Raw genomic sequence first — 72,089 nt, forward strand, 5'->3', positions numbered from 1 at the left:
CACATGTATCACAATGAGACCAGATGGACCATTAAATTTCATCCTCCATGTTCTTTTTTGGAATGTGGAAACACTGTTCCCCTTTATCTCTGGCAAACCTCTCAATTTCTATAAAATTCTCTTTTTAGGCTCTGTCAATGCACCTTCATGGAATTTCCAAGACCAGTATTAATCCTGGTCACAATTTTGGAGTACTAGCACCCAGCAGTCTGTTGGCTAAAGCACTTATGTAGTAAATTCTATTTGTTTTTTTCAAAGGACAATCACCACACTATTAACAACAATACACGTACACTCAGCCTTCAGGCTGAACCTGTGGATCCAGCCTCTAGGCCCCACAGCCCCAGGTTCCAGGCTAATTTCTGTGGCTCTAGGTTCCAGGCCAGCACCCACCATCCCAGGTTCCATGCCTGCCCCAGCACCAGGCCAGCCCCTGGGTCCTGCCCAGTCCCAGTGGCCTTAAGCTACAGTGGATCCAGGCCTGCTCCAGCAGACCCAGGGTTAAGGCCACCCCAGTAGAGTGTCATGTCAGGCTGTCCCCCACAGACCAAAGTTCCAGAATCACCCTTGAAGACTCAAGCCTTCGGATAGCCCCCATAAACTGAAAAAAGAGGCCAACCCCCATGGACTCAGGTTCCAGGCATATCCTAGAACAAGGCACTTGGCCCATCCTAGTACCTGGCCAGCCACTGTAGATTCAGGATCAAGGCTCACTCCAGCATAAAGTCAGCCTCTGTGGACCCAGGTTATAGGCCAGTCCACAGGTACATGCTCCAGGCCTGCCTACAGGGAGCCAGGCTCCAAGCCCAACCCCATGGACCCAGGTACCAGGACTGATGACCCAGGCACAAGCTAGATTCCCTGAGGACACTGGCCAAAAGCCTACCCTTGGACCATACCAAATGGCCTTCCCAAATCTCTGGACAGGCTGGCTGGTGAGGTGCTTTCACAAAGTCAGTCTGCGGAGGTGGAATATGTTCCTGTTTCTTCAAATGCATAGATACTAATGCACAGCAACAAAGATCAAGAACAACTGGAGACAGAAGACACCACCAAAGAAACAAAATAAAGCATCAAAAAGGACACTATAGAAATGGAGAGTTATAAACTGCCTGACAAATAATTCAAAATAATTGTTTTAAGGAAGCTTGTTGAACCACAATAAAATATAGAGAAACAATACAACTAAATAAAGAAAACAATAAATGGCAAAAATTAGAAATTTAACAGAAATTGGAATAATTTTTAAATAACAGAGATCCTAGAGCTTAAAAATACAATGAATAAAATAAAAAATGTCATCACCAACAAAGAGTCTCAACAGCAGAAATAATCAAGCAAAAGAAAGACTGTGAATTTGAAGACAGGATGTTGGGAAATATATAGTCAGAGAAGAAATAAGAAAAAATGAACGAAAAGAAATGAAGAAAGCTTATAGGGTTTGTGAGACAGCAGCAAAAGAGCAAATTTTTTGAATCATAAGACTTCAAGATGTAGAAGAGAGAAACAAGGGAACAGAAAGCATGCTTAAACAAATAATAGCAGAAAACTTTCCAAATATGAGGAAAGATATAAACTACAGGTAGAGAAAGGTTAAAGGTTTCCAATCAAATTCAACCCAACAAGGCTACACTAAGACATATTGTAACCAAACTATCAAAAATCAATGACAAAAAGATCCCGAAAGCAACAAAAGAAAAGAAGCAAATCACATAAGAGAGTTGCAGTAAGGCTAGCAGCAGATTTCTCAGCAGAGACTTTACAGGCTAGGAGAAAGTGGGATAATATATTCAAAGTGGTAAAAGGGAAAAAGACAACCTGCCAACAAAGAATACTTCACCCAGCAAATCTGTCCTTCAGAAAAGAAGGAGAAATAACAACTTTCCCTGACAAACAGTAACTGAGAGAGTTCATCACTATGAGACCTGTCTTACAAGAAATGCTAATTCTTCAAGCTGGAGGAAAAGAGCACTAGTTAGTAAAATAAAAACATGTGAAAGTATAAAACTCAATGGTAAAAGTAAGCATACAGTCAAATTCAGTATACTATAATACTTAAATGGTGGTATATAAATCACTCGTATCTTTAGTGTGAAGGTTAAAGGACAAAACTTAAAAATAATTATGTTAATAGTTACAATAATTTGCTAAGGGATACACAATTTTGAAAGATGTACAATATAACATCAAAAACATAAAATGGGATGAGTGGGTGGGTGGATGGAGTAAATATGTAGTTTTTTAATACAATCAAAAGTAAGTTGGTTCTCAACTTAAAAGGGCTTGTTTTAACTATAAGATGTTTTATGTAAGCCTCCTGGTAACTGCAAACCAAAAACCTATGATAAACAAAGGATAAAAAGTAAAGAATCAAAACACACCACTAGAGAAAACCATCTAATCACAAAGAAAGACAACAAGAAAGAAAAGAAAGGAACAAAGGATCTACAAAACAACCAGAAAACACTTAACAAAATGGCAGTGGTAACTCCTTATATAGAAGTAATTACCTTAAATGTAAATAGATTAAATTTTCCATTTAAAAGACATAACATAGCTGAATGGATTAAAATAAACACTACTCAACTATGCTGCCTATAGCAGATTCGCTTCACCTTTAAAAACACATCAATTGAACATAAAGGAGTGGGAAATGATATTTCATGCAAATGGAAACCGAAAGAGAGCAGGTGTAGTAATACTTAGGTAAAATATACTGTAACTCAAAAATTGTACAAAGAGATAAAGGTGGTCATCATATAATGATAAGAGGTCAATTCATCAAGACAATATGACAATTGTAAATACACATGCACCCAATATCAGAGCATCTAAATACATATAGCTAATATTGATAAATCTGAAGGGAGAGAGAAACTATAATACAGTAGCAGTAGGGGACTTAAATACACCACTTTCAGCAATGAATAGATAGTCTAGACAGAAAGTCAATAAGAAAACATCAAACATAAACTGCACCTTAAATGCAGATGGTTACCAGATTTCAACAGTTAATTATAATGGTGATTTTTTAAATAAATAAACAAACAAGCCAGCAAACAAACTGGAACTGGCCTTTGACCACCTTTAAGTGCTTGCAGCCAGGATTTCATTCATTCAACAACTAGGAGCTTGCTGAGCACCTAGCACAGGTGAAGTAATTCAACACACCTGGTGGTCGCACCTGCCTGACAAACAGCGGCAGTGAGGCTCTGCGTTCTGGTCTCTAGGATGGTGATCCAGGCGAGAGGAGGCCACGCAGACAGGCGAGGATGAAAGGTGGTGTGTGCAGCAGGTCCCGTCAATTTCTGGCTCGTGCTGTGAGCTTCCCTGGGTCCCAGAGGACTGATAATGTTTCCTTTCATCATGACATTTTCACACTGAATGATGGTTGTGAATTTCCTTTCTCAATGGTTAGACTGTGGACTTCTTAAAGGCAGGTACCTGCTTATTCATCACTACATCTTTAGCATCTCATCACAATGGCTGGTATAAAGTGGGTGATTTTATATACACACATACATAAGCAGAGAGAGAGAGAGAGAGAGAGAGAAAATGAACTCGTGAACTACTTCCTGATATTGCTAAAACCAGTAGCCTCCATAATATCATGAGAATGACTATTACCTGTACTGCATGAAAGGAAACAGAGTTTAGAGAAAATAACTTTTCCCCTGCTTGTCCATCCCACCTCTGGGTGCCTTTCCTGGCCATGGTGACTCTGGATCTACAGGTCCTAGAAGACCAAGGTACCAAAGACAAAGTCTTAAGCATTGCACCATGTGCGCCTGGGTGTCCCCATATAAGCAGGTCCTCTGTGCATCATCGGGCCTCCAAAAGGCATCACCAAAAGGACGGGGCTCCCCTTGGTCGGAGGGAGGAGCCGCTCACTAACCCAACAAAACTGTTTTTACTACCTGGGAAGACCAGTCCTTCCAGGGGACTCTCTGCTGGGAGGTGAGCTGAGCCCACCAAAGGCTGTTGTAACAAAACACCTGGTTCAAGGGGAAAAAATAGAGGCAAAACATATGGATTTAACACCAAACTCTACTACATAACTCACACACTCATTCACTTATCTAGTGTCACTCTGCAACACAAACACACGTTCACCAATGCACCAAGCCTGAAACGGTGGCCCAAGTGAATGGAATCCGAGAGCTATGGAGGGCGAATCCTCACAGTAAACTCATGATGTGAAGATTAGGATGGAGAAGCAGCCGATGTCCCATTTCTTGCGTTTTTCTTTTTTCATTTTTTTCTTGTAAACTGAAGATTCAGGGTAAGCCATTATCTTGTGTATCAACAATTTTCATAAAAGTGTAAATACCTATCATTATCACTAAATGTACCCCAAATACGGATCAACTTTATAGATGATTTAGACCAGTCTCCAAGAATCCCTAAAATTTGTGAATGTCATTCTCATAGAGGAGAAAGAATACAGTGATGACAACAGCTATCTTATATTGCTTATTTTTAATCAAGCACTGGCCCAATATTTTACTAAAATATTAGTAATATGCAGTAATCTACATATTTTAACTTACCTAATCCCTAAAACTCAGTAAAGAATTTAAAACTCTATTAGTATCTTTGTTTTATACATAGGAACTTACACAAAGAGTGTTTGAAAGCCTCACTCAAGGTCATATAGCTAATAAAAGGTAGAGTTTGAATTTAAACCCAGGCATTTTGACTTTGGAATGATGCCAGACTACATGGCCAAGACTGAAGAGACTCACATTTCTAAATAATTTATGTCACTTTTTATTTCTCAGTGGTAACTTTTAGGAAAAATAAGTAGAATGGAAAATTAATTTCAGTAATTTCAACTTAACAATTAGAATTCAGGTCAAGTACCATTTCAGTATAGAAGCAAATAAACCAAATTGAAAACAAGGGACTGGATTGTCTTAACATTTTCAACATTTTGCATGCATTTTTAATTTCTCAGGTGAATATTTCATCAGAAAATATTTTTAAGTCAATTTTAAGTCTATCATTATTAAATCTCATTTTACAAAAGTCCTATTAAATAAATTGTTCTTACCTACACCATGGATATATCAGGTTGCCAATCAGCCTCAAAACTGTAGTAACATGAATGTTGGAAATATTTCTGCCTGGTTGGAAGGTTTCGATTTAGCAGGTCTATAAGTGTCAATCAATAAAGGTGAAGGTGGCGCATGCTCTTTTCCCACATGAGCCAATGAACTTTGCACAGAAGGAAACCATGCTCCTTGGCCTTATGATTCACTCCTAGCTCTAGCCAACCATATCTCAAATGAGTTGCCTCAATCATTTAAAAAAATGCAAAAGATTCTGCATGATTTAGTTAACCCATTGCTATAGCTGAACTCACAACTCAAAAGAAAAAAATGTTCTGCTAATATCACATTAATTCATTCAGTAGAGTAGATTGAAATAACTGAAATATGATTTTATCAGTAATTTAAATATAATGCTTACAGACAAGTTATCAAATTGCAAAATGTTATGAGAAACCAGAGATAGAAAACTGCACAGGAAGCAGTAATACCTGTCAATGTGGCATGCCCCCCCGAACCACATGACTGAGAATAAAAATTTTTAAGTCATTTTTATTGCCTTGAGTACACTGAAAATGAGATATCAAAGATTAGACTCATTTTTCTACCAAAAAAATGCTACTAGTAAGTTTAACATTATGCTGAACATAGTGTCATTAGTGAAAGAAATGTATCCTTAAAGTAAATTGTTAATAAATTGGGCCTTGGGTGCATTTTTCATTTAAAAACTATTTTGGAAAAGAAATAAAATTGTGTTGTCTGTATTTGGTTCCTGGGGTTAAGATTTGTCAGTGAATATTGCTGTGCTTGAATTTCCATGCACACAAAACATGGCAGGCTCTTTCTGTCTCCAGCATCTAAATAGTTAAGTATCATTTGTGGTTACTGTTGTTTTTAAAGAAACAACCTGGATTGAAGGTTCCAAGGGCATCCATTCCAAAATTCTAAGCGGCAGAATTAAAGCAAACTCTGGAAAAGAAGGTGCTCTCTTGATCTGACATGCATGGATGAGTGCACATCAATAGCACAAAGGACCCCATTATTTCTGTATCAAAGCAAACAGGAAAAATAAGCCACAGAGCTGAATGATGAGCTAGAGCCAGGCAGCCACAGAGTGCAGGCAGGAGCACAGCCTTGTCTTCCCATAGAGTGGGGCACAGATTAACTCCTTCATTTCCTTGGTGGAATATATGCTTTGGAGAGTCTTTGACAACACATCTCTAAAGAGGACAAGAAAAGAATTAGCGTTTTGGCAAAATATCAAGTTGTACTCTAACAGGATCACACTAGTAACCGCAGTGTGGTGGAACACAGCAAAGACACCAAGTCAGGAATAACCGAGTTTGAATCCCGATTCCACCCCAGATCACCCAACTCACAAAATTTGTTTACATTTCTTTCACATATACATCCTGATTTTCATTTTGTAAATTTCATATCTGCATACACACTCATGAATATTGGAATGTATATATTAAGTCAATATATGCACTGTAAATTAGATATATATGAAGTAGACATGTGAGTGAAATAATGATAATTATGACAGTAAATATATAAGAAAATTAGAATGTATATTTGAAATAAATATATATTTACATATCATACATTAAATATGCATTATGATATATGTCAATATGTAAATAAATGTATATATAAACACATAAAAGGGAGATGATAGCATTATTCTTTAGAAATGACACTAGGTTATATATTATATACTACCCTAACATAGGAATTAGTACATAGAAAATACTTCATAATAAAGTTAGAATATTTTAATCCAATAAGTATTCAGCTCCTATTTTTCCAATTTTTTTTTAATTTCATCATATTACAGGGGTACAAATATTGCTTTTGCCCCACCAGAGTAAGGGCTTCAAGCATGTCCATCCCTGACAAGGTGTGCACCGCACTCATTAGGTGTGTACATACCCATCCCCTCCCCCCACCTGCCCGACACCCAGTGAATGTTACTACATATGTGCACTTAAGTGTTGACCAGTTAAAACCAATTTGATGGTGCGCACACGTGGTGATTGTTTTTCCATTCTTGTGATACTTCACTTAGTAGAATGGGCTCCAGCTCTATCCAGGATAATACAAATGCCAGATCACCAATGTTTTTTATGGCTGAGTAGAACGCCATGGTGTATATATATATATATATATATACCATATTTTATTAATCTACTCATGTATTGATGGGCACTTGGGTTGTTTCCACATCTTTGCAATTGTGAATTGTGCTGCTATAAACATTCTGGTGCAGATGTCTTTTTTACAGAATGTCTTTTGTTCCTTTGGGGAGATGCCCAGTAGTGGGATTGCTGGACCAAATGGTAGGTCTACCTGTAGCTCTTTCAGGTATCTCCGTATTACCTTCCACAGAGTTTGTACCAGTTTCCAGTCACAAGGGCGCTCCCAGCTCAGGCTGCGATCCTGGGCAGGGAACCTCCTGGCCTGCATCACAGCCAGGGTGGATCCACTGGCTTGAGGTCCTGCCTGCAGACAGTGGCCCGGGAGAAACTGCGGAACAGGGGCGGGTGGAAAGGAGCCAGGCTTGCTCCAGACTGCAGGTCTCAGGCAGCCCCACCCCCAAACGCAGACTTTTCGGCTGAATGGGGCCATTTCAGCCCAGACGCAGGGAACAGACCTTTGACCCCTACTAACAGCATGTGTGGTGCTTGAGGGCAGGCTCAACCAACCCAGCTCCACCCAGTCTCACTTCCCCACTTGTCCCAGCTGCAGTGGAGAATAAGGGCACACCTGGAAGTCCCAGGGCCCCACCCACCACCTGAGGCACTAGAGTGTCTCTCCAGAGGAAGGAGAGCCAGTTACAGGACCCCAAAACAACACTGCAGCCTGCTCCTCCCAGCAAGCGCCACCTACTGACAGGGAGGTCACTCTGCACACCCTTTTACTGCATCTACTGACTCATCACACAGGGTGTGGTCAAATCGCACCCACAAGCGCCACCTACTGACAGGGAGGTCACTCTGCACACCCTTTTACTGCATCTGCTGACTCATCACACAAAGTGTGGCCCAATCGCACCCACAAGCGCCACCTACTGACAAGGAGGTCACTCTGCAGCCCTTTTACTGCATCGACTGACTCACACAGGGTGTGGTCAAATCTCACCCACAAGCGCCACCTACTGACTCAGAGACTAAACAGGGTGTGTCGTTACCCAATGAAAATCTAAAGGTAAGAAGCAACAGCTGATCCAGATGGGAAGGAATCAGCGAAAGAACTCTGGAAAAATGAAGACTCAAACGGAAAGCACACTCCCAATGGCTAACACAAGCTCTCTATTTTTACAATTTTAATAAATCTAGTTCTTTCTAAAGACAAAACAGTTCATCTTTGTCATGCTGTTTCCCTCTCTGAAAGTATGAAGGATAATACTAAATTTCCTTTTATTTTCCTGGCATTATTCTCTATATAGACTTACAGATGTGCAGAAATTAACCACCTCCAGTTCAAATTTTGAATTTTGTAATTCATAATGTAATAATGTGATAATAGGGTATAAGTAGCCAAGTTAACTGACAATGTTACTATATGTGCTTCAAAAAATATAACGTCTTCTTTACTGCTCACAATTTATGCGTGCCCTCACTCTGCAAATAAAGTAATCGTGGCTCCAGAGTTTGAGCAACTGCCACAGTGTCAGCCGCTACTGGAGGCAGAGCTGCAACCCGGGCCCAGGTCTGGGAGGCTCGAACCTCCCACTTCATGTCACGCAGAGCCACTGCCTCTGTCACCAGCAGGCAGGTACAAAAAGTACATGATTTTAAAGATAGGGTTCACCCTTGTGATTCCCTAAAGTGGCCCCTTATTTACAGATGAGAAAATTGCAACCCAGAAAGCTGCAGTGGTTTTCCAGGCTCACACTCCCAGAGCAAGACCAGAGCTCAGTTTTCTTGACTGACTGTCCGGTGCTCTCTTCTCATCTTGTCTGTGTTGAGGAGCGTCAGATGATGCAGAAATGTGACTCGGGAGGATAAGCCCCATGGGCGCCTAACCGCACCCTATGGGAGCTGTCCCTACCTGGAAAGGACAAGAAAGCAGAATGATGGGGCACCTGGGGTTGGGGGGAGCCAGGGCACTTCCTCGCTCACCCAGATGCCCTGGGGACTAAACACCAAGAAGGAAACACACTTTCCAGAACAGCTCGCACATACAGACAGCCCATCTACATCAATTTCCTTGCCCTTCTGCATGAGTTTTCCTATAAGGTTTATCTTGTCGACTAAAAGATACCACCTGGCTATCTCTGGAATTCCATACTGGATTAGTATTGACAAGCAAAAAATAAAAAAAATAAAATAAAATAAAAACCCATCCTTCTGCTTCTCTGTGCAAAATTAGAGGAGCCAGGACACTGCCCTTTTCTTTAATGGGTCACGAGGGAATCAGAGAGCTTTCACATAGCAGCGTGATTCAGGCTGAGGCTCAAAGACTTCCAGAGCATATTTTGGTGATTAAGAAAAGCAAGTGCTTAATTCCTCATGGGCTTTGTCCACCACGCCTGACACTTCCGTCTGGCTTCTGAGATATTGAATCCCTTTTTCTCCCCCTCCTAAAAAAAAACATTCACACATTTCACTTACAATGTGACATGTTAGGGGGATGTGGATTTTCATCTCTTTGGCTTCTGTAAGCTTCTGAATATATTTTATTAGGAAAAAAACTGTCTACTGCGGGGCCTGGGATCATAGTACTTGTATAAAGCCTTAGAAAACCAAAACACCAGGGAGATCAGCCCGAATCATATTTGCTTGAGGATATGCCAGGCTTTCTGGGAAAAAAGATAAAGAAGACCACAATAACAGAATAAAGAGTTTTGGGTTTTTTTTTTTTTTTTTTTTGCTTGCATATGTTTTTCCTAAGATTTCATTTTTTCATTTTTAACATATAGAAAAGTAGAAAGATAATGAACACCTTACATTTATAGGCTAAACATATATCAAAAATGTTGTCTATTTAGTCAAATATGCATATTCTCTCATGTACATTTTCCCCTTGAACCATTTAACATAAGTAGCAGGCATCATGGCCCTACACTCTTTCTACCTCTTAGGGGTTTTTTTCCTTCTCTTCCTCCCCTCCCTCTTCCTCCTTCTTCTCCTCCTGTCCAGGGGAAGGACAGGAGCATAGAAAGAGCCCCGCCATGGAGCAGGGATACAGGAGTACTGAACTCGGCAGTGGGAGCAGAAGCAGAGAAAAGCTCTCCGACACCCTAGCACCGCTAGAGAAATATGAAGCCTGTGAAAAACTGAAAATAACATTAGCAATAAAAAAGCTCAAACCCAGTGAGATTGATCCAATCTCACACATTAGCTAACAGAAGAGGACTGCCTATTTTTAGATGTAAAACTACTTAAGCTTTTACTTTTCTATATATGGTGTTTGGCACTCAATCAACAATTACAAGACACGAGGTAAGTCAAGAAAAGAAATGTCTTCTGGTGAAGAGGTAACACTATCAATAGACTCAGATTCAGAGCTGACCTAGATGATCAAACTATGAGGCAAAGGTTATGAACTAACAATTATTGGTATATTAAAGGAACCAGTGGAAGAGGTACATCACAAACATAAACAGATGGGAAATTGTAGAATAGAGATGGAAACTATAGAAAAATGCTAGAAAAAAGCAAATAAGGTGAGTGAGACACATATAAAATATTCCTTTGATGGGCTATCAGCAGATTGGGCATGCTGGAGAGAAGGAATTAGTGTGAATCTCGTGCTATATGATTATCCAAAGTGAAGCCAGGAAAAATAAGTGAAGTCAAAACAAAATGGACAATCCAAAAGCTGTAGGAAAATATCTACACCTCATCTTCTTTGTGAGCATCTGGTAGACCTCTGTGGAGAAGAGCTTGAGTGTAAGTATGAACTCATCCTCACTTTGTTTATTGTTTGTTGGCCTTCCAATTATTCTGAATTGGCATGCTAGTCCATATTAGACCTTTAGGCACGTGTTGAAATTTTAGCTAATTCTTATGCGTTTCTATGGTGGCATACTTCATACTTTTTCCCTTATTCTTGCAAAAGTGAGAGCTCGTACGTCCAGCTTTTCCTCAGAAGGTCTTGACACTCTTTGGAATTCAGTGCCTTTGGTTGTCTTGCAACCTCAGTGCTTTGAAGGATTCGAAGAATGCTAGGATTTTGTAGATAATTTGGCTTTTTCTTTACTGTTTGCATGGTATGATGTTCTTTTGTGGTTTTCTCCTTCTTAACTAGAAGTAGAGTTGGACAGGCCATAATTCCAAAGCTGGAATGTCACCAAAGGGGACATAAGGCCAATCATCTACTGAGGAATAAAAATTCGTGGAGCCATTCTGAAGAGCAGTTTGCAATACGTGGTCAAATATAAATAAGCATAGCCTGTTAGTAAGCAGTGCAACTCGTGGTTATATGTTACACTAAATTCGCAAATGGATTCAAAATGGACTTTTCCAAGGTTGTTCATCACACTACTGTGTGTGACAGTGGAGAACCAGGGGCAGCCCTGGCACCTCTCCCTGAGGGTGGGCAGGTGAAGTGTGGGAGGTGCCCACCACGGAGCCAGGCAGCAGCTCAGAGAAACTGGTCAGAAGTACTCACAGTAAGATGAATGGATCTTAGAACTTCACTGCTGATATATTATGCCATTCACATAAATTAAAAATAATGCACAGAAGTCCATAATGCAGACTTTGCAAGAACAGATATAAAAGAAAGGACCTGCAGTAACATATTAGAAAGAGTACCTGTGGGACCAGAGAAAATGGGATTGGGGAATGAAAATGCACAGAAATAAATAATAATAACTAATAAAAATGATAGCCAGCAATTACTTCATGCTGGATATCCTACTTTGCACAAATTAACTTTTTTAATCCTCAGAACAACCCTAAGAGATTGAAACTATTATTATCTTCATTTTACAAATGAGAAAACCGAAGCACAGAGAAGTGAAATAAGTAGCCCCCCACCACACCGACCACAAGCTGTTAAACACAGCAAGCCATCAGTGACGATGAAGGGCCATGAACAGAGCTGGAGGATTGAGTCAGCATGCCGAGCCTAAAATCCAGAAAACAAACAAATAACAACCAAATAGTGGCCACAGTAAAACATAGGTGCGAACTGGTTTCTTACAGTGTTTATAATAATCGTTCTAATAAAAGTATAATCTAATAAAAAAAAGAAACTCCACATTACATTGACATATACAACATAGAATCTTATTTTTTCCATTTTTGGATCCTAGCTAGATATTCCAACTTAACTAGAATAATCTTTTTTTTCTTTTTTCTTTTGTATCCAAACCAGCAGGAAGGCAGAAAGTCCATGGGGGCCACACCCATTTCCTTAGGGACATAACTCCAATGTCGTATATATTGTTCCATTTGCAACCCACTGACCAGTATTAACCACTTGTCCAGACCTCGTCACAGGTGGGACATGACAGTCCCCAGTGGAATAGCTGTGTATCCAGGTAAAATTGGTGAGTCCTATTAACAGAAATAGTGTGAAAATAGATATTGGCAAACAATTTTCATTCATCAGTTTCCTTCATTCAGAGGAAAGTATCACTTCTTTTATTTGTCATCCACTTTCTCATCAAAGAATTAAATTATTTAACAAGTTTAGGAAAGCTTGAATGTCTTCAAGCTAACTTTAAAGGTTTCTAAACAGTATTTACACCACCAGGAGTCAAAATCTTTCTTCTTCACGCTCACATGTAATGTTTCCCAAACCCAGCATTTGAACACGTCTGAAACCTGCAGCTGGTCCTTTCCTACTCACACACCAAGGTGCACGCTGAGTTCAGCGTAGAACGTACCATGCTCCGGGCACTCCAGGTACCAAAAGAGCTCTGCAGATGCAAATAACTTCCATAACTCTTTCATGCCTCACCTTCTCTTTCTGCAAAATGTTATGCAGGAAAGGGAGGGATTGGAGGTGGAGGCAATTTTCTCAAACCACGAAGCCACTGTCATAAAGAGCTTGGATTCAAGTACAGTATTATTGCCAACCGCGTCCTTAGCTGATTCCAGGCTTTGCAATTATAAATTGCTTTTGTTTTGAACACGTGCTGTATTGGACAGCACAGGCTGAGTTATATTGCATCAAAACAAACTCCAGTCACAGTGGCTTAAAATAACATGTCTGCCTTGATTCATGGGGGGCCTGTTCTGCATAACGCCCATAAGGTCGTAAGCGGACAGAGTAGCCGATCTCTGGAGAATTTCCGCGAGCTGTCACACAGGGAAAGAGGGAGTGCACCAAATTGTGCAGTGGCTCTTCGAGTTTCACCAACAATGCAATTGTGAATTAATGACAATTGCTAAACAAAATTTTTCTTAAAATGATATCTGTAGTTTTAAAAAAATATAGTTTTAAATATTTAATCTTAAAAAGAGCTTCTCAAACTGAGGCAAGCTAACCATAATGTGTCTCTCAGATATTTCACAAATAATATTCACTACAAGGTGCAAGAAGAATATTTGTATTTGCCTTTTGTTTCTATTTCTCTTGCTGTGTTTGCCGTATTTCATCCTGTAAGCTGTTTGGCAATTAAACAGCTTATGTCAGCAGCTTCGCCAAGGATCCAATTTTGGGGACCCCCTCCACTGTGGGAGGTGCAGGTTTGCTCTCAGAGACAATGTGTACAAGCCATGAGAGGCAGTTTGCAATTATACAAATACATAGATAATTTGATAATGGCTAAAATCATAAGAACTTCTTTAAAAAAATACAGTTTTGAGAAATTCTGACAGATCCTAGCTGCTGTCACAAGAGCATAAAAACTCTCAGTTGTCCAAACCAGTTCTTGTCACTCAGGCTCCACTGAGTGGCCACTGGTTAGGGTCAGCCCACAGCCAGTGTGCCAGGTTGGAGGAGAGTCTGCCATGTGTCCTTCTTTCTCCTCCCTGCTCTCTGTGGCCTACATCTCTGGCAATCCCAGTGCTCTTCCTCAACAGTAACTCTCACCAACAAGCACCTCTTCTTTGGCTCCAGGTGACGTAATATCACCTCTGTGATCTTTGACCCCTACGGGTGGCAGTAGTTTCCTGCTGTAGCCAGTCTCTGGGTTCTCAGGAGCCCATACTTTTTAATAACAAACATATACTTATGGTTAGAAAATATTTTCATTAAAAAATCCTGTGCTGACTTGGTGGATTATTTTCTACTGACTTGGACTTTACCCAGTACCACTTGAGTGTGGACACTGTGCCACGCATTATGTACTGCTCGACTCCTAACCTCTTCCTTCACTCCAGCACTCCCCCATCAGCCCGGCTGCTGTTAAAAATCAGATTGCATAGAGATGTGAAAAGAAGCTGAAATCATTTGCAAACCCAACCACCGTTAACATTTCTGTGTGGTTCGCAGAGAGCTCTGCTGCCTATCTCTGTCTGTTTCTCACACAGGTGATCAACACATCAGTTGTCTCCTTTCCTCTCGCTGGAGAGTCCCCGTAGGCAGCCTCTGCGTCTGTCCTGGATACATAATTCAGCACATTCTCTCATTTCATGCTCTTCCAACAGAAACTCCTCGCAACAAAAGTATTAGTGGTGTGCTACGCAGAACTTATTGCAGCCTTCACTGGGGACATGAAAGAGATTGTTTATATTGCACATCCCACGGTATAAAAACACATAAGAATCTCCATTACAATTTATTTTCTCCCTCCAGTGCAATATCAGCCTCAATCACACAGCTCCTTACACTTCTTTCTCTTCCCTTTCTTCAACATCGGGCTCCTTCTTCCTAGATATTTCTTCCTGGATAAACTGCCATTTTGTTATGCAAAACAATCTGGTTCTTCCTTAGCTGATATCCCATAATTTACATGTTCATCTTGATGAGCAAAGTGCCTGTGGTTTAATAGTATCTGCTCCATTCAGGAGACAAGCATTTGATACCTGAGTTTGCCCTTGATGTCACTACATGGTTCTCTCAAACATGGAGAGAACCCCCAATCCCTGGAGAATATGACTACCGTGTGAGCACCATAGTGTTGATCAGTCAGTGCCAATTTGATGGTGAGTACATGTGGAGCCTATTCTTCCATTCTTGTGATACCTCACTTTGGAGGATGGGCTCAAGCTCTATCCAGGAAAATATAAGAAGTGCTAGATCACCATCGTTTCTTATAATTTAGTAATATTCTATTGTATACCATACACCAAATTTTAATAATCCACTAATGAATTAATGGGAACTTGGGTTGTTTCCACATCCTTGTAATAGTGAATTGTGCTGCTGTAAACATTCAGGTGCAGATGTCTTTATTATAGAATGTCTTTTTTTCTTTTGGGTAGATGCCTAGTAGTGCTATTGCTGGATCTAATGGTATTTCTCTGAGGTATCTCCAAATTCTTTTCCACAAAGGTTGCACTAATTTGCAGTCCCACCAGCAGTGTAAGAGTGTTCTTGTCTCTCCACATCCTTACCAGCATTTGTTTTGGGATTTTGTGATAAAGGCCAGTCTTACTGGAGTTAGGTGCTATCTTATTGTGGTTTTGATTTGCATTCTCTAATGATTCGAGATGTTGAGCATTTTTTATATGTTTTTTGGCCATTATTCTGTCTTCTTTTGAAAAGTTTCTGTTCATGTCCTTTGCCCATTTATTGATGGGGTTGTTTGATTTTTTCTTGTTGATTTTTTAAAGTTTTAGATAGATTCTTGTTATCAGCCCTTTATTGGACGTGTAGAAAGCAAATATTTTCTCCCATTATGTATGCTGTCTATTCACTTTAATGATAGTTTCCTTGGCTGTACACTTTGGGGTTCTTCTTTAAAAATTCTTTGCCTAGGGCAATGTCTGAAAGGGTCTTCCCAACATTTTCTTCTAAAATTCTTAAGGTCTGTGGTCTCAGTGAGGGTCCTGTTCTCAGTGTCTGCACCTGTGAGGGCTCCAAACTTCAGGGTGGGTCCTCTACTGAGTGTCTGCACCTGTATATTCAGGGGCCTTCACTGAGAGTCCTGAACTCAGTGTCTGCACCTGTGATGGGAGGGGCCTTCACTGAGAGTCCTGAACTCAGTGTCTGCACCTGTGATGGGAGGGGCCTTCACTGAGAGTCCTGAACTCTGTCTACACCTGTTATGGGAGGGGCCTTCACTGAGAGTCCTGAACTCTGTCTGCACCTGTGATGGGAGGGGCCTTCACTGAGAGTTCTGAACTCTGTCTGCACCTGTGATGGGAGGGGCCTTCACTGAGAGTCCTGAACTCTGTCTGCACCTGTGATGGGAGGGGCCTTCACTGAGAGTCCTGAACTCTGTCTGCACCTGTGATGGGAGGGGCCTTCACTGAGAGTCCTGAACTCTGTCTACACCTGTGATGGGAGGGGCCTTCACTGAGAGTCCTGAACTCTGTCTGCACCTGTGATGGGAGGGGCCTTCACTGAGAGTCCTGAACTCACTGTCCGCACCTGTGATGGGAGGGGCCTTCACTGAGAGTCCTAAACTCAGTGTCTATACCTGTGATGGGAGGGGCCTTCACTGAGAGTCCTGAACTCTGTCTACACCTGTGATGGGAGGGGCCTTCACTGAGAGTCCTGAACTCTGTCTACACCTGTTATGGGAGGGGCCTTCACTGAGAGTCCTGAACTCTGTCTACACCTGTGATGGGAGGGGCCTTCACTGAGAGTCCTGAATTCAGTGTCTGCACCTGTGATGGGAGGGGCCTTCACTGAGAGTCCTGAACTCAGTGTCTACACCTGTGATGGGAGGGGCCTTCACTGAGAGTCCTGAACTCAGTGTCTACACCTGTGATGGGAGGGGCCTTCACTGAGAGTCCTGAACCCCATGTCTGCACCTGTGAGCTCAGGGACTGAAAAAATGAAATGAAACTACCACCACCACCACCCCCCTAACAACATTAAATGAATAACAAGTTAGAAAAATACATGGTCATTTGGAAAAACATATAAGGTAAAAGCAATTAGTAAACATACATTAATTTTTTTCTATATATCGATTATCAGGTACTGTAGTAAAGGCCAGACAATGATACATAGATCAAAAAGACAACAACATAGCAATAAAAACGGCAGTAAAATCAACCATGGACTACTGAACTTGCTGGCAGACTTCAGCAGTAAACCTCTTTTCATAGATGAGGAAACCAGCTCCAAGGACTTTTAAATAACAAGCAAAGTCGCATCATAAATTTGCGTCATAGCATTCAGGTTTCTTATTCTGTAGACACTGCCAGTGACTGTTTATGGAACCCTCAAAGGTCACTGGGGGCGCAGATCATAAAAGGAAATAGACGAGCTGAGCTCCGGCCCCTCAAGTCTTCCCTGAGCCGTCTTTTGTTGGTTTCCCATTCCATTTAGTGATTTACCCTCAGGAATAATTTTATTTGTATCTATTTTAATTATTTATTCATAACTTAATAGTTTATTCTGTAAAATAAAAACCATTATTAGTATATTGGTATTTACTGAGTAGTTCTTGTGTGCTAAGATTTGTTAAATAACACATATCATATGGCTGTGGTTTAAATAAAAAACAGCCAAAAATCTTAAGTGATATTCAATATAAAATGTCAAACAGCAGAGCTTCATTTAATCTCTGAAGGTAAACATATTAGATTCAGGCTGAACTTTGGACATAGCATCATCTCCTATACTGTTACTGTACCAAAGCAGTGTGGCATCATGTTTGTGGCATGCGCTTAATGAATCCGGGTGCCTGGCTTAGTTTCCGTGTTTGCTAGTGATCCTCTTCTTGCCTGGGCTCAGTTACAGCTGAGTGCTAGTAGGACAACACAAGCCACCTTTCTGTTAGCAATGTCACTTAGCATCCTAGGGCCATCACACGGCAGCGTGCCAGGCACGAACTCCACGCCCCTGCCCTCAGACGAAGGCTTGCCCCCCGGCCTCTGGTCTGAGCGCTCTGTCTCTGAAGATCACCACTGGATGCTCACTCAGTGATCTGCACCCCCCCCCCCACAGGAACACCTTCATAATATTACTCCTCCTCCTCCACCACTTTTAAGATCACAAAGTAAAATTAATATTCTCAATGAGCAAATTCCATAAATAAAATAAATAGCAAAATACATAACTTGGGGAGGTTATTTGCAACGTTGAAAGGTTTGAGGCATGAAAATTCCTTGATGCACTAACATGGACCAGAATTTTCAGCCAGTCGTCTGGCCTGGGCAGATGCTCAGCAGGTGATTTGAAGTCCCACATTCTTCCTTCACTTCTCTTGATGGTGACACTCTACCAGAGAGGTTAGAACTGGAGTCATGGTGTCAGACAGATACATGTTCAAAATTCTGATTTTGCCAACGAGTCTTTGACTTTGGGCGAGTGACTTAATCTTGCTTTGCTAAATTTTTGCACTTCTAAAATGGCCAAGAATAATGGGATTATTGTGAGGATTAAATGTGACAAAGTATATAAAATATTTAATATTGTGGTTGGCATATTGTGAATTTGGAATGATTATTACTTTAAAACATTTCCTTCAAAGTCTACTAAAACCCATTTTTCATTCTCCATTATACAAGGTCCCACCATGAATAACATACAATATTTAGAAAGTAACTGTAGTTCTACATATTTAAATGGTACCCAATAATTTCATCACCCGATTCATTTTGTTTTGAAGACATTCAGAAAAATCAAATCTTAAAGAAAAGTACCCTATATTTATCTTCTACAGAGCATTATGTTAAATGCATGTTTCTGCTTAATGTTGTTCTTAAATACTTGGATTTAAATTTTCTCTAGCTCATTACCTTCCATAATAAAAGCTTTAGATTTTTGAATATTAAGGAAAAAACTCCAAAAGGTTTATAAACTTTAACTTTCCAATTTCATTAAATGTGCATGGCATATTGATGAGGTAGATAATTTGCTACAACCCATTAAAATGTTGAACATAATGACATGCACAAGAAGTTGGCTGAATCGTTAAGAGTAGCTAAGTTAATTAGTGTTAGGTTGCATCGCAAACTCCACAGAAGGTTTTAGACAGTTAACGGAACTCAAATTAGTTTGCTACAATTAATAAGATTCCTCTGTATATCAAAGTAATTAAAAGGTTGATTTGATTAGCATTTGCAAACATTATCCAGGTTTGATACATTTATATAAATCAACATAACAAAACTGGAAAGGAAAAGGATTAAAATAGGCATTTTAAGATATAAAGCAAAGAGTTATGACTATTCTAGTCTACGTCGTTCTTTTAAAGTAGCACCATATATTTCATCACTCTCATTCCAATTACAGAAAAGGCTGATATTTTATAAATGCAGGAGCAAGGCCATATTTTGTTTAAAAATTATATTTTCCATCAAAATCCTATACTTACTTTTCTCAAAGATATGTTCACATTGCCTACTAGCTACTTATATGTCACAAAGTGATTGATTAATAAATAAATTTTGTCTATCGTCAGCATAAAGGCTAGAGAAGACAAGGTACTTAATAGGTTTTTTGTTTCTTTCTTTTTTTTTTTCTGAGACAAAATCTTGCTCTGTTTCCCAGGCTAGAGTGCCCTGGTGTCAGCCTAGCTCACAGCAACCTCAAACTCCTGGGCTCAAGCAATCTTTTTGCCTCAGCCTCCCCAGTATCTGGGACTACAGGCATGCACCACCATATCCAGATAATTTTTTCTATATATTTTTAGTTATCCAGATAATTTATTTCTATTTTTAGTAGAAATGGCACTTCGCTCTTGCTCAGAGCTGGTCTCAAATTCCTGACCTTGAGCAATCCTCCCACCTCTGCCTCACTTAATAGGTTTTTGATGAAAGAAGCAGAAGGAAAGAGGGAAGGAAGGAAAGGAGAAATAAGGAAAAAAGCAATAAAAGGAGAGAAGGAAGGGAGGAAAGAGAAAAAAGAAAGGAAGTTGGAAGGAAGAAAGAGAGGAAGAAAAAATTAAAAGATTTGAGATATATAATATATGTAGCTTTTTCTATTTTATTGAAGTATAATTGATGAATAGAAATTGTATATATTTAAGGTATAGAACTTTATGTTTTGATATATAAACCCTAAGTCGTAAGTCAATGATTTGACTTACAATTTTTGAGTTTATGATAGTATGAAAGCGATACACATTCAGTAGAAACTGTACTTCAAATTTTGAATTTTGATCTTTTATTTTTATTATTTTTTATCATCAAATTTTTATTTTTATCATAAAATGGTCTGTATGTTAGATAATTGTACCCAGTGGTATGCTACTACGAGTGTTCTGAGCGCACTTAAGCTAGGGTAGGCTGAGCTAGGATACTCAGGAGCTTAGGTGTAGTAGGTGAATTTTCTACTTACACTGTTTTTGCTTACAGGGGGTTTATTGGGACACACCCAGTTGTATGTTGAGAGCACCAGTGTGCATACATGTGAAATGACAGCACAGTCGGCCTTACTAACGTGTCTGTCACCTGACATAGTTACCATTTTCTTTCTCTCCTTCCTCTTCTCTTCCTTCTCCTCCTCTCTCTCTTTTTGTTGTGGTGAGAACAGGAAAGACCTGACCTCTTAGCAAATTTCAAGATTACCACACAGCATTGTTCACTATAGTCATTATGCTGCATAAGGTAAATATATAGAAAAATACACAATACGGTATTAATAGTGGTAGGTAAATCACTTATAGTTACATCATAAACATTAAAATCCAAAGGTATTTAAAAATAACTATAACTAAAATTATGTTAATAGATGCAAAATATAAATACATGTAAATTGTGACATCAATAACGTATGTGTAGAGAGATGAGAGGTAAAAGTGTAGAGTGTATGCAAGTGAAGTTATCAACTGCTTAGAATAAACTGTTCTAGCTATAAGAAATTTTATGGAAGCCGCTTGGAGAGCAAAGTAGTCAATATCTAATAAATTAAAAATGTGCATAGCCTTTTACCATGATAATGTATTTCTAGTATATTGTTTACAGACAATCTCTCATGTATACACAGATTTACATGTAAAAAAGGTAAATATGAAATCAACCAATATACTCATTAGGATAGATACATAAATTATAATATGTTCATATCATTACATACTCTACTATTGTGAAAACAAATACACCATAGCTATTGTATTAATGTGGCTGAATCTAAAAATTATTATGCCAAGTGAAAAAGCACCCAGCAACAAGACAAGTATGGGCATTTATATAAAATTTTGCAACACCAAACAATCTTACGTGTTATTTACAAATGCACACCTGTGAAGTCAAACTATAAAAATGTACGTTAGAAACAGGACCATGTTTCCACTGACTGTTTCCAGGAGGCGGGAAATGGGAGGGAGGCCACTGTCTTCTGCATCTCCAGCACCTTATTTCTTCAAACCGTGCTCTGGTACAGCGTGACTCGTATCAACCCCAGTGTCTCTTACATCACTCAGTAATTACAAAAGCACTTATGATATTTTATGCTTAAAATTTACAAGACAGCAGACTTAGAGTGATGTTTCACACCCTAATTTATTTATCATCTATTATCTAACACCCCAATGGACGAACACTAGTATTTATTAAACATTTACTATATGATTGTGTCAGGCATTGCAAGTGCTTTATGTTGGTAGACTTATTTAATTCTCCTTGACAAACCCAAGAGCTCAGAATTTATGGAATTTATGTCTTTCTTTGCACTCATGAGGTAAAATGATCTGAGAAGACTCAGCCCTTCTATTTTGCATGTGGATGAATAATTACCACTTCCAATGGCAATGACGGCAGAGGGGGAAGCCGTCTCAGGAAGACCCTAGAGCTTCCGTCTGGTCACAGAGCACTGAAGAGTCCACGGGTGGAGATACAGTGAGACGGACCCAAGCAGAGGGTCCACCTGGCCGTGCTACGGCGGCCTTCCCAGGCTCGGCAGGTGAGCTCAGGCACGGGCGGCAGCGGCCTCTGTTTCAACGCTGTCTCAGTGCGAGCTCACTGAAGTTCAGAAGAGGTCGCCTCATTTCACTTCATTGGAAGAGAGTCAGAAAAAGAAAAGTATGTTAAATAGCAATTTCCTTTTCTCCCTTCCAGACCTGGATAAAAATCAGGATGTCTATGATCTAACACTGAAGTCTCTGAGTTAAGAGTAGGAACCCAAAATACAAGGGTTAAGGAATAAAAATCTAACCTCAGAACTTACTAGAACAGCCAGCATTCAATGAACCGGTGGTGGTTAAAATATCCCCTTTCTGATTTGATTTCTGTACAGCTCCTTCCCTTTCAGAAACCTTCTTTTGCCTTATCGTACTTATTAATAGAAACACTTTGCTAACCTCCAGAGATTCACAAGTTGGCACTATTGTTTCCAAAAAGGATTTCAATATAAAATAATTTGAATTAATTCTCTAAGATCACACCTTGTCTGTGATGGTTGTCATATAATTGTACTTCTGTATTCAGGTAACTGATGATTAGAAGAATAGCATCTATTAACTGCCTGTCTTTAAACTTTTAAAGACTGATGTCCATGGTCAAACTGAAATCAGTGCTCCAAACTGGTTCAACGTCCTTACCAACTCCTTTAAGGCCAGGAACTCTCCCATGTGTCTCACAGAAAAGGCTGCTTAAATTAATTTCATCAACTTTTCTTCTGTGAACCAGCTGGTGCAATTTTCCTGAGCACCATTATAATTCATTTCAGGCTTGGTTTTTGCTCTTTTTCTGCCCTTGAGGATTTTTACTTGGTTCCAAGGCCAAGCTGCACAGAGCTTCAGATTCAGAACTATTTATTAATAATTGTCGGTCCTGTTTTCTGGAACTCCAGCTGCCAGAAACTCCCAGCACGAGCTCTTGTTTTATCCTGTTGCCGAGAACTGAGGCTTGGGTAGATCTGGAATAAAACACCATCATGAGAGCCCTAAATGATGAGATGGACCATTAAGAAGAAAGACTTTATCTAGAATGAGATAAGAGTGCTGCGGACTGTTTATCATCACTAGCAAAGTCAGGAACTGGGCTAGATGCACCAGAGGATAGTCTGGGATCTCCGTGAGAAAGTGAGAAATGCGAATATTTTAGCCCGTAGAAAGGGGACGCTAGCCCGAGCGGCTGCCAGACCTGGGGATCAGCTATTATTCTCCAATAGCTCACACATACTCAGAAGTGAAAAGGAGAGACTTATTCTACAACTCTAAATTACATTTATCCCACAGTGAATGTTACTACATAATTGCTATCTTGCATCTTTCTATTGGAAAGATGGAAATCTAATCTTCACAAATTTCCAGCTACTATCTTTTTCCTGGGATCGCATACATATTCCAAGGTATTTTTGTAACTCCAAAGCACTAGAATGGACAGGTATGATCTTTGATGATGATGAAGATAATGATGATCATAATAATAACAATAGCTGATATTTATCAGGACGTTACTATACGCTATGACTAAGTTAATAGTTATGTATCTCATTTTATCTATGAGGCTGCTATATACAAAGATGTTAAGTGACTTGCTCAAAAATCACACAGCTCTTAGGTGGCAGGGCTCTCGGCACACCCCGCTGTCTACCTGCTGGCTTGGTTGTGTCTGGTTGCCTCCGAGGGTCAAGCTCAGGGGCGTCTGTAAGCTCCTTGGACCTTGGATGCCACAGACCAATTTCAGATCACTGTGTCTCCCTTAAGTGCTGCCCTAGAGACAGGAAGCAAGGTGTCGTCCCAACAAAGGTGCCCCTGCCATTTCCCTGAGATTTTTGGTGTATTCCACATCAGAGCCCGAAAGAGATACTTGTTCCTTTTCTTTCTTTTCCTTTTCTTTCTTCTGACCCTGTCACATCGTTCCCCCAGGGTGGGATGACTGAGCTGCTTTTGTGAGAGGAGCACTTGAGAGTGGACGCTCCGGGGGCTCTCTGAGGAGGGGAAGTCAGAGCAAAGCCCTGGTGACAAGGACAGAACGGAGTAAGCATCACAAAGAGCATCACTGGAAGAAGGAACCTCAGAGCAAAGACCTGGCTGCAGGTCCTTCCCAAAAGCAGGAAGGAGGCCACAGCAGTGACGAGGGTGGAGGAAAAAAGGAGGAGGGTGGAAAAAAAAACACCAGAGAGAACTGGGATGATTTGGGATCTCATAGGCAATGAGAAGGACTTTGGAGTTTATTTTTGTTTTGTTTTTAGCGCAGTGGGGAGCTATGGGAAAGGGGTAAGCAGAAGAGTGAATTAATATGATTTACCAGTTGAAGAAGCCAGGTAGAGTGTTGCTGCCGAGTGGGAATGGCTGACGCTGGAGTGTGCCGGAAGCAGACCAGGCTTGGGACCTGCTGCGGATGTCCAAGGAAGTGGCTCGTCTGCTGCAGAAAGGATGAAAGGTATGGAAGGACACGGTGTGCACCTGAGAGTCAAACGAAAAGAACTTAGAGATGGACAAGATGTAAATGGGGAAGAACAAGAGAAAACTTTTTAAAAATGGTGCCAAGGAAAGAAATGCCACCACTGCCAAAGGAGACCAGGACATTTCCTCTTGAGATGGGAACAGCCTCCCCCTCCCATGAGACACGTGGGAGAGGAATGAACACAAGAACAAAATTAAGGCTCTAACAGAAAAAATGATGAAACAGAGAATAGATGGTAGGTAGGTGACCCGTAGGATCTACTGCAAAGTGTTCTAAAAATGTGAACTCCCATTTTCCTCATTCTGCTACTCCTGTTGGATTAAAAACTTGAGAATTTAATAAATTTCTCACTCATTAATCTCCCACTGAAATTCTGGTACTTCAGAATAACAATTTTCATTCGGTTTTAGCCCGTGGAAAAGAGAAATGCCCACATTCTTTGCTTCTTGCTTTTGTTCTGTAAAGTCTTGAGTCTGACACTATGTTCTCTCATGTGTCCTTTGTAAAATCACCTAGTTTCTTTCAATGGTAAAATAAGTGGAGTTAAATTAGTTCTAATTCCTTTCTAATTATAATACATAATCATAACATATTCTAATGTTCTTCCTACTTAAAAAACACAATGTGATTAAACGTTGGTTGAGTAAATGGAGCTGATTCAAACAAAGGTGCCTGGGACTTGGGATTGAAGGACTAGATGGGTGGGTGGTGCCACTTCCTGGGATGAGAAAGGCTGAGGGCAGAACTGGCAGGAGGAGGAGATCTTGTTCTACTTTGGACACACTGTTTGAGACTCTGTGTTACCCATAGCAGATTCCAAGTAGAGGTGGTAGAAACGCAGATATAAAGGAGAATCAGGAGCTGCAGGAAGAAGTCACAGTTAAAGACTCACGTTCTGGATTGCAGATGATAGATAATATATAGAACCCTCTGTGATTTTTAAAGCATAATTTTATAAGGTGACATGCAAGTACCAATCAGGAAAAATTACTGTAGTCCAGGATATTGATAATGAGAAAGAGTAAAGAATAATAAAAAGTCCTCTCTAAAAGTATGATAATTAAAAATAGTGGCACAACCATGTAGTGATAAAAAGCTTATGGTATAAACAGTTTGAATTTAATGATAACATTTTAAAAATTCACAGGAAAAAAGACTGGAAAGAACAGTAATACAATAAAATAAGTTATGTCTTCATGACAGAAACATGGGGGATTTAAGGGATTCTCCATATATTTGGATTTTTAAGATACACTACACTGAGAATTTGTTAATTTTATACCATAAAATTATTTTAAAAGAAAAAGACGACTTCAGTTACCTGTTATAAATAGCTGGAGATGAGTTACTGATAGCGCTGCCTTGGCAACTGCCAAGGGACAGCAGTGAGACAAATGGACCACCTCACGAGAACAATTTAGTAACAGAAGACCGCGCTGACGGGTGGCGTCGATTGTGATCCATTGGAATGAGGTTTTCGAGTCCAGCTACCCGATGTGTGGTCGGCTCCACCTTTACTTCAGGGTTAATAAGTATCTGACTTCTCTGCCGTGGACGCTGCTACGGGGCTCCCACTGCATCCCGGACCTTGCTGGCAGACACGGAGCCCCGGGACCTTCCCATTGATTCCTTTGTTTATCGGCCAGATTCACACGAAAGCCATCCTTGTTTCTTTTTGTTAAAAAAAAAAAAAAAATGCATCCAATTTAAATCAATAATGCAAACGTGATCATTTAAAATGAATCTTGTGAAAAGATCCATTGATTAAAGAATTGTAGAGACTCGTTGCTGTTTATCAAGAAGGAGGCATGAGTTCTGGTGTTCTATTACCTAGCAGAGTGACTGTAGCTGATAACAATGTACTGTACATTTTAAGATAGCCAGAAGAGAGGATTTTGAATGTTTTCACCACAAAGAAATGATAAATGTTTAAAGCAATGGATATCCTAATTACCCTAATTTGATCATTATACCATGATACATGCACTGAAATATCACACTATACCCCATAAATATGCATGACTATTGTCTCAATTATAAATGCAAAAAAATATAAAAAGAAACAAAGAAACAAAAGAAAAATAAGAAGAAGACAATAGGCTGGTTTTGAATTTCCGCTTCATGAATTAAATGACAGAAAACAACTTAGCCACAGCTACAAGAGTTTTGACGGGAAAGGGCGTGAACACAATTCATTATGATATCAGACATGAAAGGACTAAACAAATAGATTATTTTCCTGATAAACTTATTGACTTTGAACTTCAGTGACCAGTAAATGAAACCATGAGCTCACAAACATAAAGGTCACTGACAAAGGAGTTATGAGGATCATGACATCCTTTAACACAGAACTAAGTCAACTATAAAGCATAGTGAAATGATAGCATATGTAATAGGTTAAACAAAACATAAAAACAATCAACAGAAAAGACAAGGACAAAATTCCTGAGCACCCGCACCAGCCCCAGGCCACTACTGTTTGCAAGTGTTGGATATATGACCTAATAGAGCCAAATAAAAATCGTCTCCTAGGTGTCTTCCTCTTTTCAGCTGGAACTGAGAAAAGAACATTCTAGTGGTGGCCACAGTCTCTGCTGTGCGGAGAAGCGATGGGGGAGGGTGAAGCCGGCCTGCCGGGAGAAACGGACACAAGACTGGAGTCAGAGAGAGTCCTGGTGTCATCCCTGCCACCTTCCAGGCCCTGAGGCAGCGCTGGGGTTGCACAGTGTGGTTATCTGAGCCCATAAAGTCCTCTTGTACCCACGCCAGTGCTAGCGATGTTTGTGTCACACGTAACCAAAGCACAGGGACAAAGGCAAGGAAAGCACTGTCGATCAAACGAAAAGAGGATTTGCAGCTTCCAAATTACCAGAGTAAAAAAATATATAAAAGATAATACATGCAAAAAGCAAAATTTTGAGAGCAAAGTTATCAGTGTATTAGCTTAAAAATGGAAAAACAAGGTTTAAAAGAAAGGTCAACTTTATCTGTTATTGCAACTATCTTAAATGGAACACTCTGTGGGAAAATCTGATTGGGTAAAAAAATTCAACTAAAATTTTAAAAGTGGACAAATGCAAATGGATATACTGTGTAAGTGTACATTTTTTAAAAGAAGAAGTAGAAATATTATTGAAAAGAAAACTAAGGCTTTGGGTAAAAGCAGAAATGATTAAAATCATTTTTATTGGCGAAAGATGCAATACAAAAATCTCCTATGAAAATTAATGCTGTGGTGAATTTTACTTGGAAATACTTGAAGTCAATTTTCTTTCTTTCTTTTTTCTTTTTTAAATTGAAGTCTGATATTACTGTGAAAACCCAATAGAAACTTCTGTTTTCAGAGTAACAAAGAGTTATTTATTCTCTGAGCTGAGGTTTCCTCATCTATACAACTGAAATATCAATGCCTACTTTTCGGGAACAGGGTAAGGAGTAAATGCAATAATATAAAGCAATTACTGGGCACATCATCGGTGTGCTATGAACTCTGTCCCTCCGTTCTCATTAACTGTTCTACAGTAGACAGTGAACACAGATGTACGGGCTTTGAAGCTAAACAAATGGGATGCAGACCCTTGTTTACTGTTATTCAGCTTCTGTATGACTGTTCCATAAAGTGGGGGTAAAAGTATTAATTTGAACCACACAGATGTGTGGATGTTTGACACAGTTGCACTTACAGTGACAGCAATTGCGTGTGGTTCAGCTGCCACCTGCCTTGTGGCTCTGGGGACCTGACGTTCTCACGTGCATGGCCTAGCTTCTGGCGCAGAGTATGTGCTCCACATGTGAAAAGTCCTCTTTCTTTCACATCCAAATAGTTGCATAGTTTATATAAAAATGTAGGGGCTCATGATTGCATGAAAATATTCTCAAAACGTGTGTTCTTTTTCTTTACACTTAAGCCAATGCACACAGGTTGAAACCGGGCGTGGAGGCAGAGTGAGCTGCAGAGAGGGAGCCTGGCTGGGCCGCCAGGTGTGAGGTCAGACCCCTGCACGGGTCCAGTTCTGTGCTTCACTGGCATCTCAGAGGAAGCTGAGGACAGCTGAGGGTCCACTTAGCTTCCGCCCTGGGTGGCAAGCCTAACACACAGGGAAGGTACGCACAGTGTAAGCTTTTATCACCAACAGTGTGTAAGTAAGATTCACCTTGTGTTTTGATGTGTGGAGGGAAGGTTTCAGTGTGTGAATCCCTCATATCGAGTAACTAACCGGAGACTGAATCCTTCCTTTGAAGACTGTGGTTCATGCAGACACAGGTGCAGGAGTACGGGACTGTCACTGAGAGAAGCAAAACGTAAGCCCCCCGAGTCTAACACGGTCGTCACTGCTGCCAGCCCTGCCAGGTGAGTAAAGCCCAGGTATGGAGACGCATTGGTCAATACCAGTGTCGTGTGTAGTCACTGCTCATCAGCGGGACACAAGGTGCATGAATGTTTCTAGCACTGGTGTGGAGCACATTGGTGGGGCCAGATTATTGAGCAGTAGAAACATGATTTAATGACAGCCTACCAAAGCTTCCTATATGAATGGTTTTTAAAACAGAACTGCATTTATTGACACATGGTGGAAAATACACAAGTGCACCTTAATCCACCTGGTATGCCAACTACCCTTGTCTCCTTCCTGGTGCTACCGGCCGGAAGAGATAGTAGCAGGGATTATGAAGAAAGCACAGTCATGTCCCAGTAAGCTAGTTCAGCTAGCCATTTTCATGAGGGCTGGGGACTCCAATCAGTTGCAGATGTCCAATACATGCCACATCTAGCACTTGATCACCTTACAGTGTTTTCTTAGTCGTTGCTTTATGTGCAGCATAAAGCAAGGTAGACATTAATTCAGTTTGTGGGATTGCAATTGCTACAAATATAGTCTCCTTTTTCTTAAAACAGCCCATTGAGTACTTAAACCCCTGGAAATTTGCATTCCAGAGTCCTCATCTCCCAGCACCCCTCCCCCCGCACACTTCTAAGACATACAACTTACCAGGCTTCTACAAATCCATTTCGTGGTCTCCCATACCCCTGTGGCAGCTGGGAGAAGCCCACACACTCCACTCTAGTGGGGTGTTTCATCTTCCTCACAGTGATATTAAACACATTGCCAGTTTGTTTTTTCCTAAGTCTCATCTCATTCGCAACTCTGGGATTCCTCAGTTTGAGCAAATGAATCATCTCCTCCTTCAGAAAGGACAGGAAGACCATAGGGATTTGCTCTATCCTGTGGTCTCTACAATAGATAACCAAGAAGAAGTGGGAAAGAATTTTGAAGTGGAAAGTGTGAGCCTCAAAAGTGTTTCCAAAAAAGTGGCTATTAACACAGTGCCTGAAATAAATAGCTTTTAATTCTTTTCACCATGGAAAAACCAGCAATTCTAAATGTTCTCTGATAAGAAATTGATTGACTCATCATTGTTTTATTGTATAGAAGCTATTATAAGAAGTTTTGAAATATTAATAATTTTAATGATAAAAGAAAATATTTACTATATAAAGGTAAGTGAAAGAGATGGGTTAAAAGGTTTGTAAGTTTTAATTCCTGATACATTAAATAAATGCACATTCACAGATAGAGGAAAATTCAACAAAATATTAACAGTGAGGAGTTTCTAGTAGTTTTTATTCTATTCTCTGTGATTTTTCTGTATTTTCTATGAGTATTGTTTTATAATCAAAAATATAAAACAAAGAATTATGGTTCTATTTGCATTACCTGATTTTTAATCCAAAAGGTTTTTATGAAACATTTCAAATAAATACATATGCTTTCCAAAATGATTTTAGTAGTTTCTAAAAAAAGATAAAATAATGATATTAAGAAATCAATAAGTTACAAACAGCATATCCCTGGAAAAGGTAAGCACAACTTTTTTTAGCTTCTCACACTAGACCATACTAATTACTTTACATTTCATACACGCTAATTAAGGCCCAAGGGCAGGGCATTTCTGAGCAGCTAATAACTATCAGGGTTAACTGCTGAGAACAAGCCTTCCCTTTATTGATTAATTATATAAAATCAATTTAGCCTTAATTTTTTGCAGAGCAGAAGTGTCCTAGTGAAGCCAATTTAACAAATTTCTGAATATTTGCTTGTAAAATGAATGAGCATATACTTCGTTCTATTAAATCAGCATCTTTTAAGACACTACAGATGTGCATCTATCAAAAACACCGAGTTATAAAGCAAGCAGCACATATTTCAAGACATATTTAAGAGAAAATTAATATTCAGTGATAAAATATTAGTTGGTAGGAGAAAATGCCACCACACAAGGAAAAAGAAAAAGTCAATGCTAAAGTGGCCCGAGGCGGAGGTGAGACGTGCTGCAGGTGAGACGTGCGGCAGGTGAGACGTGCGGCAGGTGAGACGTGCTGCAGGTGAGAGGCGTCTGCCTGGCTGAGCAGACGTCAGACGTCCTGCCCGGGAGCGAGAGGTGAGGACGGGAGAGGGAGGGAAACAGCCACATTTTCCTTTGCATTACCCCAGTTTCAATTAAAACAGTTGACGAGAGAAAGGTCTACTATGAAATTTATTTTTGGCATTGTCTCTCTTACTGGCTGGCAGGGGGACACACAGAAGCACTAAAGAGCATGCAGTCTGCATTGCTTTCAGGTACCAGCCCTGGTGGTGAGGAACTGGCTCCAGAGGTCAGAAAGGCATCGCGCAGGTGCAGGCAGAGCCATGGGGACACGGGGTTGAAAAGGACCAGGAAAGGGACGGCAACTTTGTGGGATAGGGTGTCATACGGACGGGGAGGCCTTCGGTCAGGGGTGTGGGAAGAAGAGTGGCAGGACCACTAGTCTCCAACGCCAGGCAGTTATTTCCAAAGCCTTTAAAGCATTATATACTTTTTTCATTTTTTCTGACGTATTGAACTACGACACATGCAGTAAACTCTAAAATCCCTAAGTATCCAACTTGGTCACCGTTTACGAATGTATTTACCCGGCTGACAACCAGTCAGACCGAGATGCAGACTATGGCACGATCCAGAAGCATCTCTGCTGCGGCCCCACCCTGCCCAGCAATACTCCTCTCCCAAGGCGAACACTTTTCTGAATTTTATCACTCCTGATTAATTTTACTTGTTTTTCAGCTTCATATGAATAAAATATATCCTATGTATTCTTCCATGTCTGGGTTCTCTCCTTCAAACTCACTACTGTCAAATTGATGTATTAATATATTGATGCATATTTATTTTGTTCATTTTTATTTCACAAATACATACTGCAACTTATTTGTACATTCTGATGGTGACAGACATTTTTGTTGTTTTCAGTTTGGCCTATTATAAATGAAGCTTCTGCAAACATTCTCTTACACTGGCTTTTTCTGCATGTATTAGAGAGACATTGCAGTTAGGGATGTGCTGAGTTGAACTGCTAGACTTTGGAGGAAGCATGTGTTCAGCTCAACAAATGGCAACGAAACGTTTTCTGAAGTGGTTGGACCGATATACTCCACCATTGCAATGTATAAATGTTCTAATTACTCAGATCCTCACGGCAACACCTGACTTTGTCAGGTTTTCTGTTTCTGTTTCTTTTTGTTTGTTTTGCTTATAATATTTTTCATTTTTAATATTATCCATCTAATGGGGAAGTGTGTTAGTATCTCATGGTTTTATTGTTTCTCTCTGATGACTAATGATAAAGAACAATTTCATATCTATCTTTCCATTTAGATATAATTTTGCTTGTTCAAGTCTTTTTCCTAATTATTATTGCTGGGTTGACTAGCATTTCCTGATTGATATTATAAGTTCTTACATAATTTGGATAAAGCTTTTTATGAGGAATTATATTTCATGTAACTTCTCTTGCTTTGTAGCTTAAATTTTGTCTCTTCTCATGTAGTCTTTTGGTGAAAAAAGTTTTAATTTTAATGAAGTCCAATATTTCAAGTATTATCTGTATGTGTAGTGTTTTTTATGTTCTGTGTAAGAAATTTTTGTCCATCCCAATGTCATGAAAAGAATTTTGACTCTTAAAAGCTTTTTATCTTTTAAATCAAACCTATTTATTCAGTTTTTGTTCCGTGAAGCTTCTTTAATCTATGGCATCATGCATTTTTTTTTTCAGCTTAGGAAATGCTCAGGTAGTATTTCTTCAAGCATTGCTTCTTCCTCATGCTTCTCTTTCACTCCTTGTTGAACTTGAATTACATACAAATCACAACTTTCCACCATGCCTCAGTGATCTATTGCTCTTCCCTGCTGCATTTTTTTTTTTTTTGTCTTTTTTTTTTTCCCCTTGTGTGCTTCAATCTGAACATTTCCTCTGGTTTGCTTGTATGTTCCCTAACCATCTCTTACACTTACACTTAAACTTTTCCTAAAACCACCCATTGAATTCTTAATTTAGTTTCTAGAATTTCCATTTGATTCTGTCAGATTCTAGCTTCCTAGTGCTATTTTTCATTCCTTTCTCTTTTGAATATACCAGTCATATTATTTTAAAGTCTCTTTTTAAAGCTCCCCTTGGATCTCTTTCTGAGGTTCTGCTCATTTCTTTTTCCTTTCTCTTTGCTTTCAGTTCTTTATTCTTGTCCTTTTGTAGGTCTCCTCATTAATTTTCTGAGTTTCAGGTATTATACATTAAAAAATGCATAGGCAATGAATTTTTTTTTTGAAAGAACATCGCTTTTCCATTTGAGGCAAATAACTTACTGATCCACTGATCCAGGTGAGGTGGAGTTCTGGGCTCTGCCAGGGCTGGACCTTGTCCCGCAAAGCTCCTACTCCAGCGCTGCGGCCTCGCTCCAGCACACCTGCCAGAGTGTCCGCTGGCCGCAGGGAGCCTTTGCCTCGGCCCCTCTGTTACGACATCCCTTGAATTCCAAACTTTGCCTCTTGCACTAAATGTCTGTGAGAATCTTTATTCAGCTCTTTAGACCCTCAGAGGCTGCTTTTGTTGTTGTTATCATCATATTTATAAGGGAGTTTTACTTTCCATATAGCCAGCTTCAAAGTCATCAAATGCTTCAAGATCAAACTGGTCTTGACGTCTCTTATGGACGTCTCTCTGTCCTCCACCTCAACTCTCCGCCTCTTACACAAACCCAAAGTCCAACTTCTTTGTCCCCAGCTGTGTGAGACTGTTGTCAGTTCTTGGATGATGGCTTTGGTTTGGCTTCTGTTCTGTGTGAGGCAAATTGTCAAAGGCCAGGGGAGAGGGGAAAAGCAACAGAAAGTGGGGGTCATTTTATACGGTTTTTATTTCTCCCCAAAATTTGGCTCTTCACATCCAGTTCTCCTTTTGAGTTCTCAGGTGTTTTAAAGCAGCTGCTCCGTGTATGTTATTCGACCTAGGTAGGAGGATGAGATGAGTATAAGCCATATGTTACGGCCAGAAGAGAAAGGCTGCTTCTCCAATTATTGGAGTTTGCACTGAGGGAAAAATAAAGTAACTTTTTGTAAATTGCCTCCTAATTTTAAGAAAATCTGAATGTTTATAAAAATTCTGATTTAAATTTCCTTCAGGTAAAGATTTAACATATTTATTTGCTAACCATTATATTTTTGTATGATTTTTGTGTAAGATCATGTGTTTATTCATTCAAAAAATATTTTTTGAGTGCCAATTATGTGTCAGTTTCTGTCTTCTCCAGAGAATCTAGGATAAATAGGAAATTATCTCAGCTTTAAGGAGTTGAAAATTTATCGAAGGAAGCACATCAGCATTATAAATGGGTGAACAAGTTGCTATGGTGACCAAGAGGAGTGACTTACCTACCAATGAAGTCTTTCTGGAGGAAGCGACACATGGAATGAATCCTCTCGAGTAGCTGAGATTACAGGTGTCAGCCACCATGCCTGGCCAAAGGTTTTTATTGATCAAAAGATATGTCAAAGGGAATAAATGGATATAGATATTTGGAAAATAGTGATACATAACATTTAATCCAAAAAAATGAAATCAGAAAATCTTCAACTGAAATGTATATTCACATTTAATTGATTCTTAAATGCAGAATTATTTCCTAAACATTAGCTAATTCATGAAAAAAAGAGATCTGACCACATAAAAATTTAAAGCATTTGTGGATTATCAACATATAAATAAAAGTACCATGCAAACAAACTAGAAAAAAAATTGCAGATATCTAAAGCATTCTTATGATTTAAAAGAAAAAACATAAACCAATAGAAAAATGGGCCAATATATGAACAGGCCAAATACAGCAGAAAAAACCATGAGTTGAAAAGTGTTTTAAATGTTTGACTTCACTGCTGAAGAAAGCACAACTAATGATGACAATAAGGTAGAATTTACTTCCTTTCCATTTTTCTAATATTTTAAATATTACTAATAGTTAATGGAAGAAAGGATACCGGAACTGTAAATTAGATTAACTTTTGTGTTTCTATGCAAACAATCAGATATGCACACACAGACACACAGACTTCTGTGGATGGATACTCAACACAGCAGCACATATCACATGAATTTAGATACGTCACAATATTTATGGTCAAGTCGAACCCATAGGGGGTGTAAAGTTTACAGTAAGACTTCATCAATACAGCCCCTTGAAGAAATATTACACTAGATCAAAAAAAGAATAATAGAAATCCTAAGAAACAACAGCAACAAAAACAAAAAAATTAATCATAAATACAACTCTTGTTCAGTGATTTTCAGAGCATTGCTTTGACCACTTGTTAGAAACCTTTTTTTCCTGTGTGACTCCAGTGCTTTCTTAGGAATTGTACAGTGAAACATAACATCAATCTCTGGGATTCAGTTGGCTCTGACGCTAGGACCTTAATTGTAGTAAGTGTCCCTGATTTCATCCCATGCTCCTGGCAGGGACTGTGTCTTGTAAGTGACCTTTAGTAAAAAGAAAATAGCAACCAGGGAATCTTCTCTGTCTAACACGTCATCATCTAAGCCACATCAAACCCATTATGGAATGAAGCCTGGCTTTTATTTCTCAAAAGAAAGTCTTTAAGCCTAGCTGGGAATAGTTCAGACATGTCCAAGGTTTCTGTCTCCTATTAACGCATCAAGAAAGAATCCGGTGAGGAGCTTTCAGTGACACCCTGAGCATGGAGTGACATGTCAAGCAGTTCAGACTGTCCACCCAGCAACTTGCTCTGGGTCACACTTCACTGGGTCACACTTAGAAGTTTGTACTGTCATCCTCGCCCTTTGCTTCAGGGTGATGAGGTATTGTGAAGACAGCTTAGATGTGATGTTCTTAAATCACTTATTAATACATTTGAATGAAATAAATGAAAGATTGTTGTCACAAACAATAATACCTGGCAACATATGTGGCAAACAACTGTGGTCGAGTTCTGGTTTTGAGATGAACTTCTGAGTGTTTAATTTTATTTGGATTAATGTATGATAATCAAAAGTTATATCTGTAGATTGTCCTCATAAAAGCAATGTGTATAAATCCTTAACCAAACCTGTTTAGTCCCTTTGTCCCCTAGAGAAGTAAATTGTTGTGTCTGGTTATATTTATTTTTCTGGCACATTCTATAATGCTCTATTATAAGCCAATCTGGGGCATCCAGATGAAAGTTTAGAGTTTGTTTCAATTGAACGATTTCTGTACATGTTGAAAATAGAAAGACCAAGACAATGTGATGAATTCTTTTTGGAATAATTCTCATTTATTTCTTCATAGTCATCAGCTAATATACTCAATTTTCTGTGTAATTTTGTGATTTTATCCAGGAGGAAGGTGCCTTCATTATCAGGGATCAGCAATGGTAAAGAGCTAAAGGTATGTGGATTCAGTACAATCCTCCAAGTTTAAAAGCAAATATTTAATAATAAGTACTGAACAAAAAGGAGTCTGGAAACACATACATAGTAATCTAATTAAGAAAGAAGAAACATCCAAAAGAGTATTGTGATGTGCCCAGTACTTGAGAGTGCCCAGTCATTTTTAGAACTCGTCTACTGTTGGGATAACCACAAGGACTTGGTTGACAATGTGTATATGACTTTGTTCTAAGGATGACTTTGTTTAGAAGGTAAGTTGTTGGTACTTTGGATGCCATGGCATTTTGTCCCAGAGATGGCATTAATGGCTCCTAGAAACAGGGTTGGCACACAAATGAGCTTCATAGTATTGAGGAGTGTGGGCCACGTGGGAGAACAAAAGGAATTAGTAAAATACCAGGGTTAGAATGACAACCAGGTAGGCACACAAAAGCCATAAACCCCTGTTAATTTCTAAGTAAAAGTTTTAGTTTTAGTTTTGTTTTTTTTTAAGAATATCTCCAGAAGAGAAAGGGCAAAATTTTCTCACGGTTTGGAAAGCTTTCAAAATTTGCATACGAAAAACAAATACCCACCAGAAAATAAGGAACAGGCCTTAAATTGCCCAAGTGGCAGAAATTGGGACAATACATAAACCCTGAGAATCTGAAACCCATAAAGAAGCTAACCAAGCAGCATGGACCTCCTGTGAAGAGAGGAGGTTGGCGGTATTGCCACCAAACACAACACACCAGCACACGCAAAGGATGTCTGACTTAACTGGAAGCGGGGAGTTCCCATCTGCTAACACTAGGAAGGCCATGGAGAAGCAAAACTTTAGGGACAAAAATGAGGTGTCTAAACAGACTGATCTGGAGATGCCCACAATACAGACTGCACAGTTCTGTGGGCAGCTGGAGGTAGGCCTTGAGCTCAGGACAGAGGCGTCACCTGGAGATCAAATGTATGGGTGGGTGGCATGTACAAGACATTTAAAGGAATGAGATGAAGTAGATCACTAATGAAATAAGTACAGAAGAGAGAGAGAAGAGGATTAGGCACTGAGCCTGGAGTCATTCTTAAGGAGAAACAAGGCAAAGAGATAGAACAGGAGAAGCTAGTAAAATACATAAGTAGCCATGACTCAGCTGGAAAAGCTGGACTGCGTGGTGTCTTGGAGTCACGGTGAAATTATGATGAGTGAGTGGCCTACTGGGCCAAATGCTGCTGGTGGTTCAAGTGAGATAAGGACAATTAACTGCTGAATGTCACAATGGAGAGGTCATTCATGGAGGTGATTCTCCAGATGAATTTTTGGAGGTGGTGGAGGAGCAGGAGAACAAGGAGGAGGGGGAGATGGGGGAGGAGGAGGAAGAAGAGGAGAAGAAGGAGGAAGAGCAGCTGGAAGACAATCGGTCACTGCTAAAGCCATTTCCTTGTGCAGGCTGGAGAAGGTGGGTTCTACACAGAAGGAGGTGAGTCAGGAGGAAGGATGGCTCGGAAACAGGAAGGCAGGCAGAATTCAAGAAAGCAGTTGTTGAGGCTTGCATACGGAATGGTGGGTGCCTGTGCACAATTTCTCTTGAGGGCTTCTGTTTTCTCAGTGAGTTAAGGAACAAATCATCCACTGATATTGAGGATGGAAGAAGAGGTGTGTGAGGTTTGAAGAGAGAAGAAAGTTTTCATCATCTAGATCAAAAGAGTGACCAATTGACAGGACCAGGGAAACTGGTAGAGTCTCTAGGTGACATTAAAGATCAACTTGAAGTTTGTGATCACTGATCTAAAATAAAACCAGTTACCATGGCTTCGTGTTTTCTTCAAGGGAACATGAAAGGAACTGTGAGGTTTTCTCCTTCTTCTTGAAAGACAAGCTCTGTGGTTCTGTTTTCCCTCTTCCTGGAGGCAAAGTCACTGTTGTTCTGCAGGGATAATGATGAAGACTCTCATTCTTCATGGCAGTGAGCAGTTGGTGTGTTCTGTACGCAACAGTGAGATGTGCTCCCACAGTACAGAGGACCCCAAGGCCCATCCTAGCCCTCCAGAAACTCGAAAGCCCAGATGGTTTGTAAGGAGTTATAATGACGTATACAGAACTTCCAGGACTGATGCAAGAAACTAGACCTACCCCAAGTTGGGTCTTTGTTTTTTGACAGTACATTAAGTTAACTGTATCCTAAACACTACTGTGTGTGTGTGTGTGTGTGTGTGTGTGTGTTTATATAAATAAGCTTAAGGGGAATAAAGCACTTACACTAAATTCCTGGCACTTAGAATCAATGTTGGGTTTGTAAAGTAAACCTTCCAAGGCATTTAATTATTTCTATGGTCCCTCGTACATAAAAAGTGTATGGGTGCAAGAGACATCATTTATGCAGTCTTAATATAGTTGATTTAGGTTTATCATCCACAATATAAGTTCAAAGCTGAATCAATTTTGCTTTTCAAATTCCTTTTCGTTTTCTCTAGTATGGTGGAAATAACTAACTTATGGAGTTTTTTGAATGATTAAATGTATACAAGGCACCTAGTATAGTGCCTGAGACATATAAGATGCTCAATTTATGCTTGTGGTTGTTGTTTTATGGGTTGACTTAAAGTGTATCAGGAAAGGCAAGTATGCAGTGATTCTTCAAACCGAGGTTCCATTTTTCACGTCTCTTATGGTCTCAGGCCTGGGCATGGCCAGAATAGTTAATGAGTCACCCAGTCTGCCACAGAGAAGATTCCTACACGGCACTGCCCCCCGGCAGCTTTCCAACCCCTGACCTTTGTGACTGTGATTTCTGCAGGACTGAGGATAAGACCCCTCCCTTTGCAAAGGGGAGGCAGAATGTGTCAGGCAGGGCATGAGGAAGGGGTGGGGTGTGCAGATTAGGCTCTCTCTAAGGCACCGAGCTTTACCCCAAGAATACAGAGCCCAAGAGAAAGGAATAGGTCCATGAAGTCACTGTGGAAACACATTTCCAAGCACATTCACAAATGGCTAGTCTCAGAGATACGAGCTCAAAAAATTGAGACAAAAACTCCTACCAAATGGAAGGAAATAACTGTGCCTGCTCGGCCAGCGGGAGATGCCTGTTGATCTCAGTAACCTACGACCATCAACATGCGCTCTTTCTTCTGCCAATTTAAACGTCCGATTGTTCACAATTCCCTTTAGTCTGAAAAGCAAGTTATTCTGTCTGTAGTGATTCGGAATCTACTTGTTCTTATCCTTGTCGTCAGCGAAACGAAGGAGACAGCAATCTTCAGCTTGAGGCCAGTCTTACAGCCGAAGTCATAGGAGACTTAGAATTCAGGTCATAAACTCTGGCTTTGGCCCATAATTAATGACTACTTCCTTTCCTATTTGGCCTCATTCTTTAATAGCAAAGCAAATGGCATAAGATTGTACACAGATAGTAGAATCATTCTGAGTATTTCAGACAAATTCATATTCTTGTATATGTCCAGATAAAAATGTAAAATTGTGTATATCCACTAGACACAGGTAACAGAGGATATGAAATAATATGGCATTATTTATGCCTAATTTGTAAGAGCTCAGTCACTGTAAATACACATTTTAATAAACAATTACTTACAAAGCACAATATACAAAAATTATAAAATGCAGTGTTCTAAAGGAAATAAAAACTGTCTCCATGATTTCTGTTGCTGAATGGAATTCTGGTAGTTTATAATTTTTATTATTATTGTAGCTTATATTCATGTGAAATTTGGAGTTAACAATATATTCTCTGATGCATTATCATCTGTTGTAATCAGAATAATCCGATGGTAGATAAGACCAAATGAGGAATTTGGTGGTCAGCGGGGGTCACAGAGGTGCTCAAACTCACAGGGCCAGGGGGCAGTAAGTCGGGTCTTGAATCTGAGTTTTCCTGACTTGCCTCTACCTGCCAAATCTCCTCTCTTGGATTTCTGAGTGTATTTCCAAACACATTTTCAAATTTCATCTGAAAGTGTTTTCACATACAAAATTTACCTTTTGAGATAAGTAATCTCCGTTAATCACACCGGCACTTCCACAGATGTTATTAGGGAGTTTTCCCAACTAAAGCTTGTTCTGTTGGGTTCTTAAACTTAAAGAAGAAATTTACTTCCTATTTATTCATCAATTCCACAAGCACTTGTTAAATTCACGCTCTCTGCCTCCTTCCATATTCCTGTCCCGTGCCTCTCCCCTCGACCCCTTGCTTCCCATCTTCACGCACATAGTTTTTTGTCACCTAGCTGTGGACCACTTCTCTTCTACACAGAGTGAATGCCCGGACGTGCTGTCTGTTGGAACAATCTCCCCTCCCCACTGCAAGGTGCAGTTCCCGTCCATTCCAGCTTGAAACCATCAGTAATGTAAGCTCAGACTATTTTTCCCCTGGTGGCTGAAAGGACAGTGCTGGTGACACTGTCGTGCCAGACATGGGGGTCGGACCACCTGCTCGTGCCACTTGCTTGTATCTCTGGCCCTGATGCTGTCCAGTCTCAAAGGCACCGCGTCTGCCTTACAAGGGGTTACACTGACCTTGTGACCTTGTTGGTCTGATAGCACCCAGAACACGATGAACAGTTCTGATCACATGGTAACTTGATGTGTACCTGCCAGGGACTAGAAGCAGGCTAGGAGCTAAGGTGTGTATTTTGCTGCTGCAGACTCCATAGTTTCAGAACCCAAGGGGTCTGCACTGTGATTCTTCCATCAGTGACTGCCGTAAACTCCATGCCACTCACCTCCGCAGGCAGTATCTCTAATACCGTGGGTTCTGCCAGGTCACATGGCCCAAGTGGCTGCCTGCTTGCTCTGCAGTCTACACTGCAAAGACCCACTCACAGCTTGCAGATTTCCATGTTACTTCTTGTATAGCTCAGAGCAGTATTCTGAGGTGTGGAATACACTCTACCTAGACCCAAACAGGCTTACCAGCTATTGTTCTTTACTCACGGCAGAAAGTATAAGATGTAATAATTTGGGGAGAATTTCCTGGCATTCTCCAGACCACTAGACCCCTAAAAATTGTACTTATGTGGTGAGCCCCTAAGTCACCATATGCTTTATTTCCCATCATCCAGAATACACGTCTTACTGCGGCCTCCAAGATACCAGCTACTTCTTGTTCATCCAGGTCAACTGGAAAGATGCCATCCACATATTGGACCAGTCTCGTGCTCTATGGAATATGGAACAGGCCCTGCAACTTTGGTCTCAGTTATGAGCGAGAATGGAAGAGTTAGCATGTTCAGGGGCATAACTGTTAAAGCTATGCAGTTTTCTGCTCTGAATAAATATAAATATGTATGATCCTGTTTTCTGATTGGGTTGGAAAAAAACACATTTGATTCGTTGACAGCTGCATGTCGTGCACCTGAAGCTGTGTCAGTCAGTCCAATAAAGACACATTCTCTGGCACAGCAGATGCAACTGGGCTTAGTGGTGGAGCTTGCAGTGGTCCCCTGGTGTCTTCTGGGATGTGCCTGGTTTGGGCAGGGGCTACGCTAGAAAACTGAGTGTTCACCAGTTCGCATGATGTTCACCACCCTGAATCCTTTAGGTCTCTAAGCATGGGATGACTTTCTGCCATTTTCTCCAGCGTGGAACATGAGCTTTGATTTGCTGTGCTGGCTGGTGAGAGGACGGGGTGGTGGGGCACGGCTTCAGCATCTACCACTTCACCTTCCTCACTATGTAACTTATTCCACAGGCCAAGAACCCAGGGAGGAGCGTGTGCCAACTGTCAGCATTCCCACTGCAATTTTGTGCTCAGGGACAGCTACACTCTGAGCTGTAGCTGGGTAGCATCGCCTCATTGCCCGGCCCCACACGCACCCACCGTGAAGGTGACCCCCGAGGACACCCGGCTCCCTGAGTGTCCATGTCCATGTTGGAGGTTAGGATTTCAATGTATGAATTTGGGGAGGGGGGTCACAAATATGCAGTCTATAGCAGGTGTAGAATCATTACTTTGTTTTATAAACATGAAAGACCATTCTTTTATGACAAAACTACTTGTTTATTTTTAAGGTCAATTTGTTGCAAAGGTGAAGCAAGTGCTATAGAATGTGCTATGTACATGGTTGTCACTGTGGTTTTTGAAGGATTCAGCACCATAGTTAGTTCCTCAGTGTCTTAACCTAGGAGTGTCTCTGCTGTAATATTTTAGTACGTGAGGAAATGTTCCAACGTGTGCACACCTGTTCTCACACAGGCACTGCTATGGAAATGGGGAATGCTTACAATGCAGTAATGCTATTCCACAAAAATATAACTCCAAGCCCTTTCAGAACATCACTGTTGAAATCCCGTAATTCTAGAGTGTATAATTTGGCAAAAACTACCGAGAGAGACTAATGGGCAATCCACTCTGGTGTTCTTTGGCCGCCCAGACACAGCTATTTCCAGAAAAAATGCCAGTGTAACATGTGACTTGAAGCTATGCTCATATTAACTTTCCTTTTCTCATTTATTCCTTTAGGCTTCACAAAAAGCAGGGAGAGTCATCCTACTATCCTCTGCTTGCCACTCAAGACTAATGGCCACATTCTTATGAAAAGAACACGGCCAAACCCACAGACACAAAAGTTGCGGTCGGGGGATCGACAGGATGAAAACTCTGTGATATCTGTGCATCATTTGTTTATCACAGAGGAACAAACTGAAATGCTGATAAAACAGATAAAATAAAATAATGTGCCAATGGTGTCTATATGTGCTAAGCATTACCTTGAATACGTTGATAACACAGAACCCCTAGAAACAAACCAAGGGGTATTTGCAGCTCAGAAATGTTTTTGTTCAGTAAGGAAGGTTGCAATTATGAGGACAGGAATGATAAGCAGATGCTTTAAAGTTGTTGGTGAGTGGGAAAGTTGTTAGGCATTTTCCAACATAATTCACCCAAACCTTTTATGTAGTCCATTTGGAAGGGCACTCAAATATCTTATGAAACGTTGGATATTCAGGCTGATGGGTTCTTTGACTAACCTGGGGAATGAGGGAGGCTCTGTGGCTTGGGAGAAGGTACCATTGCCTCCCTCCCCGACAAAACAGTCTCAGTGGGCCAAGAGGCTCATGTGGTTGCTTCTATCGAGTTTTTACAAACTGTGGAAAGTGAATTCTGCTTTTCCACTTTGTGTCAGTTGTCCAAAAAATGCAAATAGAGTATCCCTTAGAATTAAGGCTCTAATGCCAGAAATATGTCTCATTTCTACTTTATTTATATACACCCTTTCTAAACCTATGTCACGTGTATTACTTCACCTACTTAAATGCCATCACTAGAGTCTGGTAGAACCACATTTTCATCTCTCTTTGAGAAATGAGGGACTGTAGATTTGCTATGCCGCAGCCTGTGGTTCCACTGCCCGGACATATTTCAGGGCTTGCTTTGATGAGAAGCTAGAGCTAAAAGTGAATATAAGCCCTTAAAAGAAACATTGTCATTAAAATTTAAGTATAAAAATTTTATCAAATGCATGACACTACCGTATTAACATACGAGAGAATTCTTAGTGCACAAGCCTTGATTGTCCAGGGGGCAAATACGACCTAAGTGACGGGGTATGAGCAGGAGAGAAAGGAGGAGTGGCACTCCCGGGACCCTGCGGGTGCGGCAGGCGCAGGGGATGAGGCTTAATGGAGCCATACAGGAAATGCCACTTGTTCTACTCCATGGAGGATCAGAGTTTAGTGCTATTCTCAGAAATCTACTTTGTTTTCCTCTACCAAAACTTAGCATTCAAAAATCCTCCCATCTATAATGAAAGAACACCAGGGTCCTGAGGTTGAAAGAGTAAACTTCATGTAACAAGTAAATTACATGGTAGTGTTGAGTCAACCAACGGAATGACTACTGAAGAAAGATTTGCAAGAAAATAAATACTCCTTCTTCGAAATAACAATGATGGAGACCTAAAGTAAATATTGAGAAAAATGGCAAATGAGAAAAATGATTTTATTCAACGAAGTGATGTCTTACAGCAGAATACTATGGGGCAAAAATAATGTAAGACTTAAAAATTGATCAGATGAACTGGAAATGCAAAAGCTGAAACCAAAGGAGTAGATCAGATGGGAAATCACCCTTCACTCACGGTGACCAAAGATTTCATCTTAACCTCATAACAAAAAATGAAATTACCAACAACGCCTCACGTGACATGTCATTTGTAATTTTGTCAATTATGACTATGGCTAAGTTTATGGAATAAATGAATTTACCAAAGATATTTTAAATTTTCAAGGGAATCACATTGGTACTGGACAACTGCCAGATGTCACGTGAACCGTAATACTTGCTCAAAATATTACAGTTCACATTTCAGCAACAGTTTGTCCTAAATTTCTTTTGATGGCATCATATCTTTGCGAAGCTGGGTTTTTGGCAGGTACCGTGATTTAAAAAAAAAAAAAAAAAAAGGCAGGTACTGACAGGGCCGGGTGGAAAGCAATGGGGTGCGGTGCCAGGTCTGACTCCAAGGCCTGAGGTGTCCAGTGGCTCCCACACCCACAGGTACGCCAGTGCGGCCAGGTGTGAATGAAATTGTTACAACTTTCGTTCAATTTGTGTGAGGTATTTTTAAGTGTCTATTAGGTTGTTAGGACATAAACATACTTGAAGCGATTTGGACTCTACTACTTGATAAACGACACCGTTAGGCATTTCTTTCGGCGGGGGGGGGGGGGGGGGTGCCACGGGAAAGATAACTAAGATATTCAGGGATCTTTGAACTGAAAAAGTTGGCAGCTCTCCCAGACAATACACAATTACAACTCTCATTTTACAAAATACATTCAATCTTTTCTAAATAAATTTTGTGTCTTAACTTGGTAACAAATAAGGCACCCTTCTCAGTTTTGGTTTTTGTCTTTTTCTTTTTTTTTAACTCTAAGTTGAGATGAGGGGTGATAATTTGTCTCCTCACCTCACTCCTGCTCTCCCCCTTAGCATTGATAATGTGTGTTCTTGAACTCTTGAATTGTTTGTTTGAACCGTCAGAATAAGCAGTGAATTTTAAATTTAAATTAATTCATTACACTCACAGTTTGCTTTCGCTTCCCTCAAACATTCGGTGGGTTTGGGTGGCGGGTCTTCCTCTCCTTGCCAGGCAGGAGCACAGGTGAGGACCGTGCGCACCTGCGGCGCCCGCCCCGCCCGCGGTCCTGCCACGCCAGCCCAGCGGGAGGAGGCAGGTGGAGGCCACGCCAGGTGAGGAGCCCCAGCAGCCTCTGCGCACCATCCCACCACACCCTGCGCCCTGCGGACAAGCGCATGCGGCAAAATGCAGCAGGTTAAGATGTGAGCTCCACCCAGCTCTGCTCTCTGAGGGTGACATTTAATACAATAAATAAGAAAGCCATGCTCGTGGATCGGAAGAATCAACATTGTTAAAATGTCTATACTACCCAAAGTGATCTACAGATTCAATGCAATCCCTATTAAACTACCAACATCATTTTTCACAGACCTAGAGAAAATAATTATACACTTTGTATGGAATCAGAGAAGACCCCATATAGCAAAAGCAATTTTAAACAATAAAAACAAAATGGGAGGTATTAATTTGCCAGACTTCAAACTATACTACAAGGCTGTGGTTCTTAAAACAGCCTGGTACTGGCACAAGTGCAGGGACACAGACCAGTGGAACAGAACAGAAAATCCAAATATAAAACCATCCTTATATAGACACCTAATTTTTGACAAAGCAGGCAAGAACATACTCTGGGGACAAGAATCCCTATTCAATAAATGGTGCTGAGAAAATTGGTTAGCCACATGTAGAAGACTGAAACAGGACCCACAGCTTTCACCTCTCACAAAAATCAAATCACGGTGGATAACAGACTTAAACCTTAGGTGTGAAACGATTAGAATTCTAGAAGAAAATGTAGGAAAGACTCTTACAGACATTGGCCTAGGCAAAGAATTTCTGAAGAAGGCCCCTAAGACAATCACAGCAACAACAAAAATAAATGAATGGGACATGATTATATTAAAAAGCTTCTGCACAGCCAAAGAAACAGTCACTAAAATAAACAGACCACCTACAGAATGGGAAAAAATTTTTGCATACTACACATCAGATAAAGGACTGATAACAAGAATCTATTTAGAACTCAGGAAAATCAGCAAGAAAAAATCAAACAACCCTATCAAAAAGTGGGCAAAGGACATGAATAGAAATTTCTCAAAAGAAGATATAAGAATGGCTAACAAACATATGAAAAAATGCTCAGCATCCCTAATCATCAGGGAAATGCAAATCAAAACCACAATGAGATATCACTTAACCCCAGTAAGAATGGCCTTTATCAAAAAAGCCCAAAACAACACATGCTGGCGTGGATGTGGAGAGACAGGAACACTCATACACTGCTGGTGGGACTGCAAACTAGTGCAACCCCTGTGGAAAGCATTATGGAGATATCTTAAACAGATTCAAGTAGACCTACCATTTGATCCAGCAATCCCATTATTGGGCATATACCCAAAGGAAAAAAGGTCATTCTGTAACAAAGACACATGTACCCGAATGTTTATAGCAGCACAATTTACAATAGCAAAGATGTGGAAACAACCCAAATGCCCATCAATACATGATTGGATTAGTAAGCTGTGGTATATGTATACCATGGAATATTACTCAGCTATAAGGAATAATGAAGATACGACATCTCTATGGTTCTCCTGGAGAGAGTTGGAACCCATTATATTAAGTGAAGTATCCCAAGAATGGAAAAATGAGCATCACATGTACTCACCAGAAAATTGGTTTCCCTGATCATCACCTAAATACACATCTGGGAACGACACCAATCGGATATCAGACTGAGGTGGAGGGTGGGGGGAGGGGATGGGTGTATGCCTACATAATGAGTGCATTGCGCACCGTTTGGGGAATGGTCATGCTTGAAGGTGCTGACTCGGGGGGTGGAGTGGGGAGGGGATGGATATATACCTACATGATGGGTGCAACGCGCACTGTCTGGGGAACGGACACGCCTGGAGCTTTGACTTGGGGGTACAGGCGGTACATGGGCAACATATGTAACCTGAAATTCTGTATCCCCCATAATAAGATGAAATAAAAATAAATAAATAAAATAAAAAGAAAGCCTATAGGAATGCTAATTTCCAGAGGTGCACAAGACATGGGAAACAAAGAGATGTCAAGCGATGAATTAACTGTGCATACATGTCATTACACAGCTGTCCAAACCTGTACATTGTACGACCTAGTGACCCCTCAGGTGTACTGTGGAGTCTGGGGGTGATGATGACTCAGTGCCGGTCCGTCAGGTGTAACAATGCACCACCCTGGAGCGGGACCTTGGTAATGGGGGAGGCCTGTGGGGGGCAGGGAGAACATGGGAAATCTCTGTACTTTCCACCCAATTTTGCTGTGAGCCTGGGACGGCTCTAGGCACAGGAATTGGAGGTTACAGTGAGCTATGCTGGAGCCGCCACACTCAGCCGGGCAGACAGCAAGACCCTGTATCTACAGAAAATAATAAATAAATAAAACAGCTAGAAATAATAAAGTCTATTTTTAAAAACTGGGACACCAAGGAAGAAGAAGAAAGGCTATGTCATAAGCTTGCCACAGTAATCCAAACAAGTTAGGCGAGGACAGGTGTTCGCATTAGAACTCCATTTCTAATGGCATCTAGAAATGCCGTTTCTGATTTCTGTGCCAGCCCAGACAAGATGCCCGAGTCGGGAAAATCTTCCGTTTTCTCCAGCTGGAGTCTGTTTCTGTGCGTGTGTGTGAGGAACAATCGAGTCCGGTTCTGGAGAGCCAGGAAAACAGGGAATGCCGCTGAAGCTTACCTGGGAAAATGTTTTAATTCTACATCTTATATGCATGTTTAAATAGGGAGCAGGAAACTGTAGCTTAGCAGCTGTTAGCGAGTAAGGAAACTAGTGTGAATGAGATACCACCTCTGGCAGCAGGGTGGTGACCTGAATCCCCTTGTGTTTTCAAATCAAATTACAGTGAAAGTGTCCCCAGGACACTCTGGTGGCTTTGGCGCATTTCCCTTGGCCATGGGACGCGGTAGCTCCAAGGTGAATAGAGTTCCCAGGTGGAAAGTGTCCTAAATACAAGCCAGGCAAACTGTCATCATCTGGCTGTTGAACGGGATGTTCGCAGGTAACCTGGGACTGTGCAGTCACGTTCCTCTCCCGGGAGCCTTGTCACTAGTGCTCAAGGCCTTTCCGCCTCTGCAAAGACTGCGCAACCTGCGAGCGCCGGGCAGAGAGGAGGCTTTACTTTGTGAGCCAAAGCGGTTGGGGAGGACCTTGCCCGGCAGGGATGTGGGGACACCTCAAGGCAGAGGCAGCGGATTAGAGGGACACTTGCCCCGGGACCAGATGACTGTGGAGGTGTCTCTAGGTAGCGACAGGTGCGCTGTGCTGTGTGCCGGCCCCGCCAACCTGCCCCGCTGGGGAGCAGATCTCAGCCTTCTGGTGCACAGGGGACGTCTGGGGGCCTGGCTGAAACGCGGATTTGTGTTTGGGCAACGTACCACACGTTCATCCGTTGAACCAGAGAAGCAGAGGCAAGCTCCTCAGTGAAAATGTGGGTACTGCTCATTCCAAATGTATTCCTCTTTCTTTTGGTAACAACATTGTGCTTTGCTTTTGTGAAATTATGGTCTCCATTATTGCTCTCAGCTCAGCTTTCAATCAAGAAACAACAACATCTGCCAAGCAGTGGACAAATGACTTAGAGGCAGATCAAAAATTAGAAAAATAAAAGATAGGTAGATAAGTGGATAAATGTAGAAATATTTAACATAGAAGAGTAACACTGGGAGGTATAACATTAGTGTACCACAAATGAGTGTTCCATATAACTGCAGTGAGCACTTAGAAAATAAAAAGGGTACATTGGTTTATGGACCAGTTGCAGAAAACCTTTAAAAAAAACAGATTATTTTTATTTATATAAATAGTTCTGGAACATAGAAAAGGAAGAAAGCTGCCCTCAACTCATTATTAAATATAGAGATGTCAGTGTAGATACAGACACAGGCAATCTCCCTTTTGAACATAGAAGTAAAACGGTAGATAAAACAGTATTTTAAAACAATGATAAATGATGACCAAGTGTGGTCAGAGTGCAGGGAAATGCTGACCATCACACTTTATGTTAAAATATTCCATATGCACTCCTTTCTCATATGATCTTATCAAACACAATTCTAAAAGTAAAACATGCAGCATAATTTTTAAAATATATAAGCAAAATATTTATTAAGTATGGTTTAAAATTTAGAGCAATTGGGGAAAAACCTGAAATTTTCATTAATAAGGAATTAGTGAAGAAAATTACAGTATTTTCATATACTGTAGCCTAGGGTCTAGTAACATTGATGATGTAATTATCTTATTGATAAGTACAGAGTTCCAAAGTTTGATGTATGGTGAAAGTGAGAGTGATAGAAAACCATTCACCGTATAATCCATTTATAAAAGGCTAGTGGGAATGTGCGAAGGGGAATAATTCAAGTTCTGGTCATCAAAGTGTTACAGAGGTTTTTCTCTACATAATAGGATTTTGGATTTTTTTCCTTTCCTTATTATATTACATTTTCCAAAGAGTGTGCACTCTTTTTCCAAAACAAAAATATCCCATAATAAATATTATTTTCTCATTATAAATATTGTAAGTAGAAATATTAAAAATGAAGCAATCTCAAGAAAAAATTAGAAACCACATACATCTTACCATCCTGAGTCACCATTAACTTTTTTGTTGTTTATCCATCTACATATTTGTTTATGTTTTTAAACAAAAAGAAGAAAATGATAAGCCTTTTATATAGTGACTTTAATGTTTCCTCTCACAATTGATCATAAGTGATTTTTAATGTTACTGAACATTCTCATGAAATGAACTTTTTAATGGCTACACATTGTAAAATATACATAATTCATTTAACCAACTACCTATTACTGAACAATTAGGAGAGCTGTGTTAAAACAGCCATCAGGAGTTAATGACCTAGGTTTATGTTCTTTCCAAAACAATATAAGCTCATAAAAATGCACAGCCCTTGTGTGCTCTGCATTCTGTATAAAATGTCTAACTTGGTGAGCACTCAGAAAAAACAAGACCATTCCATCCAGCTAGGATCCACGTGCTCATAGAGACAATGGAAATTTGGTGCCCCTAGAGCTGGGGAAAGTGTAACACTTTTCCCTATCCTTCACATTTCAAAGCATGCTTAGATCAGCCTAAGATTCATGTCGCTAGGGTTGCTATATGTATAAAGCTAGGCGATTTTGAAGTTAGATGCACAGTGCTGAGGCTTCAGAGACAAGGAAGTGGGGCTGTAGTTCATTTAAGTCACTTAATAGCTGTAGTAGCTTGGACAGGTTATTTAACCTTTGTATGAGCCTCAGTTTGCTCATCTTTAAAATAGGGGTGATGCCATTTATAAGACAAGCGATACCAAAGCACACAGCTGACTCTCAGAGGATGGCTTGTCACTAATACCATTGCTACTACTAATACTAATTATTACTTAAATAGCATTCCCAGAAACATGCCTGAATATTTACTGCTATTATAGATACCATTGTCAAATAAGTAGTTAAATATTCCACTTGAAAAGTGAGGAGAACCTTACTGTTCATTTTCTGAAAGATCACTGGAGAGTTGTTAAGTCACTTCTGATATCCTGTGTTTTGTGGCAATGTTAATGATGTCTGAGCTCTTACCATTCTGTGGAGAGTTAAGCTCATATGCAGCTGTGTGTGTGTAACTCCAAAGACAAATTCTCTGCTCCCTAGTCGTCTAATGTATGCCGGTAGAGAAGGAGTGGGGTCGGGGGGAATGGGACTCGCCCAGCAGTCACTTGTCCCTAGAACCACCCCAGCCACGCCTTTCATGGCCCTGGCTCTTGCCTCTGGAGGGCTGTGCAGCTTTGCAACACAAGTCTTATTAGCATAATTCCAGGGACTCCAGGTTTCACAGGCTGCTAAAGGCCAGACTTTGGTTTTATATGGAAGTAGATTTTTCTCAAAATTCGGGAAGCTTCCAATTTATTTTCTTTCAGCCAATGGCATAATGAGTTACAAAATCCTATCTCCTCCCCTATGCAAACTATCACTTCAGATTCAATTTCTTTTCTTTTTAATTTTTTTATTCTTTATTTCAGAATATTACTGGGGTACAAACATTTAGGTTACATATATTGCCTTTGCCCCACCCAAGTCAGAGCTTCAAGCGTGTCCATCCCCCAGATGGTGCACACCACACCCATTAGGTGTGTATATATCCATCCCTTTCTCCCCCCTCCCACCTGCCCGACACCCAATCAATGTTACTACTATATGTGCACATAAGTGTTGACCAGTTAATACCAATTTGATGGTGAGTACATGTGGTGCTTGTTTTTCCATTCTTGGGATACTTCACTTAGTAGAATGGGCTCCAGCTCTATCCAGGATAATTTATTTTTTGGTGCCAAATTCTCTATTGCTGATTAAGTTACATGGACCTGACTTCTTCCTCATATGTGAAGAGTACAGGGTGTAAAGCCCGGGTCAACATGCAGCTCCACACTCTGCAGGCACCAGCTCCCTGTGCTCTCTCTGCTCTGCCCTGTCATAGTCTGTCTGCAGGTGCTCCAGGGTAAGACGGAAATGACACAGAGCTGCCCTTTATTATAGGGCTGCGCTTAATAAAGGAACAGAAGTCACACAAGACAGGCAACTGTAAGTTTATACCACGTATGTCATTAATTTCCATATTTCGAATGATTGCCTTAGTTATTTTTCCACATCTGCTACTTTCCATGAAACTTACAAAAATCCATCCCTGATGCAAAAATAGAATTTTTCAGGAAGTCCAAGAAGAAAAAGCAAACAAATAGAACCTGAATTTTTTCATAAGATATGGTCTATTCAATAGCTGTTATTTTGGCTTTCAACTTTCACAGACTACCAAATATTCAATCACCACTGTACTTTGCAATAATATTTTGATTTGGTAACATATTAAAATTTTTTTATTTTTTTCTTCTAAGATTATTTTGAAGGTTGATTTAAAAATATAATGTCTTTGAGTCAGAATTCTTTCCAAAGGAACACATCTTAAATTCTTAAGAAAGTCACATGTGAACTTGTAGTAGTAGAAATCTGCTTTAAAGAAACTCTATAGAAAATAATTCCACAAAATGTACACATAGTATATTTTAAAAATATATCACAAATGACTTCTCTGTATTTACTTTAGATTCAATGGGAGACCAAGATTATATCAAAATAAAAACTAGAATCATTGACCTAAAGCACAATGTTATCAACCCAAGTATTCTATTCATAAATCTTCACATGCATATCTTTTATTCATTTTATAAATTAATACTGATATGGCCATTGCTTTTCTTAAATGATATAATCAGTTCATTTATTCCAGCAAACACAGTATTTCATATTTTGTTTTTGTAATAGCCTCAAAATTATACCATATGTTAAATTCCTTTCTTAGTTAATGTAGCAAATTACCCATGTCTTAGACATTCATATATACTATGTGTGCTTTAATTATAGAGACCATTTCTTTAATCTGTTTGTCATATACAGTATTTAAAGAGCAAATAAAAAAAACACATAAATTGCTACTTTTGTTTTTAAATGTTTATTCTTTTCCCTTCTAAGCAAAGCAAATATATTCATTAAAGTATAGTTGGAAAGCATAGAGAATTAGGAAGAGTAAGCCTCCTATATCATAAGAAACAGTTGCAAACACATTATCATTTCAATGTATTTTTCTCCCAGTGTTCACAGTTATAAACATATTATATGCCTGTTTAGTATATTTCATCAACTAGCACTTTGTCTCAAATGTAATTTTACTGGTCTTAATTTTTTTTTATTTCAGCTTATTATGGGGGTACAAAAATTTAGGTTATGTATATTGCCCATGCCCCCCACACCGCTGAGGCAGAGCTTCAAGCATGTCCATTCCCCAGACAGTGTGCATTGCACTCATCAAGTAGGTATACACCCATCCCTTCCCCCCAGCCCCCACATCTGCCCAACACCCAATTGGTGTTATTCCCAAATGTGCACTTAGGTGATGATCAGGGAAACCAGTTTGCTGGTGAGTACATGTGGTGCTTATTTTTCCATTCTTGGGATACTTCACTTAGTAGAATGGGTTCCAACTCTTTCCAGGAGAACATTCTATATCACCATTATTTCTTATAGCTGAATAATATTCCATGGTATACATATACCACATTTTACTAATCCACTCATGTATTTATGGGCATTTGGGTTGTTTCCACATCTCTGTGGTTGTGAATTGTGCTGCTATAAACACTCGAGTGCAGGTGTCTTTTTTATAGAATGTCTTTTGTTCTTTTGGGTAGATGCCCAATAATGGGATTGCTGGATCAAATGGTAGGTCTATCTGTATCTGTTTAAGGTATCTCCATATTGCTTTCCACAGAGGTTGCACTAGTTTGCAGTCCCACCAGCAGTGTATGAGTGTTCGTGTCTCTCCACATCCATGCCAACATGTATTGTTTTGGGACTTTTTGCTAAAGGCCATTCTGACTGGAGTTAAGGGATATCTCATTGTGGTTTTGATTTGCATTTCCCTGATGATTAGAGATGTTGAGCATTTTTTCATATGTTTGTTGGCCATTCTTATATCTTCTTTTGAAAAATTTCTATTCATGTCCTTTGCCCACTTTTTGATAGGGTTGTTTGATTTTTTTCTTGCTGATTTTCCTGAGTTCTAAATAGATTCTTGTTTTCAGTCCTTTATCGGATGTGTAGCATGCAAAAATTTTTTCCCAATCTGTAGGTTGTCTGTTTGCTCTCGTGACTGTTTCTTTGGCTTTACAGAAGCTTTTTAATTTAATCAGGTCCCATTTATTTATTTTTGTTGCTGCTGTGATTGCCTTGGGGGTCTTCTTCATAAATTCTTTGCCTAGGCCAATGTCTATAAGAGTTTTTCCAACATATTTTTCTAGAATTCTTACAGTTTCATGCCTTAGGTCAAATAAAGCTGCTATAAATATTTTCCTACAGATCTGTAGCCGTTGGTTTTTATTTCACTTGGCTAAATACTCAGGAATGAGATTGATGAATCACATGATTGTGATTAATCACACTCAACCTCAATTTCTGGTTAGAATGTAATAATGAGCATTTAATTTACTCTTATTCCTGAAACAAGTAAAAAACTGGAAAACATATGAAACAATTGTTTCAAGATGGGCATCAAGCAATGGAGGACAGGGACCACCGAGGAGGGGAAACAAGCACAGTGAACGTAGTTTTGCCTCAGTTTACCATCTGGACAAAAGTTTTCAGGCCACAACACAGAGAGGAAGAACATATTCTAAATATAAAGGCAAAATATATTAAAATTAAAAAGATGAAAAAAGATATACCATAAAAACACTATTCCAAAAAAAAGTTGGAGTGACTATATTACTATCAGATGTAGTAGATTTCAAAACCAAGAATATTATTTAAGATAAGGAAAGTCATTTCCTAATGAAAAAGGTGTCATATCATCAGGAGTATATATAAATTCTAAATGTTTATGTGACTAACAACAGAGCTTCAAAATAAATGAAGTAAAAACTGGTAAAACTATAAGGAGAAATCAGCAAACCCATAGTTGGAGTTGTCAACATACTTGTTCAAAAATCGATAGGACAAGCAGAAATTTGAATATTGTTTGTCTTGGTGAGTGTTATTGAGCACCTGGAAAGAATATGCTATTATTGCCTGAAGTATTCTACAAATGCCAATTATTAGATCCTGTTAGTTGACGTGTTTCTGCTGGCAGAATTTGCTCAAGAATCTTGTGGGTCTCCTGTGTGTGTTACAAATATTCCCTCCATTAAATAAGCGGCTTCTCTACAGATCTTCCTATTTCTGTCTCTATTTTTGCCTTCTGCTGCGATGGCTCAATGACAATGATCTTAAATGCCATAGATGCTCCCTTGTCTCATTCAGAGTACTTTTTAGTCACAAAGTTCATCTCTTCTAAGAGGCTTTTTTTATGGCTGAACAGTCCAACCTTTTGATCTTTCTGAGGAATAAGCGAAAGTTTTACCACCACACCCTGAGCTGCTTCTCCATGGAATCCTTTCCTGGCAGCCAGTCTCCCCATTTGGGAAATATCTGCAACCCGAATGGCTGAGAATTTCTCAAACTATTAAGTCCTGGACCTATGCTGTTTAACACTTCCTCCCTTATTGCATCACTTGCCTCTCAAATTCTACCAGAAGCAGCACACACACAAAACTCCAGCTTTCCACCGGACGTGGTGCTGCTCACCCCCAGTCCCAGCTCCCAGCGGCTCAGGAGGCTGAGGCAGGAGGGCTGCTTGGGCCCAGGAGCTCCAGGCCAGCCTGGGCAACAAAATGAGACCCTGTGTCTACATTCAAAATAAAGTTCTGCTTTCCACTTAGCTACAGGACACAATCCACTAAGCTTTCTGCCTATATGACAATGATTCCTTTTCCTCCAGTATTCATTTACATGATTCCTTCTGAGCTTTCACCAACAGTGACTTTAACACCTGCCTTTCTACCAACACTCTGTTCATGATGACTTAAGTATCCTTTAATATGAGCTAGGTTTTCTGTGCATGCCCCTCACTACCTTCCGCTTTCTCTCTATCGGAATAAGCACAGTTCATATTTCTACTAACAGCCTGTTCAAGGCAGTCTAGGCTGTTTCAAAATTCTTTCAGCCTCTGCCCGTTGGCCAGTGGCAAAATCACCTTCCCTATTTTTAGATACCTTTGGTGGCGTACCTCACTTCCAGGCATCGAAAGCTGGGTTACTTTTCTGTTGTGGGTGTAAAAAATTACCAAAATCTTGACTTGGCAAAAACTTATTTTCTTTCAGTTCTGTAAGGTATTTAATAGCAGTCCCATGGGGCCACAACTGTGGGGTCAGCAGGGGTCATCCATAGTCTTAATCCACCTGCAACATTCCTTTTTGCACCTCAGGTAACATATTCACCGGTTAGCACATTAAAATCAACAATTTCTTCATGATTAGTTAACATACTCCTTCCGTTACTTGATTCAATATTGTGTTTAGTTGGCAGACAGTAAAGTTTTACAGACATCTCGTTGCCCTTGAGGACCTTGCATAGTTATTTAGAGAATGGCCTCATTCTTTTATATTTCTATAAATACACACATTAACATAAATTCAGGCAAAGACAGTAAACCAGAAAAGAACATTTTGGGCATTTTGTTACCACCAGAGCTTAGCTAGAAAATCGGCCCAGACGCCAGTCTGCATCACTCCGGCTACGGAAGAGACGTTATGTTTTTCCTTATAAAACGATGTGAATCTTCCCAGTGCTTTGGAAATTCAGTGAAGGCTTCAGAGCTGAAAACTGTGGCTTATAAGTGCTGTATTTTTTAAAGAGAGGAATTGTATATAATTCCTCGAGGATTTGCTATAAGGTAGCCAAACTAAACCAGCAAACATAATTTTCAGGAGTTTATATTACAGAAATGAATTCTAGTATTTTACTGGAGAAATCTATTTGAAGGAAATTTGCAGTAATAGGAATTGTAGGTGGAAGGGAAGGAGTTACTTGTTCCTTAAGCCCAGATGAGAGAACATCAAGAGACCAGTGCCAAACATCAATGCTAAGATGAACTCTAACAATAACACATTTTAAATACTTGTCATGTTCCCAATGTTGTTCTCAGCACTTTACATGAATTGATTCAAACTTTACCACTTTATGATGTTGACTTCATTATCTTCCATATTTTAAAGCTAAATAATTTGAAGCCCATGGATATGAAGCTATAACTTCTATTAACATAAATCCTCAGTAGAGCCATAGAAATTCGTAGTTGGACCCAGTGCTGCAGAAGAGAGTTCTCTGCAGAACTTGACATCTGTCCTCTGCAGTTCGGGTGCACGAACGTTGGTGTCTGGTTCTTGCCTAACAAAGCCTCTAAACGAGAGGCTCGCTGGAGCAGCCCACATGGCAGAGCACGGAGCAAAAGGAGCAGCAAGAACAGTCTGTGCCTCCGAGAGGCGCGACTTTCCAAGACCCAAGGGCGCAGCACGGAGAGAGGTAGGTCTTAGTAACATTAAAGGAAACACCTCCCAGAGGGATGCTGCCCAAAGTGAGGAGACACCAGGGATGCACTGCCAGGGGCAGGAACTGACAGGAGTTCGCAGAAGGGTAGCCAGAGTAGACGTGGCCTAAAACCAGAGAAAGGCGAGTGTGGAAGTCCTAGCGGGCATCTCTGCAGGGGCTGCACGCGCCCTGGGTAAGACGGAGTCCGCATCTGGAGGCCTTCTGGACAGAGAGCATTTGACAGCCAGGAAACAAGTACGAATAGCATAAGCAAAATAAACACTCCGCCATTTTATCTTTGGCTTCTATAGCTTTTACAAATCACTCAACCTTTCCAAGCCACGAAGTCCCCATTTGCAAAACAGAGGCAATAAGCCTCCCGCATTAGGTGGCTGTAAGGACAAGACCTGAGGGATGGAAAGCATGCGGCGTAGTTGCTGACACGAATTGGATGCAGAATCATCATCACCAATATCACAGACACAAGGTAACCTGGTTCAAATGTACATTTGAGAGTGTTTCAGCAGGGATCACTGTGGCTTTTTTTTTTTCTTGAGGAGACCACCTAGTGTAGGAGAAATGTAGTATTTTTCTTTATACTCAGCTGAAAAGTATTTTTATTTATACTCTGAATTGAAAAGATACATATGCATAAAAGAGAAATCATAATTGAAAAACTGAAAAACTATTAGGTGTTCTTTTACTTTTTTTTTCAGTTATAAGAATAGTGGGCAGTTAATTCATTTCAAAACGTTTTCCTGGCATCTGTTTTGTGCAAGACAACATGCAAACTGCAGCGAGTAGTAACATCAGGAGTGATGAGTGGGACATTATCACTGACTTTCAGAGACTCACAATCACACAAGGGACACAAACAACACAAACACAAGTTAAACAAGGTAAGTTTGAAATGTGAAAAAGTATTAACATTTTGGTATGATCTCAAATTGCAGAAAGGCAGTGGGACAACTGTAAGAGCAGTTAACACACACACGGGGCACAGAGGACAGAGAACGAAGAGCGACAATGGGTCGGAGAATGCCACGAGGTCTGATTTTTGCCCCTTCTTTTCTTGAGAAGCTCAGAGTCAGAGAGTGAAAGATATCAACACCAAGCTGAAAAAGTCTGTACAAAATGGGGATTGCTGAAAGTTTTGCAGAGACTGAAATGCACGGGAATAATACTGATTTGGAGCAAAGGGGGTTGTACTGTTTAAGAGAGACTGAATTAGGTGGAACAGAAGCACAGAGATGCAGCAGGAAACCATTGGAGAAGTGCTTACTGGCAAGGGGTAACAAAATCATGAGCAGAGACTGGAATTAGAAAAAAGGCACTTGCGAAGCTGTAACGGCCAACATTTACAATACTATTTGGAGAAATCCAACAATAGGAAATACCATGAATATCCAAAACAACTTTTTTAAAAAAGCAATTTCATAACATAATGGGAAGCCAAAAAGATTGGTGCAAAGGGAGTCATTAACAAGAAATAGTGAAGAACAGTGTTTGTCTCTGAATTAACTAACTAAACAATGTAGAAACTTTAAAAGTGTAATAAAAATGGAATATAAATGGAGCAATGGGACCATTAAGCATAAACATCAGCATCTCATACTGCCCACCTTTGATATTTCTGGAAAAATGAGAGAAGCCACAAAATTGTCGTAACTAGCAATCTCAAAAATTTGGCTAATAAAGTGTATACTAAAGGAAATAGCCTTAACATTTTTGGAGTGTTTAGTGATATTATATATCAGGGGAAAGTTTTACATTTACAGAATAAAATCCCAGTGTAGCAGTAGAAAGGGAAAAAGGAAATAGGCTCATATTTGAAGCTATTTTTTATTCATTCTTATTGCACATATTTAAGGCGCACAACGTGATGTTTTGACACAGTACATGTACACAGTAAAACGAATGCCATGGTCAAGCAAAGTCCACATACCCATCACCACAATAGTACCTCTGTGTGTGTGTGGTAAGAGCACTGAAAATCCACTCTCTGAGTGAACTTCCAGTATGTAATACAATACTATTAACTACTGTCTTCAACTGTACATTGGGTATCTTTCTATTCTTCCACTTCCTAAGATGTTGCAAAGGGAGTTAAGTGGGGTCATTAACAGTGACTGCCAGTGTCAGGTTACACGTAGAGAAAACGGATTTACATCATACACTGCTTCGAGTGAGCATTCTATTAATAAGATGAAGGCTTTCATTAACATATATCTGTAATGATTTAAAAAACACCACCTTCCATAGATATGAAAATATTAATTTTTCAAAGATATTTTACATACTTTCCACTTGGGTGTTTATATTATAGCATGGGCTGCACCAATTGTTATTATTTTGGTTCTACCAACCAATAAGGAATCTGTGATATCTAGAAAGTTTATATGGCAGAATTTGTGGTTGTATGAAGCTCAGACTCGGGGGGATGGGGAGGCATGGGCAATATATATAACCTGAACTTCTGTACCCCCATAATGAGCTGAAATAAAAAAAACAATTACGGTCCCAAGTTGGCATTTCTTCACAGTGTTTAAAAGATGCCATTTATTTACTTGTACTAAAGTAGAATAGCAAACACCAGAGATGAAAATTATGAACCAAAGTGTGTGTGGGGAGGAGCATGCAATATCTTTATAACTAAGACATTAATTTGAGTGGTAATAAATATATCATCATAATTTTATGATTTTATTACATAATTCTGAAGAAATACCCAAAAAACAATTTTTCAGCAGGGTATTAAAAAAGAACTTACCTAACTTTCTATTCTTGGAAGTTGTTAGTTTGTTCCTGGATCTTGGGTGTGGCCGGAGCTGTATTCAGAAGGGAAGAACTTTTATCAAATTCATACATTTTATTTTGTTTTTGAGTGAAAATCACAAGTCCAATAATTTGTTAACTTATGTAGAGAATCTTCACTTGAGATAGAAACTTGTTAAAGTGCCCAGTAGTTACAACATAAGTGAAGGTCAGACATATAATAAAATCATATTTGATTTACAAGGAACCATAATCTAAAAAGGTGGAAAACATCTTTAAAAGGAGATAAATAAAACATAAAGCACGGCTTGCTGTTTTGCTTACGGTTCACCTCTGTGAACAAAAGATGAAAATGCTGTATTTAATTATTGGTAGCTATGCAGTCAAATTTGATTGTGGAGCAGAATTTATGAAAAGTAGTCAGCCACCATTCAAAATGGGGTCAAAGAATTTTGATTTGAAGAGAAGTAAAAATAGAACAAACTTATTTCCAATTCATTTTTACTGTTTGCAATTTCAATGTAGAAGTGCTTCATGTCTGAAGTAAGATTTCTATTTTATTTCATCCTTCCTTAAAAATTTTTCAAAGATATTATTTACCTTTTATAAGATACCAGCAGAAAAATAATTAACATTATAAGTCCTCTGAATTAATGTGTGCCACATTAACCATGCATATGCATGAAGCAATATATGTCTGTCTCAGAACTGACTTTGGTGGATGCAGGCCACATAAATTGGGTTCTATTCAAAAATCTTGGGATCCTAAAATTCATGGTTTAGGCAATTTAAAACACTAACATTATTCTTGGCATTTTTTCTTGTGAAATTTCAACCCCAAATATTCTCATTTGCACAACCAATTTCAGTTTAGGGAAGCTGCCTCATTTATGGCTGGTAGTAAAATCGCAGATTCATTAAAATATATAGATTAACCACTGGAAGCTTTTTAACAGTTCTCTGCACACATTCATATAGTGTTATGTGGCAGATATTCAAGTGCTCTTTTCAGGAACAGATGGTTTAGACACAATTAATAAGAAGGCTTGAGTTATTTGCATATTCATTAGATAATATCAGTTATTCCTCAGCCAGAACAAAGAATTACCCAAATGGCATTCATGTTTCCTCCCATTAACACATTATTAAAAGCAAAATATCTGTGTTAAAAACGAGACAGATAGTGATCCTTGACTGCATAGCAACCTAGCATTATCCATTTGGGTTTTTAACATGATAATAAAAGCATGTTGCCCTCATGTAATTTATTTCTGATTTTATAATGGATAAATGAAGACATAGTGACACTGTGTGCTTTTGGCCCACCTCCATGCATTTTCTTGCCTATATAGATAATTGCCAGGAGAGGTCATGTCAGGAAAAATTAAATAAGTTTTATTTTAGTTTTTAAAAAAGTTGGCCAGAAAACTACAAGAAAAACCAAAAAATAAAAAAAAAAAAAACCAATACTTTGTGACCTGTTTAGAACCTGTTTAAAAAAACTTTCTGTTGATTATTTTGTTGATAAACCCAGAAAATTTACAGACAAAACAACAAATCACTATTTAAAGTGAAATAAATACAAAAGATCACCTAGTTATTTTTTAATCTGATTTTTAATTAAAAAAAATTCAAATGGAATTGCTTTGCCTTTATGCTATGTTGTGTTTGTGGTCACTTGCCTTGTCATTACTACGCGAGAATAGCTGGGAAATTGTCAGAAATTGCAAATAAATGATCTTTGTGTTAACTGAAAAATTCAGATAAAGCTATTTCTACACAAAGACCTAGTTTCTTGGGAGATAAATAAAGTCACATGTGCTGGAAACATACAAGGCTCTGGGAATTGATAACATCCCTGCTAAGGCTTTGCCTGGGCGGGCGTGGCCAGGAAACCCTAGCCTCCCAGCACTGCGCTGCCCCACGTGGCCATTTAAATTTATATTCTGATTACAATTAAATCAAAATGAAAATGCAGTTTCTCAGCCACACTAGCCACTTTCAAGTGCTCCAAAGACACGTGAAGACAGCGGCTATTGGAACAGACAGCACAGATGAGAATGTTCCCTTCCCGGCAGAAAGTTCTAGACAACACTTTCCTAGAAGTTTCGTGCTTAAGATGGACAACCAAGGTCCAAGGAACCAGAAATGACTTGTCGACAGCAGCAAAACAGCAAATTACAACAATAAACGGTGAGTTATTTATTTTGGAAGAAGTCAAAAGTGAAGATAATTGAATAAAAGGTGAAATATATATTCAGAGTCACTTAGGCAGGAATTTCAACATCTAGACTGAATTAGAAAACAAGGCATTCCACCTACGTTCTTAATCAATATTTTTTTAACCTTCATTGCATCATGAAGAACAATGTTGCATAAAGTTTGAAAGAAAATACTTTGTTCTCCACTGCCCTACTGCAAGTCTGAGATGGAAACGAAGAAATTAAAAACCGATCCGGGGTTCCCTAAGAAACATTTACGGAGCACCTTACTTTATGCCGAGGTTCCCCAGCTCCAAGGTGACCAGCTGCTGGCCGCGGCGGTGGGGAAGCCGCACACGGGGCCACCGACGGGCCTCGGGCACAAGGATGTCCAGGAGGCCGAGTGCGGTGGAGCATCGCGGAGAGGGGAGCGGCAACCGCAGTCTATACTCCCCGGACGCAGGAGCCGGCGGGGCGAGGCCGCAGACCAAACTGGATGCAACAGCAGCGTCCGCTCCCGGGTGCCTTTGCAACCGACACCCACCACCGTCCGATGTCACCCCGTGAAGACACTCACAGGCACGCGTGGGAGTGGGCGGTGACAGGCAGCGACACCCGTGGCCCACTCTCACCCTCGGGTTGGACAGGGAGGGGACGCGGGGGACAGAGCATGCACCGCCAGAGCTGACCAGGGGCGCTCAGCTTGCCGCAGCAGGCCCTCGGGGTTCCGACCCGCGGGGGCGCTGGCGCTGTGTGCTGCGGGCCTGCGACTGGGCCTGGTGAGCCTCGGTGAGGCAAGAGCCCTGAGAGCCCAGCCCCAGGAAAGGGCCCTGCATAGTCACCTGTTGCAGGTGCCCAGGGGTCTGAGCTGCCGAGCTCCGGGCCCGCTGCCGCAGGGCACCGTCTCCCTCCCCGGCGGTTGCAGGAGAGGATGCATCGTGCATCGGCAGGTGCACAAACTCCGGGAGCCAATGGGAGGAGCGAACTCTGCCGGAAGGTGGGAAGGTTTCCTACGGAAGGGAATAAGGTATTTGAAAGAATGAACCATGATTTTTCTGGTAACTAAGTAGGTGGGAGGTGCATTACAGACGGAGGGACCGCTGACTGTACACCTTGGACCTAGGCCAGTCTCGTCGGGAGTTCCTCGCAACGCCTGGAGGGTTGCGTGGTGGGGGAGGGCACAGAATTCCACCAGCTGGGGTTTATTAGCAAGGAACCAGCTCATGAGAATACACTGGTATGGAGGTGAGACATAAAGCTGTGAAAACTCAAAGCACGACGTTCCTACCTGGTCCAGAGAGCGCTGCCTCCAGGCTGCCGCAGAGCAGGCTGCTCGCCGTGGTGAAGGGGTCTGCGCAGTGGCCTGTGAGTTACCCTCTAGGTACCCACAGGAGTGGTGTCGCCCCACTCAAGGTGTGGTCCCTCAGCTATGCCAGAATGTGGAGGCGAAAGGAAGGTTTCCGCTCGACACGGCCCCGCGCAGTGGCCCCGAATCTCTGCCTCTGCATTCAGCACCTGTCACTCCCGCCTCCTGCAGCCACCTGTCCTCTAAGGGGTGCCTGAGCCAGCACCAGGGCGGTGGCTCTGAAACGCAGGCATGTTCTATCAGTGTTAATAGGAACTTTAGTATTATTTTCAAATATTTGATATTAAAAAGTTTGATTCAATTTAAAATCTATTCACAATATTGCTAAGAAAATTCAACATTGTATTTGTCAATAATAAATTAATTATTGTAAAATTTGAGTTGTTGAAAACATAATGTATTGGTTTTGTTTGTTTTTTTTTTTTTTTAACTACCTTTTGTGAACAAATCTTCACATCAATAAAACTATTAAGAATTTGAAGGGATCCTTAAAAGTCTTGGTCAGGAATTGGATGTGGCCATTTCAAACATAAAATCTGATGTAAAATAGTATCTTCCTAGAAACAAGCTCAAATATCTCACCGAAAGTTTTGAGAGTATGTTATTTGGCAGTTTTGTACAAATTCAGCATTTACATGGCTTTTTCTACACTGAAATATAAGGGATTTTTCCGGATTTTTTTTATTTCAATAGATTTAGGGGGTACCAGTGGTTTTTTGCTACATGGATGAATTGTAAGTGGTGAATTCTGGGCTTGCCGTGTGCAAGCTACGATTAATACCCATGGCCAGGAAAGAAAATCACCTTCAAATAGCTAATTACTACGGGTTATCAATGCTCATTCTTTTAAATGTAGCTGAGAAAAAAAATCTCATGAATAAAAATTTTATGATTTCTTTCAGAATAAATAATGCTTCTTCAAAAAAGTAGTTAAAATATATATTAGCAAATCATATCATGAAACATTCATTCCAATTATAGCCAATTCTGATCTTATTTCATCTCACAAAATGTTTAATATTTTCTACCTCCTATTAAAAAATAAAATCACATGCTAGGTCATGAACCAATTAAGCTTTTAGTAGCTTTTATCTTTTTTTATGTTACATACATAAGAAAAATTTAATTATGTTGCTTCATGAAATCTGTGAACTCATTTATGAATTTTGAAGAAATCTCATTTAACAATTTTTCTAAAATCTGAATACCATTATTCCATACACATGAACACATGCATATACATGTATTTACCAAAGCCATATCATGTACTTCTATCATTATCTTTATTAACAATTTTAGATTGTAGCTACATATAACATTGCCCGATTAAAAAGTAAGCAAAAACTAACTGCACATAAATTTATTCTTGCTTTTAGAAGTTATTTAAAAATAAATCAATGATCTCAGATCTGGGAATATTGACTTTTTGGTAATTTATCTAAGAAGTTGCACTCAGTAATATGTACTGAGATATTTACTTTAATTGAAAAACGGGAATCAGAATTTTATTCTCAGAAATAAAACTTATTTTGCTGATTGATATGGAAATGAAAATGTTACTAAATAAGTTATATAGAAGACAGGCCTAACTAATCAATGGAACTAACAAGAACAGCACATGATAATATTTTGTGAAAAAATACAGTATTGGCAAAACTACATTGAAATTAACATTTTATCGGTTACATATTGTTTGCTGCTGAACTGAAACAAACCCCAATTTCAGTGACCTGTAATACAACAATCACTTATTATTGCTCACACGTCGAGTGGTCCACTGGACGTTCCTTCTGCCTGAGCCAGGACAGGCCTGCTTTGTCTGTGCCTGCGGCACTCCTGTGTCTACCTGGTTGGTCATGGCTGGGCTCTGAGTGACTGACCCTCCGGCTTGGTGGTCGTTCAGGGGCTGCCACACTGGCTGTGGTTGGCTGTGTGTCCCATGTCCCCCACCCTAGCCCAGGCTTCAGCCACAGGGAAGTGGGGTGCCTTGGGCAGCAGTGAGATGTGGGTCCCCCTGAACCACACTTCAAGTCTTCCTTGTGTGGTGTATGCTATTGCCTTGTTGACCAAAGCAGGTCACGTGCCAAACTTGGGGGCAGTTTGCAGGAGGTGACTACCTTAGGACTTACATATAAGAGCAATAGAAAAATTGAGAGCATCACTACAGCAGTCCACCAGGGCAATGTTCAGACATCTGAAACTCCTTCCTGGAATCTTAGAGTAAATAAGGGTTTTTCCCAGTCTTTTTTTATGAGTACATATAATTTTTTCACTTTTTATTGATATATATTAGTTGTGCATTATTTTGGGGTGCATGTGATATTTTGATATCTCTATACAACGTGTAATGATCAAATCAGGGTAATAGGGATGTTCATCACCTCAAACATTTATCAATAAGGTGTTTCTTACTAATAAGCATTGATTAATATCAATGTTTTTTACTGGTAACATTGATTAATCTTGGAGAAAAGCCTTCTTGGTATACTTTCAAGCTTTTGAAAGAGTTAAGAATTTTATGATAGGGTGATACATCTTTTCACTAAGTCATAGCCAGGTGTCATTTTTTACTTTCATAAAGTTAATAGATAATCTAATGCTGTTGTCAGCTGCATTAACCATAAATTTGGATGATAACACAATATGTCACATAATTAGAAAGAGTTCTGAGAAAAGAGTAATATTATCATCACAAACCCCTCACAACTCCATTTACTAATTTACGAGACCAATAGTTCTATAAAAATTTAAAATATTGAATAGAATTTCTCTGAACCATGATGGCTTGCAGCAGAAAGTAAGTTTATTCTATGAATATATAGCACTAATTGACAAAAATTTTAATTTATTTCATTAAGTGATGGTTTGCCTATAAAATACTGTATTTTGCCATATATTAATATTTACCAAAGTGCTAATGAGTTTATGATTAATTGTGTATTAATAATAATTTTAATAAAACTTAAGTTGGAAGATAAGTATTGTTACTTAACATCTTATGGGTACAGGAATTAATTTTTTAAATCTCTATATGTGGTGGCATATGTGCATTGTGTGTTGTGTGTTATGTGGTGTGTGTGTGTGTGTTATGTTTCAGTTGATGATTTTCAAACACAAACATAATTTACGATGAAACTCTGCAGAAGTGGAGTTGAAATGTTAGGTCAAGGAAAAAAGAAATGGCTTAAGATTTCCCAGTGTTAAAGAGAACTTGTTCATAGGCACATGCACACTCAGGTACACATATAGGAGTGCATATGTGTGACTATATATGTAACACTAAGCAATTGAACACGTTCCTGATCATGTATTTTTAAATGCATAAGGGTGAGCATGAAGTCGCTACATTTAGAGTTCATGGGCTGCACTTAAAAGAGTTTTGTGTCAATTTCATTATTACAGCAGTAGTTCCAATAGGCCAAAAATCACACCTTTTTTAGCTATTTAAAATTATTATGAAAAATTTTAGATATCTGATGGGACACGTGACTGTTTTGGGTGCAGAGTAAATAGCGGGTTTGGAGACTGAGGAAATTACCTGACAGCAAACGCCTGCTGCGGGGTCTGTCGGGAGCCCCGTTAGCGCTGTCTCTCCAGCCAGCCTCTCTTTGGGACAAAAGTGTCAGGTCAGCTCCTGCCATTGTTTGTGGGGACAACACCCTCATGCTGTCATGATGTGCCCGCAAGCCCACTGTGACCACCCTCTGGCAGACGTCCACCGCTCCAGATGTTCCCAGACATGCAGCTGAGAGCTAGCAGAATCTTTAGCTACCTGACTCTTTTAACTGGCTTTTAATTCATTCCACAGCGTGAGGGGAAAGAGAAGCATCTTTTATTGTGATCCTACAAGTCCCAAAAGTTGAGAGCATTATTAAAAAATTTTGTATTTCTACGTCTACTTTTCTCTCAAAGATAACTTCAGGGGAAAAAAGAAAAGACTTCATAGAAAAATATGCACTTTACCGTACAAAGTTAATAATCTAGTAATACACAACAAAGGAAAATGACTTTCATTTGGAGTCACATTTTAAAACGTCCGTTTCACATTTGAATATTATATTAACTCAACAAATAATTACTGCTAACTAATTTAACAATTAATTATTACTATTGTAGGCCAGGTACCATGCCCAGATGACATAATGAATAAAGTATGGTTCCTGCTCTCAAAAATGCTACAATATAATAAATGAAGACAAAGAGAAAATCAAGTAAATATAATGAATGACTTGAGTGTTATTTAAGAAATGAACCGGGGAATGTGGAGTACAAAGGAGAAGGTAGAGGGTTTGCCCGGGTGAAGGGCAAAAATCAGAGCGCAGAAAGGTGGTTGCCAGGAGGTGGGGGTTGGGGGGAAAAGACGAGATGTTGGTTGAAGGCTACAGGCTTTTAGTTATCAGATGAGTAAGTTCTAGAGATTTAGTGTACAGCATGGGTGGTGATGGATGTCCTAACTGATTTGATTATAATAATCATTGCACAATGTATACGTATATCAAATCATCATGTTGTACGCCTTGAATATACTCAATCTTTATGTGGCAATTAAATGTTTTAAAAGAATAAAATAAAAAAATCATAAACACGGGAACATTTTCAGAATTAGAAAAATTTCTTGGAAATTAAAACATCATAGCAAAATCAAAATTCAACACTTAAAAATTTAGCCAATTAATTCTAAGGAGGGCAAAGAATGGTACAAGAAAGAAAATGTTATCTTACAACGTCAATTGTCAGCAGGGAATATTTCTCACTTAGAGATCATAAGTTAAATAATGAGTATGATTAGACTAAAAAATTGTAATAAACATTCTTATGAGAGTTAAGACAGGAGAATGGGGTGTGAGGGACCCAACAGTGTGAAATTTCCATCTCCCATGATGACAATTCAGATGAAGACTAAAATCAGTGCATCAGGAAATATCAGAAGAGGAATATTTGTGAGAAATACAAAGCTTACTACAAAAAGAAACAGCTTGAAAAGTGAAAGTCAGGACTAGAGGAGTCTGCAGAGCTCCGCAGTCAAGTGCCTGCTCACCTGTAGCTCCTGGCATTTCCATCAGGGCTTCCTGGAGAAAGACTCTTTCTGTGGTTTTAGGAAGAGGCATTTCAAAGGGCACTTACTTAGGAGTTGGGATGGTTTTTTGAAGTAACCATCTTCACTGTATGCTATGGCAACAAGGGAAGAAGGGATACATTTCTGCAACTATCTTTTAACAAATGTGCTTTGGGTCACTTGTCCTTGTCAAGAATGCATTAGTCATAAAATGAAGCTAACTCAGGCATTAACTGCTAGGCAGCATGTTTTCTTTTGAAAATTTTGAAATGATTTTACTTAAAAAACTGTGGCTACAGATAAAGCTATTACTTAAAACCAAGTCTTTTTTCCTTTTGTTAAAGCCAAGAATGGGAAAATTAAATTTTTTTAAAAATTATCTAAAGATACTACTAATCATCACTTGTTAAAGAGAAACACTATTTAGATTTTTTTTTTTAAAGGAAAAAATGTTTCACATCAGCCAGATGATTGAGGCCAACATCAGCAGTGACAAGTCACATGGATGGTGTGGACCCTTGATGTACGGAGAACGGCACTTTACTGAGTGGTCTTCTTCCCCAAACACCCCCCCCCCAGTTTAATCACGAGAAAATCAGCAGGCATCCCAACTACTTAAGTGATGAGGACCTGACTAGTACTTGTTAAAAAGGTGAAGTTCGTCTAAAACAAGCATAGTCCAAAAAATGGCCAATCCAAAGGGGTCTAAGGAGACATAACTGCTACGTGAAATATGAGGTCCTGGAACAGAAAAAGCACATTGGGAAAAACACTAAGGAATCTGATGAACCATGGACTTCAGTCAATCATGATGGACAGATATTGGTTCATCAGCTGTGTCAAATAACCCACACTCACAGAAGATGCTAATTGCAAGAGAACAGGGTGTGGGTGTATCAGGACTCTCTCCTACGTTTGCAAGTTTCCTATAGATCTAAAACTACACTAAATTAAGAGTTTATTTTTGAAAATTCTTTACAGTTCAAGTTACTCACCAAAGAAATATTCAGGATGTGTATTTCTAATTAATTTAGGTAAAAATTTTAATGAATAGTAACAATACACATGATAAGTTAAGTACTATTTTTACACCTTTAAAAATGAGGACCTGAAGTCCTAAGGTGTCTGGAACTTGATCAAAGTCCAGGGATATGTTTTTAATCACCATATTTTACTGCCCTAATGCACCTGTTACTTCTCATCCACATAAATATTAAGTCCTGAGAAATGTATATTACCTATCCTTCCAACTATAATTGGTTTTCAAAATATAATTATGTAAATATTTCTCATAGAAAATGTAAATAATTCTTTAGCATAAATAGTAGCGAACCAAAAATATGCCTTAAGGCACATTAATTAGATAAGTAATTTTTTATAATCCTATTCTTTCAAAAAATGTAATTATCTGTCAAACTTTAATTAGTAAATAAGGACTGAAACAGGATCCACACCCTTTACCTCTCACAAACACACTTAAACCTAAAGCATTAAACTATAAGAATTCTACAAGAAAATGTTGGAAAAACTCTTATAGACATTGGCCTAGGCAAAGAATTTATGAAGAAGACCCCAAAAGCAATCATAGCAACAACAAAAATAAATAAATGGAACCTGATCAAATTAAAAAGCTTCTATACAGCCAAGGAAATTATCATGAGAGCAAATAACCTACAGAATGGGAGAAAATATTTGCATGCTACACAATCTATAAAGGGCTGATAACTAGAATCTATACAGAATTGAGGAATGTCAGCAAGAAAAAATCAAACAACCATATCAAAAAGTGGGGAAAGGACATGAACAGAAACTTTTCAAAAGAAGACAGACTAATGGCCAACAAAAATGCTCAACATCTCTAATCATCAGGGAAACGCAAATCAAAGCCACAATGAGATATTACTTATCCCCAGTGAGAATGGCTTTTATCAAAAAGTCCCCAAACAACAAATGTTGGCGTGAAAGCGGAGATACAGGAACACTCATACACTGCTGGTGGGACTACAAACTAGTACAACCTCTGTGGAAAATAATACGGAGATACCTCAAAGAGCTACAGGTAGAACTACCATTTGATCCAGCAATCCCATTAATTTGATCCAGCAATCCCATTACTGGTCACCTATCCAAAGGAAAAAAAGACAGTCTATAAAAAATAAATCTGCACTAGAATGTTTATAGCAGCACAATTTGCAATTGCAAAGATGTGGAAACATCCCAAGTGCCCATCAATACATGAGTGGATTAATAAAATGTGGTATACGTATCCCATGGAGTTCTACTCCACGAAAAACAATGGTGATCTAGCACCTCTTGTATTATTCTGGATGGAGCTAAGTATCACAAGAATAGAAAAACAAGCACCACATGTACTCACCATCAAATTGGTATTAACTGGTCAACACTTATGTGCACATATAGTAGTAACATTCATCAGGTGTCAGGCAGGTGGGGGCAGGGAGGATGGGTATATTCATACCTAATGGGTGTGGTGTGCACCGTTTGGGGGAGGTGAGGGACATGCTTGAAGTTCTGACTCGGGTGAGGCCAAGGCAATATACATAACCTAAACATCTGTATCCCTGTAATATGCTGAAATAAAAAAAATGATACTACATAATCTGTCAAAATCATGCTAATAGCATTGCTCTAACCATGAAGACTTTGATATTTACTCTGATTCCATTGTCTCACTCTCATCTCTAAACAGCAATTTTATTTAGAGCCTACTTACAACACCTCTTTCTTATGGCTGAGCTAATATGGTTCTGTTCCATGCAATAACAATGGAATAATGGCACACACTCATGTGCCACCTGTTTAGCATTTGTTATATGTGAGGGGCGCTGTGTTAAGAAACGTAAAGATGTTAACAGGAGTGCTGATATCATCCAAACTGATGAAACAGATATTTATCAAAAAAGCATTAATTATTTTTATGTGCACATTTATCCAGAAACAAAAATATTATTGATTGATTGAAGGTCCTGTTTTTCAATTAAAATATTCCATAAAAATAATATGCAAAATGCAACCTTAAAAGTGAACCAACCCATGAAATAAGCCTGTTAGCTTATTAAAGGTTTTGTTAAATATATAAGACTTACTTAACCAAATACTATCTTTCAGTCAGCATCTCAGAGGAAGAAAAGAATACAAAGTGGGGAGAGAAGAAATCAGGAAATGTAGAATTCCGTCTCTTCCAAGTAAGCGATACCGGCTATAAAAACGCGGTGAAACAAAATCTAGCTGAATTTAAGACTTTAAAAAGAAGCCCAAGACTGAGAGGAATTATGTAATATTCTTCTTAAATCGTTAGAGAGCCAACCTGTGTGCTGAAGGCAGCCACTGCTTGTGCTCGAATGTGGGCAGCGTGCTGAACAGAAACCGCCAGCGCTGGGGACACGCAGGTGGAAGGACTTCCCGGGGCAGGAGCCCGGGCTGCGCTCTGCAGTGGCAGGTGGAGGGACAGACACGAGCACA

This window comes from Eulemur rufifrons, chromosome 19 (genome assembly GCF_041146395.1).
Source record: "Eulemur rufifrons isolate Redbay chromosome 19, OSU_ERuf_1, whole genome shotgun sequence".
Taxonomy (NCBI): Eukaryota; Metazoa; Chordata; class Mammalia; order Primates; family Lemuridae; genus Eulemur; species Eulemur rufifrons.